Source organism: Symsagittifera roscoffensis, chromosome 2 (assembly GCF_963678635.1).
Source record: "Symsagittifera roscoffensis chromosome 2, txSymRosc1.1, whole genome shotgun sequence".
NCBI lineage: Eukaryota > Metazoa > Xenacoelomorpha > Acoela > Convolutidae > Symsagittifera > Symsagittifera roscoffensis.
The window spans coordinates 30279750-30351838 of NC_087063.1; the positions used below are offsets into that span (position 1 = coordinate 30279750).

General features: G+C 39.0%; 1 protein-coding gene across 1 annotated transcript; it reads right to left on the bottom strand.

The window, feature by feature from the left end:
• Nucleotides 1–12922: 12922 nt before the first annotated feature.
• LOC134839215 (junction plakoglobin-like) lies at nt 12923–27395 on the bottom strand. Its single transcript, XM_063854692.1, has 9 exons — nt 27036–27395; nt 17809–19081; nt 17387–17616; nt 16342–16839; nt 15626–15905; nt 15180–15403; nt 14802–14952; nt 13735–14199; nt 12923–13646 (listed from the first exon to the last, which is right to left on the bottom strand). Exons 1-9 carry the CDS (start codon nt 27045–27047, stop codon nt 13564–13566), a joined length of 3216 nt encoding a protein of 1071 aa, XP_063710762.1. The 5' UTR covers nt 27048–27395; the 3' UTR covers nt 12923–13563.
• Nucleotides 27396–72089: the final 44694 nt, after the last annotated feature.

The following is a 72089-nucleotide window of genomic DNA, read 5'->3' on the forward strand; positions in this document are numbered from 1 at the left end:
CAATAAAATTCAATAATTTTCTTGGAAAACTGTAGCAGTCTTAGCAGTGCTTATAAACATTGTTATTTAATTTTTTTCTTTTTCACGCAGAGACTAATAAGTTTGGCTCTCAGATGCCTGATGTCTTTAAGGTATCGTGTTGTGACATAGGAACCACATGAAACTTTTAACAAAAGATTTTTATACCCCATTAAAGATATCAACTTCCTGAGTACAAATAGGAAAATATGATTTATCTCAGTTTTTTTCTGTAAAATTTTGAGGGTCTGGGGATTTGAAATTTGCCAAATTGGCTATGTTCTGGACTAAATTATGCGCGCTTTGAAGAGTTTATCCATAATGCTGAGAGCGTAACGCGAATTATTTATGTGTGGCGAATTATCCCGCACAACAAAATCGGAGACCGACCTTTTACCAGACCAACATTTTACCAGAAAAGTTATAACATGGACCTTTTACCAGACTCGATAAACAAATTTGCTTGACAGATGTAATGACGCCGTTTAGTCTTATTAAAGACAATTATTTCACGGTGTCCCAGAGGAGTTTTGTTTGTTCTAACCGCTTGCTTTTTGAATTTTCCACTATTGTACACTTATCTCAATTGATTATTGCATTGTGGTCTGGTAAAAAGTCGGTCTGGTAAAAGGTCGTTCTGGTAAAAGGTCGGTCTGGTAAAACACTTAGCCCCAACAAAATCGTTCTAAATTGAATTGAGGCTAGCTATTCGGTCGTTTTAATTTCGTAACTTGAATTTTCACAATTGATCTTTGCTATTGTCCATAATTTATAGGTTTTCAATATCTTCTTTTCCCAAAAATAAAACAAATTTCGACTTTTTAACTAGCCATTTTTGACGGATTTTTTTATATCATTCAAAATGTATTGTTGCCCTGAGCTTAAATTTGAAACGATATTTCACCTGTGATCATTTTTTGTAAAGTTATGAGGGTTTAAAGATAACCATTTTGGCTAATTTGGGACAATTAACGCGCGATATAATTCGCGCTATTAACACGTAAGCGGAGAATTAATCCGTCTTAGAAAAAGTTCCAAATTGGTTGAAAGAAGCTTATTTGCCATAATTCATTTGTTACAAGGAGCGAAATTTATCCTTTTGTACTATATTTGGCGTGTGGGGTATGATTTTCATAAAAAATTTCAAATTTTAGAAAAAAAATTTTCTTTTATTTTATTTCATTTAATTTTTTTATGTTATTAGTGCTCCATAAACCTTAAAAGGCAGTCGGAACATTCAGGGCTCGGCCCTGATACGAGTAGTCTTGTTACTTTTTAATTCGAACAAATTGGATCATTTATGTTCCACTCCGTTCAATTTATAGAATTGAACAAATTATCCAGTGTACGCAAAAAAATGTTTTGCGTGCAAAAAATAATTTTTGCAAAGATACAGCCTTTTCGAACATTGCATTTTAAAAAATCATAGTATACTGTTTTTCCAAAATAGTAAAACATCCTGTCAAAAAAAACCTTCGACACAAAATTTTGCTGTTGTATAACCTTCACTGCTCTACACGAAGCTGCATATCTTGCTTCATATGAATAGTCAGCGCATAACTGCTCATTGTCGACAAATGTTTTTCAATCGATCCGCCACTGTTATCCGCAATTTCAAATTGATAGATACGATTATCTAAGCCAAATTTTACCTTAGACTGAGTAACAGCCTGGACAAAATTGAACAAGACTGCTAGTATCAGGGCGAAGCCCTGAATGTTTCAACTGCCTTTTAAGGTCTATGGAGCAGTAATAACATAAAAATTTTAATTGTAATAAGGTAAAATTAAATTTTTTTTTCTAAAAAGTTTGAGTTTATTTGTCAAAACATCCCCCACACGCCATATTAATTACAAACTGATAAATTTTGCTCCTATTAACATATCAATTATGGCATATAAGCTTCCTTGAACCGATTTGGAACGATTTCTAAGACGGATTAAATCTCGCTTACGCGTTAATAGCGCGAAATATATCGCGCGTTAATTGTCCCAAAATGACCAAAATGGCCAAAATGGCAATCTTTAAACCCTCACAACTTTACGAAAAACGATCACAGGTGAAATATCTTTTCAAATTTCAGCTCAGGACAATAATAGCTTTCGAATGATATAGAAAAAATTCCGTCATAAATGGCTAGTTAAAAAGTCAAAATTTGTCTGAAGAAAAAAAAAAACCCACCCGAGCACAAATATTCCGTTACTTTCTTATCGAAAGTCGGAACAATAATTGTTTTGGAACATAATATTTCAGCAAGTACGTTTTATGGATTCGTATGCGTTTTTACCGGTTTGAATCATGTATCGAGGGCTAAGTCTAAATTTTGAGAAAACTTGTAAGAAACAAACTGTACTACAAAACTTCAAAACACATTTGCGTAATGGAATTCCTGATGGTGCTAATTTACTGTTTTTATTTATAGAGGCGTAGACTCCTTAATAGATATTTCAGAGGAGAGTTGAGGTTGTTAAGTAGACATAATTAATCTTATTTTTTGTTCTTGTTGCAAATCCATCGATCTGACTGGCTTATTTTACGGCCGCTGGATAGTTTGTAGGTACGCCAAAGATCGAAATAACAGAGTTTCCTGGTATTTTTGTTTTCACGCTAATAAACGTGTTTGGCTTATTTTTTGAGGCAGCAATTTCATACACGAGACAAAACGAAGCTGCGGATCAACTGCCATTCAGAAACTGTTGAAAAAGCCGAAAGAAAAAACTGAATTTGGCAATAAATTTTTTCGATCGAAACATGCAATTTGTTTTTTGAAATAAGTATCAAAAAATAACTCGGAGAGTGAAATATCAGATGTGAAGTTATATCTAGAAAACTATTGAAACCCTCATCGCATAGGGAGCGATAAAGCAATTGGAAGTATAGCAGTCGTACAAAGAACATCAATTATTTGAATTTTTCCGAAACCCTTAGTTTCGATACTTCTGTTAAAGCTAAAATCTGTAGCGCTGGTTTCAGAAGCAAAAAAATCTTAATTAAAGTTTGAATTTTTTCCAGTTTTTTGCCAAGTTTTGTCTAAAATTAGTTTCTCTCAATTACTATAACAGAAGTTTAGGGAAACAAAGCAAGAATCATTGGTAATAAAAGCTAAAATCACGTTAAAATTGTACGTATAATCAATATTGAATGTCAGCTTCTACTCCAATTGTCTAAAATAGTCTGAAAACGGAACATGATCAATCACACTGAGAAAAGTCTTAAATATTTTAAAAAAATCGGAATCTTAGCTGAATTGATTTTGATATGACAAGAACTTTGACCATCCAGGAGTTTTTCGATGTAGCCAAAATTGGCAGTAAAAACTATCCTACGCCATTCATTACGAGGGTAAACTATGCACTGGAAAAGCGCTCAATTTGTTGTTGGTATGTCTCTAGAATCGAGAGACAAGACTTTAAACATGCAAAAAATTTGTTGGATTCATCGAGGAAAATGAAAAAAAGAACAAAAAGAGAGTCCTTGTTTTGAAATACGTTTGCAATTCACACAATACACAGTTTGGCCTCGTATGTTGTCATTTGTCTTCACTTCGTGAAGTGGTTGAACTAAAAACAGAAAAAAAACGGAAAACGTGAGGAATCATTCATTAATAACTCTGCGTGACTGCTCAACAAAAAAAAGGTCAATATGGAATTTTGTGAAAAATTTAGCCTGCAAGCTGAAAAAATGTTAGCTTATTATGGGTTTGCAAATTATGTAATGATTGATTGTATTCTTGTCTTTAAAAAAGCCACTAACTTATAGGTTTGGTTTAAGTTTTTCATTATGAAAACCACCGGTGGTTGATTCAATAAAAAGAGAAGCACTAGGAAGCTTTGAAATACAACCAAAAATTTTTTGCTTAAAAATTTTATTTTAAAGATTTTTTCTTTTATGAAACAAAATTAAATTGTTTGATCCAGTTGATTTTTGAGAAAATAAAACAAAACTAGAAAAAAAACTACAGAACTTAATAGAAGCCAAAACTTTTCCAGTTAAAAACATATAGTCAGCGCTAAATAATCAATTGAGGAAATCCCAATTCTTTAAAATGTGTTGAGCTGCAGTAAACTTGAGTGTACTTGATGCAGCATCAATCGCAGTTTCAAACTTGTATGAGCTTGATCCACCTGTTAACAAAAATTTTAACAGGGACAGATAGTTCTCGCAGCCGTTTGAAACATTCTTGCTTTTTCCCAGCTTAAATGAAACTTTGCAATCATGGCTTCCGAAAGACTACCACAAAAAGAAAGCCGAAATGAAAATTTTTACAGAGGCGAAACAGAGTTTCTTACCACTTGTGATACAAAACGGAAGGAATACCACTACTTGCATATGAACAAAAAACAAAATAAATTTCAGAAAACTGTTTTATAATATTATAAAAGTTCCAATAAAACGATATCATGGATTTGAAATAGCCTCAACTTTAAAAATGTTATCAACAGAGGCGAGACAAAGCTTCACACTAATTGCATTTTAACACATGCATAGCATGAAAAACTATAGACTGAAATGGAGATGACCAACTGAAAATAAGATGAAAGTCGGGCAATCTTGTTTGCAAAAATTTTCTGCGTTTGTTTGTACCATTTGAGCATTCTGTAAACAAAGTTACTTACGGAAAAAGTCTATTACCTAGTTGCAATACCTTTGTTTAACGCAAGCTTAATAATGTTGGGTAACAATCAGTTTTGTGACAAAAGTTTTTTTGCTGGAAAACATGTTTTGTTCCACATAACAAAACTTTTGCTCTCGCAGCTATAATCAGACACCAAAACGATACTTTGGTAAGTGCGGATACGAAATTGAACTCAAGGAAACTATCGAAACTTCAGAAAGGAAGCGATAAGGCAATTGCAATCATAGATTGTTTAAAAAAAAATCAGACCCATAACCAAACAGTTAACATGATTTGAAGTTCTTTTAAATCCTTTTTTTTGCTAAATTTGTAAGAACAGAAAACAAAATTTTGAAATTCAAACAAAACAGCTTTAAAAAAGTCAAGAACACTTACTAAGGTAAAATAACTAACAAAAAGTAGGAGAACAAAATAAAATTGATTGAAAATATGGCAAAAAAGCGTAAAAAATTGCAGTAACATTCAATGTAGTTAATGTGGTCCAGAAATCAAAAATGATTAGATCAAAATTTCTTGACATTGACTTAGAATTTTTTAAGAATGGGAATCATACAACTAAATTGGTTTGAATATGATGAACAATTGACCCTCTACGAGCATTTTCTGAGCTATTGTTATTTGTCTTCATTTCGTGATATGATTTGATTAAATACAGATTACAAAACGTTAACAGCAATTCTGAGTACATTTCCAGGCAAAAATTACAAATTTGGAGTTTTGTGGGAAAAATCGACAGTTTTTTTATGGCAAGCTGAAAACGTCAAAAAACAAAATGGCTGAAAACTTGAACAGTTTGTTTGAATTACTTTTTTTGCAAAAACTGATCATCCACCAATCGAAAGAAAAAGCACAAACTTTTGATGTGGCAAAAACTGATCATCCACCAATCGAAAGAAAAAGCACAAACTTTTGATGTGGTTTAAATTTTGATGTGGTTCACCATTAAACATGATATCAGTTTTTCTTGGTTATAACTATTGTTTTTTTTTCAGTTTACAATTACTGATAGTTTAAATCTAATTGATTTACGAAAAAGAAGACACAAAAAGTTAACCAAACGGGCGCCAAAAAATGAAAACCTTTCGAAGAAAATGAAAGCGTGCTTGGAAATTTTGTATCGCAAGCTTTCTTACCAAGATCTGTTGTGAATATCCTAAGTTTTTTGAATTCTAGATATATTGATCGCACAAATCACAAAAAAACAAGTTTGCGTTACGTCGAAAAATAATTTAGGCCAAAACCTATTCAGGTGAATAATGCTAACCAAGTTTTTTCCTGGTTTAAACTTAAAATCAGCGCTTTTTAAACTTTGGAGTAACACTTTTTTTACTTTTTTAATGAAATGTGTTGCACTGCAGTAAACTCAAAGTTACTTGCTGCAGCACCAATCACAGCTTTGGCCTTGTTTGAATATGACTCACATGTTAACAATGTTTCTATCGAGGACAGAAAAATCAAGTAGCCGCCTGCAACACTTCTTTTTTTGCCAATATAAATAAAATTTTCCAATCAATCTTTTTCAATTACTATCAAAAAAGAGAGCCGAAAATGAAATAAAGTGTTCTTCTCTAGCATTAATAAACAGACACCGAAAAGATGCTTTGGTATGTATGGATACCAAATTGAATTTGACTGATTATACAAAACAAGACTGATTATACCTCAGGGCGAAGCACTGAATGTTCCATTTATTCTTTAGAGCCAATTAAAAAATTTTGACTTAATTGTACTCAATTTTTCTTTTTTATCCCCATTTTACGGGAATATTGTTAGCGTTTCGTATTTGAATAAGAAGAACAAATGTCTTGTCTTCATTCGATTCAGAACTATTCAATCTGACGTTTACGTGTAATTTAAGAACCCAATATATAGCCTGTTATCTACATCAAATTGACCAAAGTAACATCTTTCAAATCCCCTCATAATTTTACAAAACATCACGAGATTGATAGTTTTTTCATTAAAAGCCCGGAAAAATATCTTTCAGAGGCGATAATAATTTTTTCAAAAACGCTTAACAAAAAGCCGAAAATTGACGAAATGCAAAAAACCGCCTTTAGCATAAACTTTTCTTAAATTCAAAAATCGGAGCAGCTATTTCAAAAAAGCAAAATTAACAATTACTATTACTAAGACCTATTACTAAGTTAGTCACTTCCAAGGAATTTTGTTTACTAGTTTATGCTGTTTACTCTATACTTTCTTGCCTTTTATATATCAATGTTCATATATTTGTTCGTTGAAAAAGACGTACAGCAACCATGTATGTTGAGAGAAAATTTTCCAAAAAGTGATGAAAAACAAGAAGTTAATAACGAACTCTCAAAACAACAAGACTGCTCGTATCAGGGCGAAGCCCTGAATGTTCTGACTGGCTTTTAAGGTTTATGGAGCAGTAATAAAAAAAAAATCAATTATAATAAAATATTATGAATTTAGTTTTTAACTAAAATTTGAAATTTCTTATGAAAATCATACCCCACACGCCACATAAAATACAAAAAGATAGAGTTCGCTCCTTGTAACAAATCAATTATGGCAAATAAGCTTCTTTCAACCAATTTGGAACTATTTCTAAGACGGATTAATTCTCCGCTTACGCGTTAATAGCGCGAAATATATCGCTCGTTAATTGTCCCAAATTAGCCAAAATGGTAATCTTAAAACCCTCATAACTTTACGAAAAATGATCACAGCTGAAATATCGTTTCAGATTTAAGCTCAGGACAACAATACATTTTGAATGATAAAAAAAATTCTTTCAAAAACAGCTAGTTAAAAAGTCGAAATTTGTATGAAGAAAAAAAACCCACCCCGAGCACAAATATTCCGCTACTTTTGTATCGAAAGTCGGAACCATAAAGGCCTGAAAACCTATTCATTAGACTAAGGTGGAGTTCAATTGTGTAAAATTACTCAACACCAGACAAGAAGCAATGTATCGATTTTGACGAAAATATGACGCGAATCAAAAATAACGCAAATCTCGGGAAAACTAATTGAAACTTTCCGAACCTTTCGAAGCCATTTGAAGCAAAACCCAAAAAATTGCTCATAACAAGAAGACTACAGTGTTGAATTATATTAAGCGGACAAAATGAATAAGTTTTGAAATTTCAAACGCGTTTTACTCAAATTGGGTGAAGATTAGACAAAAAGTGAAGAGAATAAAATTTGCTTAGAATTTCGCCAGAAGTAATATGATGCAATATTTTCACCAAAGTCTCAACCCAAATTTTACCCCAAAAATGGGTCATTTTGGTTTTTTCAGTTAAACAAATTTACGTTGAAACTTTTTTGTTAATTGATGAGAAACCAAAATTTTACCCCAAAAATGGGTTGTTCTGGTTTTTTTTCATTTAGCCGAAAATTACGCTGAAACTACTTTGCTAATTGATGAGAAAAACATATCACAAGAAGCCTCTAACACAACCCAACAAAGTTCTAGAAAGGTTGAATCTCCAAAAACCTGTAAAAGATAAAAGATTTTTGCGTGATAGTCAAGAAACGTGATTAATACTATATAAAACCCAAAATATATGCTTAAAAACATTTTTGAAACAATTTACTCAAATTTTTGGAGATTCAACTTTTGTGGAACTTTGTTGGGCTGTGTAAGAGGCTCCTTTTGATATACTTTTCTCATCAATTAGCAAAGTAGCTTCAGCGCAATTTGCGGCTAAATGAAAAACAAAACCAAAACAACCCATTTTTGGGGTAAAATTTTGGTTGAGAATTTTGGAGAAACAATTGCACCATATTAATTCTGGTGAAATTCTGAACGACTTTGGTTGTCCTCATTTTTGTATAATCTTGACACAATTTGAGAAAAATGCGTTTGAATGTTCAAGTTTTGTTTATTTTGTATGGTTTATTTAAATCAGTACTGTAGCGGCAAAAAATATATGCCATATAAGAACAAGACTGCTCTTATCAGGGCGAAGACCTAAATGTTCCGATTGCCTTTAAAAGTCTATGGAGCAGCAATAACATGAAAAAATTGAATGTAATAAAACAAAACAAATTTTTTTTAAAAAACATTCGATAATTTTTTGTGAAAATCATCACCCCACACGCCATATAAAGTACAAAATGATAGATTTCGCTCCTATTAACAAATCAATTATGGCCTATAAGCTTCCGTGAACCAATTTGGAACGATTTTCCAGACGGATTAAATCTCTGCTTACGTTAATAGCGCGAAAGATATCGCGTGTTAATTGTCTCAAATTGGCCAGAACGTCAGTCTTTAAACCCCCATAGTTTTAAAAAAATTGATCACAGGTGAAATATCTTTTCAAACTTACATTCAGGACAACAATAACTTTCAAATGATTTTTTAAAAATTCCGTCAAAAACGGCTAGTTAAAAAGTCGAAATTTGTCTGAAAAAACCACCCGAGCACAAATATTCTTTTACTTTTGTCACGAAAGTCGGAACAATAAGGTCAATAACAGTAAGCCTTATAATTTCAGAAGATTTTTTGAAGGTATTTCATGGAAAAATCGTCGAAGTTGGACATTTTGTGAATATATATACTTCACAACCTGCGTGGCAACATGAAGCCAGAAATTGGCTTACATCATCACAAACTGCTCAGACGCAAAACCTAAGGTGGCTATTTTTATGCGCGCATGGCTGAATGCACGATAAACATCTGCCAATCAACACCATTGACTGGCTGAATTGTTCCGACAACTGTCTGAGTTGTGCCAACTCTCAGAAAGCTGAGCTAAGATTGGTTGACATTTTCGGGCATTTGGCTTTCTGTAAGAAGGATTTTTCTAAGACATGGAAATGTAAATCTTCGACATACGCACAGAAAACTGAAGATCCACATCTTCAAACTTTGCACTCCGAAAAAACGTTTCGTAGATAAGCAACAGCTATACAGCATCGGGGAACTTAGTGAAATAATTGAGACACGCAGTGTCAAGATGTGAACAAATTTCGAGATGCAATGTATGCGGTTGCTTATCTAGTAGGAAACACAGGAAAAAAATCTAATAAAACACACTCATTTAAAAAAGTTTTCACGCTAAAACGCGATGTTTTCTTTCTAATTGGCTTTGACTGATTGCTAGTTTTGGTTCATTCCAAAAATCAAATTTGAGCCTGAACAAATTTAAAACCGACTGCAGAAAACATAGCCAACAGACTAAAAAAAAGTCAATAAACGATGAAAACAGAAACTTATTTTTTGCAACAATTTCACCTCTCGAATTTCAAAGATAAAATATATTACTTTTTAGCCTCTTGGATTTCAAGAAAAATTTATGATTGATACTTTTTTGTTCCAACCAACTCAATTGGAGAATACTGGATCTCTAGCAAAATTTTTTATTCTACTGGTAAATCTCAAACTTAACTTCGACTTATAAAACTAGAAGTCGAACACATTTCTCGAGACCATTACCCTTTTAACGTTCGATAGTGGAGTTTGCCATTCAAACAAACAAAAAAAAAGAACCCCGAAATCATAAGTCGAACCCCGAAATACCAAATTTGAGTGGAACAAATTTTAGGAATTGAGAGGGGGGGAAAAGTAAATCATCAAGATCAAGATCTTCATAGACTTTTAAAAAATAGCCAACAGACGGCTAGAAAAAGTCAATGAACGCAATTAAACAGAAAGAATAGTGACTTGTTTGAAACAAATAGCACTTTTCAAATTTCAGCAACAAAAACAGATGCCCTTGAATCACAATATATTTCTATTCATTTTGATGAATGATTCCTTTTTTTTATTAAACTAACCCCATTTAAGAGAACTGGGTCAATCAGTGAAACTTAAACTTTGCGAGAAAATCAGAGAATTAAATTACATTTTTGAAGTAAGAAGTCGAGATAACGTTTTTAGAGACCTTGATAATTTTGCTGTTCGATAGTGGAGTTTGCTCTCCTTTTATTAAAGGTAATGAACGGAACGTTAAAAGAAATCATAACTCAAACCGCTCAAAATAAAATTTGAGCCTGAACAAGTTTAAAGATTTCATCGACTGTTAAAAAACAAGAATTAAAAAAATTCTTCATCAAGTTCATCGTCTTAATATCAAGAGAACAAAAAATTCAAATAGGTGAAAAAATGGCGGGAGAGAGATTTATAAATAGAATAAAGACCATTATATAGGCGAAGCGGAGCATGGCATCATTTGGGATACCACAAAAATAGCATTCCAAGCTAGCAAACAGGATAGGAAATGAAACAATTAAGTCCAAAGAAGACGGAAAAAGTTTCGCAGAAACCACAACTTTAAAAAATCAAAATTTTGTTTGAAATGTTGTTCTATTTGTTTGAAATGTTGTTCTAGTTTTGTCATGAAAACTTCGAAAATCTCAATAGAATTTATATTTCAAAATTTTCATGACAAAATTTTTCAAAGTTTTGCGCAATCCGGGGGAAAGCATACAAAATATGGTCCCCTTGAACAACACAAAATTAGGTTAGTGAGCCGATAAAATATAAACCATGAAAAATTTTTCAAAAAAAGCTCGAAGTCAGTTTGTAGAATTACAAATTGCAGGAGTAGAAAAAATATAAGAAGCAACTACAACGAAAACTGAATACAGCGAAAAATTCTAAGAAGTGGCAGCTAAGTCAACAAACATAAGCAGACAAAAAAAAGACCACAATTTGATAAGGTATACTTCCCGTTTAAAAAGGCAGGTCTTGGTCAGATTTGAATCAAGGACCTTTGCCGTCCCAGGCGTATTCGTTGCTTCCAGACTAAGTTTGCCGGAAACGCTTGGAAATTTGAACTCATTATAAAACAAGATACCAAGTGATTCTGTTAAACAAGTTGTTAACCCCAAAAAAGTATATATTACGAATTGATAAACGCTTGCTAATTGCAAGCGTCATAAGTCTACAATGAAATGGGGTTGTTTCAATGAATTTCGTAAAATTTTGTCTGAAAATCAGAAAAATTAAGTTCAATTTTTCTCGATACTGACAATTATTTACAGAATCCCAGTCACCACCAGTAGAGATTTATTGATATCCCATTCCACTATCTGCGAGATTTCGTTGACATAGTTAAATTGCTCTGGAAAAAAACCATTCATCAAAACACCTCCCTACTCGATGAAGTGGTCGGAACAATTCCTAATCAACATCAATTATCGACTTCTACAATTTTCTTCACGTGTTTTCTAAGCTTCATTTTATTCAAAACCTGCTATTTTCTAGTCAAACATTACCACTGGCACATTCTTTCACACATGCTGAACAAATATAGCAGGCAGCCGTAAATCCCTTAAAAAACGGATAGAAACTCATGTCGCATAAAAAATAAAGCAGAAAAAACAACTCCGATCGATAGTGGAAAAATCAATTAACGGAGAAAAACTGAAACCTCTTTTGCAGCACTTTGTTCACTAATTACCACTGCTTTGGTTAAATTCAATAAAACTGAGGAACAAAAATTTAATTAGTGAAACCTAGGAAAGCCGAACAGCTAAAAATGATTTTAAAAATCTAAAATTTATCCAACATAAGGATACCAAGTATATATAATTTCGAAAGGTCTATCAATTAAGTTAACTATAAAACTACAAAAAACTCTAATAAATCACACGCCAAAACCAACTCAAGTATTTTTTTATTGAAACGGCATCACAATGGGCCAATAACTTATTGGTCGTGGCAATATGAACAAAGTCAATCAGCTCACAATGACGAAACAACGTCTAACCAATATATCCCCCAAAAGTTTTGTCTTGCCAAGTTTTCGAACACATTGAATCAAAAAGGACGGAAACTTTGAGGAATAAAAGTTACAAAAAAATAAATCAGCAATTGGCGCAAAAAGAATCAAATATAAGTAGACATAGAGATGAGTAACATGAATTCAGCTTATAAGATGAAACATTATCCATAGCAGGGGCGGATCTAGGATTTTCTCGAGGGGGGCGGATTTTCAAAAAAAAATTTTTTAGGTCGACCAAATTGATTTTCCGAGCTCTCCCAAAGCACTACAAAGACCCTGTTTTGGCCAAAATTTCTGCGCCGCAGGCAAAATTTTGAAAAAAATTTTGAAACAATCACTTGGCGTTTTTAGGCAATTTTTGGAAAATTTTGACCAAAAAATTGCGTTTTTTTGGCGCGCGCTGTTCCCCCCTCAAAATTAGGATATATTGGCACCAAAGATGCCTTTAGAAAAATTGTATGGCCCGTCACCAAAAATAGATATCCCAAAAAAGTACAAAGGGGGAACCTTTGGGTCGGCAGGGGGTCGGATCCCTGGGATCCCCCCCCCCCCCCCCCCCCCCAATCCGCCCCTGATCCATAGAATGATTACAACAGACATAATTAAAATTAACTTAATAGCTAAGACTTAATGAAGATATTTTGTATCAAATGCTAAGAATGGATAGGCATAAATTTAACATCAGCAGACAAGATCGACGTAAGTAAAGATAAAGCTATTTTTGTGGGTGAGAGAATTAGATGATAGAAAAGTTATCAGGAGAAAGGGAAAGAAAATCGAATTACTTACTAACTTATCGCTATGCTACTTCAAGTTGCTTTTTTGCTGCTAATTCGTCGCATTAGTCAACATAAACATAAACAAAAGATAAACTACTTCAAAAAACTGATAATCAAGATTGCAAACCGTCATCTTTTTGGAATATTTGACAGAAACGTTCTGCTGTTTTCATGAAATAACATTAAAGATGACTAATTTACTAAAACCTACAGTTTAACAATTAAATGAGGCATATACATCTAATTCACTTCACTTAGCCATATATTTTGTAGCCACTGTTGAGGGCGTTGTTGGACGCTGGCATAGCAAGGTTAGATGCAGTTTTGAAAGCTATTGAGTTTTAGGGAATTCGTCAAGGCGATTTTTAGACAATGAGCCCCCAGGGTATGAGTCCAACTACGTCGAGTTGACTCATTCGTGTCAGAAAAGGTTCTCGTCAAACACGAAGTCGTCGATACTCGTGAGGGATGTCATGTCCATGTTAGGCAAATTACTGTACTCCACTGAAACAAGTTAGCAAACATAAATTTGAAGTCAAAGTCAATTATCGACAAAACCGGTGACATCGAGAAGAAAAACCGCACTGCTTACTGTTCATTTGCGATGATGGTCCGAAAGGATTGGCTTGCGCACTCTGCATATCCCCAAATCCTCCTCCCCCGAACCCATGTGACGGGTTCATTCCACTTGAAGTTTGTTGCTGATGGTTACCGGATGATCCAGGATTCCCGGACACTTCCATCGGGGCGAAGTCAGACGATTGGTGGGGCATGGGACTGTTGCCGCCACTATGCGATGGTGTCATGCCTGACATATGCTGGTGCATCATCTGCTGCTGATTACTCGCATGACCATGAGCGATTTGCTGGTGAGATTGTAAATTTGGTTGCAGGTTTTGGTGAGATCCCATTGCGAAGTTGGAAACTGGTTGGTTGCCAGATGCTCCAGCGATTCCCATGTTGGGCCCTGGTCCGCTACCACTGGCCGTGCTGTAGGGTGGCTGGCCTGGGTTATTCTGTGCTGTTAATCGTTGGAATAGTAGATTGGAGGCTTCGGCTAAGGCAAAAGAAGCAGATCAAAGCTTGAATATCGGAATTGTGTTTTAACCATATATTCAAATATATTTTCCAAATGATGTTTGGATTCTACTTTCTTAGTGAGTTTTTTCGTGAAATAGAGTAGCGGATTCAGGGGAGGGGGCTGACGCCACCCCTCCTTTCCCACAAGGATTCGACCCCCTGCCGACCCAAAGGGTCCCACATTTGTACTATTTTGAGATATCCATTTTTGGCTGACTGACCTTAAATCTTTTCTAAAGGCGCCTTCGGTGCCAATCTATACTAATTTTAAGAGGGTAGCGCGCGTCGAAAAACCGCGACTTTACAGTCGAAATTTTCCAAAAAGTGCCTAAAAACGCCTTTTTTGGGAGAGCTCAGATTTTGGAGAGCTCAGAAAATCATCTTGGTTTTTTTGAAAATGCCCCTCCCCCTCAAGAAATTCTTAGATCCGCGCCTGGTGAAATATACTATGCTCAAGATGGCATTTTTATTCAAACTTGTTGACTTATACATACATCTTCGTTCAAGTTTGTACAATTTATTATACAAAAAACACTATTGAAATTCGTAAAGAAAGACTAGGCTTCAATTGGGACTCACAAATGTGTTGATCGCTGGAATCCATGTGTCCACCGAGGGGCTGCAGATTACTCGTATGTTTGATCATCTCCACTCCGTCTGGGTCTAGAGCCAGCTCGGCCAGGAGGGAACATGTCACGCGCAACACAGAGCGCGAATTGGAAGCCAACATCTAAATCACAAGAAAACATTTAGCTGTGTTTTAGAAATATCAATTCAACATCAATTTTCTGAAAAAAGAAAAATTCAACTTTACGGATATTGTCTACGAAGGTATGTAATTTTTTTAAATCTCAACATGGACGTCGCAGAAGTTCATACAGCGTCCATACAAGAAAAAATTAAGTGATCTCAGCTCTTATTCATTGACCTTATTACTTGGTGATTTCATATCAATACCTGTACGAATATGTTGATAGCGTTAGGTGTGCTCTTGATCTGTTGTCTGTAGGCAGCCTGGTTTGGCTGTCCTTTCGATGCCATCAGATGCAGTGCCCCTATCGCCCCCTCAACTATGTCTTCCATCTTCACACCGTCCAGTCTGTACTCCTGGCCGGCAGCCGCCCTCCTCTGCCAATCAGTCTGGGCACATTTGATCACATTCACCAAACGCGCCACAGCTCCTAACAAAAAAAATCTCAAACATTGCAACTGAATCCACATAAAAAAGCGTGAAAAATAAATGACGCTGAACACTTTATGATTAACTTAAGACTCGAAAATCTGTATAAAATGTTAATTACAGATTGTTGTAGTGTTTTCACTCACATACTCTTATTGCCTAATCAAATGCAAACCTTATTATACTCCTCGATTTCATTCGGAGCACCAGATAAGATACTAACCGTGCTGAACAAGATCCGGCAAGTTATCCGGCGCAGTGCACATATTACGCAGCAGTCCCACAGCCGCCTTCAGAACTGGCCACTTGCTTCCTCCCGAGGAGGACCCACTGGCTCCGGATGCAGTCGAAGCGGCCGAGCTGCTGGAACTACCTCCTCCTCCGGCCGCCATGTGCTGGTCCATGAGACGCATCACACAGTGTAGACCGAAACCAGTCCTGATAATGTTTTGCGCTTCGCCTTGTAGCGGGTGACGTGAAGTAGCGTGACGCAGCGCACAGAGCTAAAAGAAAAAATGAAAACTATTTGTACAGCAGCGAAAGGACTTCCATAAGAGCTGTTCACGGCTTTCCGGAGAGACTGAATGTCCCGAAATGAAACAATACACTTAACTTGCCCTATAATTTCTAATTTGATCAAGTTACAAATCATCCAAACATGCATTGCTGATATTTCGAACAAGCACATTGAATTCAGTCGTGGCTTTACATATAACGAAGAAGTTTAGGTTTTGAAGCTAACATCCAAATTAGGTATGTTCTTATCGAGTATTCATTTACTTCCGATTGTCTACTGTCACCTTCAAAGGTCTGAACGATATAACAAATATGGCGAACTAACAGCAAAATGAAGAACTTAAGCATACAAAAATTGCAAGAAATTCATGCCAAAGTTAACATCATAAAGGTAACATCGAAAGATAAAGTGAAGCTGCTCACCGCTGGTTCAATGAGATCCTCGACCTGTTGTGACTTGTCGATTGCAAACAGTAATGCCTGGATACCTTGCAACTGGACAAATGCGTTCTTATTGTTCACATTATTACACAGCAAATTCGACAAAATGCATACTGCGCAACTGGACATGACCGCGTCGTTACATTTCACGTATGGAATCAGCTTCTCCAGAAGATCACGCATGTTGTCGCTCTGAGTTGTAACATCTGAAATGTTTCGTAAAGTCCACAGACAGTTTTGAACAAGTCTTGGACTGCTTGGAGCTCCTGGTTTGTTCAGATGGAAAGCGAGTGACCTCACACCTCCGGCTGCGACTATCGCTTGCTTGTTTTTCGGACACACTGAGAGGACTTTGAGCACCCTACTTATAGTCCACAGAAGCTTCTCGTACTCGTATGAAGTTAGGGCTTTAACCAAGGTGGCTGGTCCGTCTGCATTCAGAATTTCCTCCTTGTTCGATTGGTTTCCGAAACCCAGAGACTGTAAAGACATTATTTTACCTTTGTTAGATCAACTGTGTAATAACTTAAGCAACCCAATGATTCGTTTTAACACAAAAACATCGCTCGCATGCAGTTTGAAAAAGACCATGAACGCAACGAAACAAATAGTGCCTTGTTTTTTTTTAAAAGAATTTCAAAGGAATAACTATATGGCCTTATATATTTTTGACTTTCAAGAAAAATTTGTGTTTGACACTTTTTTGATAAAAAAAATTAACCCACTTTGCGAAAACAGGATCAATAGATCACTTTCGAAACTAGAAGTCGATCACGTTTTTCGTGACATTCAACTTTGGCTATTCGATATTGGAGTTTGCCGTCCTTGAACAAAGGCAATGACCTGAACGACCTATATAAGAAAAATCACTCTTAATAATACATGTGAACTAATTTTAATTAATCTGATCATGTTTTTAAGTCCATTTACCTGAAGCTATAACATCCAATAAAACTTTGCTGTTGAAGGGTAAGTCCTTAGCTTTAGAAAAAATTATCAGCTTCGTAGATTGTTCACTACGACTTACCCGTAGACAATCGACGGTAATTGCAAGGAACTTCACATTGGAGTGTTTCTTCAAAAGGTTCACGAGAATCGGGATTCCACTGGCCATGGCGACTGCTGACTTGGCTCCCTCCTGGTTCAGGAGCAGGTTGTGCAGTGTCGTGATTGCGTAGAACAGGATTGCCTCTCTAGGTGACTGCAGGAGGTTAATCAAAGCCTGGATTCCGCCACATTTGAAGATCGACAACAGACCTGAAAGAAATCGTTTTAGGGCAATGTTGACAGTTGAAAAAAAAAATCGAAACTTCTTACCTCTCCGATAAACCAGTTAAGAGCGTAAAAGCTTCTAAAATAGCTTCAAAGGGTCGCAATACTAACCATTACGAAACACTTGACTGATTGTAGCATGAGCGCTATGTTCTAAAACGGAGCATGATGACTCACCTGGTTTCATTTGTGACAAGTCGTGCAAGGTACCCGCAGCACATCTTACAATCTCCTCGCTATCGCTATTCAGTGCGTTCACTAAATTCTGGATCATCTGGGAAGACTGAATGATTGCAGATCTATTCTGTGGGTTTTTAGCCATTGCCTGGGCGGTTTCAGCCGCTTGTAATTGCACAACAGCATCGGTGTCGACTAACATCTGGGCAATTTGACTGATCGCGTCTTTCAGAGTCTGACGCGGCATTTGTTGTTGACCTTGCGGTCCCATTTGTTGCTGCTGCCCCGAAGGTCCTTGTTGTACTACCATATTCGGAGGAACTTGTTGTGGGTTGTTCGGATCAAAAGTCTGAGGCGATGGATAACTCGGAGTCTCGCAAGGAATGGAGTTGGGACCGTTCTCGTAATACATTCCTACACTTCGAGGCCCATTAAAATTTTCATACTGCTCCGGGGTGTAACATGCCTGAGGATATCCAGGAGCACTGCCACTCCAAGAAGCATGCGAGCTATAGACCGAATCCGCATCGTCATCTAGTAACTCATTTCCGGTTCCATTGCTACATAAGGACGGTGGAGCAGTAGAGTGACCGCTGTTCAAACCTGAGTCCAGCATGTAGTTCTGGTGCTGCCATGCGGCTATACTTTGGCTTTTGTTCATCACCGGCTGCTGCTGCTGTTGATGCATGGATCCCGGTGGTGCGTTGGGATGGTGCATCATAGCTTGATGTTGGGCGTTCATATCCATGTAACCAGGATGAGGACCTTGTTGGTTAGGGGGTCCCTGCTGCATCATGTGGGGTGGTCCCCCGGGTTGATTTCCCTGTCCATAAGCTTGCATCTGGGGCTGGTGTTGTTGCTGCTGATAAAATATCGGCGATTGATGTCTTGCCTTCTGTTGCTTATTTAAATTCTCAATTTCTTGTGTGTTCTGTGCAAGCTGCATTCTAAGCTGCGGCAGCTGCTGCTGGTTTGCAGGATCATTCATTACTGCTTTGATTCGTTCTTGACGCTCATGAAGCATTTGCATCATCTGTTCGTAGTTTCCTTGCGGAGGCATTGGACCGAAGTTACTGACTTGTTGCGGGGCAGGTGCCTGCTGCATGTGAGCATGTTGATGCGGTACTCGTGATGCCACGGGGTGACCCGGAGGTCCACCTGGCGGACACATTTGGGCTCCCGGTGAGTCATAATGTTGATCCATGGGAACTTGTTGCTGCGGGACCATCTGAGAAACCATCTGGGGAGGGGGTCCAGCAGGACCTGATCCACTCTAAACAAAATTCAGAATTCAATTTAAAACTGATAAATTCTCTTGCAAGAAAATCTGACTTCTCAATCGTCTTTAAAGATCAAAAAAAATTGCAACTGAAACTTGACTTAAGGGCAATTGAATTCTGACGCCGATTTCCTACGCCTAGGCGACATTTAAAAGTAATTTCTTGCAAAATACCAACCGATATGTACGTAATCATCTGTCTTCGCTAGTCAGTATCACGAATTAATCAATTTATTGCATAAGAAGATAACGTTTCTTTTCGAAGTATTAAATAAGAGCTATGAGGGTAGACTATATATGTACAATTATGTTCAGGTTAAACTAAAAATGCAATTTTATTTCGCAATGCGCGTTGTATAAGAATGGTAGTGTAATATTAATTGAGATAGAGATAGACGAAGTGGTAATAGCAGTAGGATAACGCTAATCTGCTATTCGCAATCCGGCGACCAGGGGGAGGTCCAATATTAATTTGCTACAGTTTGGATTGATAAGTTTATCTTAGTCGGGATTAAGTGGGGATGGGAGCGGAAGTCACGCCAAGCAGGATATCCGAGCACCGCCTTATAGCCAAGTCGCCCCACGTCCCTCCTCCAATTACACGCACAAAACACACTAATAAGCAGTCCGAGATGCTACAAGGGGGTCTAATCGCCACACTGTTAGCGGTCGATAAAACCTCTGCTTGAGAAAAATATCTCTATTTATAAAACTAGTAAACTAATAAATACTTGAGAAATGGAATAACAAGCTTGTCAAGTTCAAATGGAGTTAAACTAAAGAGCTCGAATTTGCGTGGATGTCAAAAATGGGTTTCAAATCCAATTATAGGTTCGGTTCGATCAGTAAATCATTGGTTATTGTGATTAACTCATGCACGCCTGAACCAATTTTGTTGACATTTATTATGGTTTTAATGCTAAACAAATTATGTCAATTTAATTTAGCCGAAATCGAGTCCTTGTTTTGAGTTCAAATTTGAGTTCAAGACCTGAAAATATTCTGACCAAACAGACTAGTTTTGACAACGAATCCAACTTCATAATACGTTGATTCAAAAATATAGCAGAAAAGAAAATCCCAACAAAATCACAACTAGACAATCAGCACAAATTTAGAATTAGGAATGATTAACAACCTAGACAGGAAACAATCTAGAACCAATTTTCACTCATTTGTTGACATATCACAATCTTCGACTGGTCTCATACGTACTGGATTAACAACACTACTGCAATAATATTTTCCTTTCCTGGCGATTACTTCTCAGACCACAAACACCCGTATTCATAAACTATTTCAGTTCCCCGGGTTGAGGAAATAAACAAGACTTAATTCCTAACCAATGGACAAGTCTCAGAATCGCTGATCCCATCAACATTTGTTTCTCGATACAAGAGCCCATGTTCGAACAAAAAAGAAAGAATTATTACCATGAACAGCATTCAAAATAGCATTTGTTTCTGGTATTACAAGCCTAGGATATTGGGTCCACGTAAATAACCTTCCTCCCCCTTCCAATAGACCAAAAGAACTAACAATCTCCACCCCAAAACTCGAACTTTAGAATAATACAAATTTGTTTAAAATGCTCAAGTAGTCGACAGAAAAGTTAGCCGATTAATTTCATTTGGGAGAAAAAATTTGCAACAAAAGTAGCCGTTTGCTGTGCAAGTTATTTGTAACAAGAGGAGCTGTTTGCTGTGCAAGTAGCTCACAATGGTCCGACCACAGTTATTCAAAAAATTGAAACAAATATAATTATGTTTTTATTTCAAGTTTGGGCACTTTTTTGAGCGTGATGTGGAGATAATAAAAAGAAAACTTAGAACATTCGCATTTACTTTAAGTGACAACATTTATCTTTCATACATAAATAACAAAACTAAACAAATGTCTTATTATTTTTTTAATTTTCAACACAATGTATTGAAATTTTCAACTTTTTAAGTACCACTGAAGCGCTACAGGAAGCTTCAATAATTAATTTTATTCTATTTATGCCATCTATTCCAAAAAAAACTTCTAACTGGTTTTTCTAAGCAGTGATCATTTTTTAAGGTCTATCAAATCACGACCGATGGGCATTAAGTATGATGTATCGCTCACCCCATTCTGCTGGTTATGTGTGATATCTAATTTTGAGTGAAAAAAAAACTTAAAACACAACCGAAGACAAAGTTCCTCCCGAAGACAAAGACACTTCAGTGGCGGATCAAAAAAACTGAGTGACCAGTTATTTATAAAAACCAGTTATTTACCCCATTTTATAAAAAATCTTGCTATTTCAAGGCATGCATACAAAACGCATGCGAAAAATTTGAACTCCGCTGACAAATTTTTTCCACAAAAACCATTCGCAAGCAACAATTTTGTAGGTCAATATTGTTCTCAACTCCGAGGAAAAATCGAATACCATTATAACGATACACACGACATTCAGATCTTACAATATCAAGCGCAGTAAAAAACACAGTGAATGCTACGATTGGTACCGCGACAACTCGCAGAAACTAAAAGACAACCCATAGAACAGGCAGTAACACGCAAGACTTGACTAACGCTACCATAAGCGAAGTTTGTACTTCAAAAAAAAAATGCGTAACTTGCAAGTAACAAACACTTGCTCTGCTGACCTTGGCTCAAATGTGCGCGAATCAGTGTTTGCCGCTGATCAAAGTCATTGTTGATCAGTGAGGAACTTTGTATTCGGGTCTGTTTTTTTAAATGTTTTCCACGCAAAACCAGGTACCACAAAAATTAGGGAATAGATTGACTGACATATCACATTAAAACCCTTTCAGCCGTGACACGAACGACAAAAACTTTCAAAAAATTATCCCAGTGTCGAGAAAAACCGGGTTGAAAATTTAAATTTTAGTCATAAATTCGAGTGAGACGAGATGTTGACTTAAAAGCCGCAATCATTTTTGGCAAAAATATGACGCTGACAATAAATATCGAGGCAACAAGAAAGTCGAGGCAACAAAACTTATAGTACAAATGGACTTAATTGTAAGCGGAATACTTGTACTAATTAAATGCCATTTTGCAGGAAAAATTCTACTTATGCTACTTTCATTTAAGTTTTTGAGCATCCGGAATTATTTGGGATCAGACAGTTGATAATTTTCCATGCTATCGATTTGAGCTGAAGAAAATTTTCGTTAATCCGAGAAAACTACGCAAAAAGTTTTTGTGGCACTGTTCTGCAGTTCTGAGAAAAGAAATGATTCATTACAACAGTGTCGCGAACAAGTTTAACAGAGATGTATAGCGGAGCTTCGCACCACTTGATATACAACACACAAACAAAAACATACGAAGGCAGTGAAAAATGAAAAATTTTGAAAAAAATAGGTCTACCAAAAAATAAATTTTCGTAGGTCTCGATATAAGTTGATTCTAGACAAACAAGCCAGATATTTGAATACTGAATTAGCAACGGAACAAAATTTATGAAGAGTAAACAAAACTGACAAAGTCGGAAAAAATATTTTTCACAAATCTGTATAGTTTAAAGTAACTCCTGAAAATATAATCAACAACACTTGCAACTACAAAAAAGTGATCAAACACAAGAAAAATTCTTGATATGGCAACTAAGCCGACACAGGTTCGGCCGGAAGAAAAATTGATTTTATAAAAAAAAATAAAAAATTTGAAATCCCCCTGAAACTAAAATGAAGAACATGAACAACACTACAATGGCTCGGCCGAGACTATACCCTAGGCCTTAGGGTGCTACGGCAACGGCGTTACCTCGAGGCCAAGTGGGAAGAAACTTGGAAGATATATAACTTAAGTTGCTAACGAGAAAAAAGTAGTTCCCGATTACGAGATACTTGCTCTCGCAAGTGTAATTATTGTTCTTAAACTGCGTCAAAGTGGCTTTCAAGACTGTTTCTATTGGCACAATAATTTGATGTCTTTTGTCAAAAATGAAACGTTTCGTTGATGCTTAACCCGTACCAAACTAATAATCTTTCCCTGAAGCAATTCCGGGAGATATAAGAATGGCTTTAACATATAAGAGCAAGCCCATCTCCATTAATCCATCGACCCACAAAATTGTTTTTTACTGAGCAAGCAGCAAGATATTCAAGCAATGAAAATTGTAAAACGAGTTAATCCATACTGTAAATCAGTTTGCACATTTTTAAGTTTATCGAGGCAAGCTATTCAATCACGCTGGCAAGTAACTTTGAACTATTTCAAGACATTTCAACTTGCACCAATTTTCAAATCGTTTGCGTGCGCAAACCATTCAGCTGATCTAAGTTCTCAACATTTTATGTTACTTCATACCTTAGATCGATTCGCAAAAAAAAATATTTCAGTGCAAGCCATACAAGCGATGAAAATCTTCAAATAATTTTAGTTACTTCATAGTGAATCGATTCGTATAAATACTTGCGATAAAACTTGAAAATTTAAAGCGAGCGACGAAACTTGGAAATTCAAACACCATACCGTGAATCGATTCAAAAATATTTGACAATTTTTTTCCGCGAGCAATTACAAGATGATTTACAAAAAGTTTGAAAAACTCATTGCGTGATTCGGTTTGCAAGTTTTTCTGGTTATACTACTTAAGTGCTGAGCCTTTAAATTATGTCAGGTCTTTTCTCAATATTTCAAGTTCAAGTTACATCAATACCGAAGCAGTTCATGAAAAGTTTACGTCTTTCCATGCAACCTACTAAGCGTTGAAACCTTGAAATATTTCAGTATTTCGAGTTAGTTTATCGAGGGAATCGGCTGAAGAAAAGAAATTTATAAATATTTCGAGTTCCATAGAGCGAATCGGTTTGCGAAAAACTTTAGTTGTATAAGCAAACCAATCAAACGAATACACTTCGAAAATCTTAGTGTTATTTCAATGAGCGAATTCGTTCGAAACAATTTCCCTAATTAAAATTAACTTGCAATCTTCGGTAACGATAATTTCGTTGAGCGAATCAGTTTGGGAAAAAACTTCGATGCAAGCTGTTCAAGCGATGCAACTTTTAAAAATTTTAAGTCATTTCATGAGGCGAATCGAATCGCGATATAACTGAAATTTTTTGAATGATGAAACTCCGAATTACGTTAAAATTTTTCAAAGAACGAATCGGTTCGCAAAAAGATTAAATTTTGTTAAGTAATCTATTAAAGCAAAAAAACTTTAAAACATTTCAAGTTGTTTCATGAAGTAAATCAGTCGGCTAAATCTTTAATTTCTCTAGGCAAGCTATTCAAGCGATGAAACTTTGAAGTATGTAAAGATATTTCACACAGAGGCGAAGCTGAGCTTCGCATCACTTGCGATACAAACACAGACAAAAAAATTTAAAACGAGAAGGTCGAAAAAACGAGATCTTTTAAAATAAATAAGGCTAGTTTTGAAACAAAAACATGACGAGACAATAGAATGTGTATTAATCATCAGAAGATAATGTGCCCAGCGGTAACAGCCAAAAATACCTTGTCAGAAACCCCCTAAGCCGAAAAAAAACGACATGACTTCAGACTTCTGAAAAGGTAATAAGTCCATCTCACCCTCAAAACAGTTTGTTTGCTCGTCAAAAGAAACAAAATGAGGACACTAAGCCTATATAATATACGCCGAAACCTATTAAGCCCAAAAAAGAAAAAAGCCGAAAAAAACATTTAGACTAAGAAGATTTTAAGTCCCCCTCAACTTCAAAACACAGACAAGCACACACGAAACCTTCTCTGCTTGTCGAAAGACTCAATATGAGGCCCATATACCAATACAATATACGCCGCAACCTATCAAGCCGAAAAAAAAAGAGAACAAATCAAAAAAGCCGAAAAAAATTGGTATGGAAAACTTGAACTCAATTTCTACTAATAAATTTAGCATTTTGCGCGATCCAGAGGCCAGCCTAAAAAATATGTTTCCGTTGAAACGACTCGAAATTAAGTCACTACGCCGATAAAAAATGGACCGACATCATTTGGGCAGAATAAAGTTTTTAAACGAAAAAATATATTTATATACGACGTCAAGGTTAAATATTTTACAATAAAACAGTAGAGGTAAATCAGAGCACTAAAAAAGCAACTATAAAGAAAACAAAATTTCTTAAAAAAATAATCTACAATATGACAACTACGCCGACAAAACAAACAGACAATAATAAGCCATCAAATTTTTTTTTGAAACGGACTATTTCTAGTTTGATTAAAAAAACAAGTCCGGTCAGTTTCGAACCCAGGCGTAATAGTTACCTCAAGACTAAGTTAAGTGTACGGAGACGCTTAAAAATTTGAATTCAATACGAACCAAGATACCAATTGATTCAAGTGATTCTGTTAAACAAGTTGTTAACCGAAAAAAAAGTATATTTTCCAGTTTGATAACGCTTGTTAATCGCAAGCCTAATAAAGCAAATCTCGCAAAAGTTCTAAATTTTTCTAAGCACGGTGTTCAAGCAAAGAAACTTCAAAAAAAATTCAAGGTTTTTCATAGAGAGAATCGGCTCTCGAAATGAAATTTTGCCAAGCAAGCTACTCAAGCAGTGAAAAATTTATATATCTCGCAGTTGTTTTCATAGCTTGGATTGTTCAACAAAAAAGTTAAAGTTTTTCAAGAAAACTAAGAAGTTTAGAATTTTATCTTGTTATTACATAGAACAAATGGGTTTGCAAAACACTTAGATTTTTCTGAGCAAGGCGTTCAAGCAAAGAAAAAAATTCTGTTTTTTTAAAGAAACAAACTGACTCATTAAACGTAGAAAAAATTCTAAGCAACCTATTACAGCGATGCAATTTTGAAATAATTGGAAGTTAATTTCATACCTTGGATTGCTTCGCAAAGAAGTGAAAAAATTCAAAAAAAAAACAATTGAAAAGATGAAATTTTCAAAAACTTCAAGTTATTTCAGAACGAATCGGTTTGCAAACAATTCAAAATTTTCTACGCAAGCTATCAAAAAAATGAAGCTTCAAAATTTTTCAAGTTTTTCAGGAAGGGAAACGGTCAGAAGCTTAAGTTTTATTTTGAAGTCATTCAACTGATGAAATTTTGAAATATTTCAAGTTACTTCACAAAATGAATCGGTTTGCAAAAAGTTTATCTAAGCAAGCTATCAAAGCAATGAAGTTTCGAATTACTTAAAACTATTTCATAAATTACTTTCAGTTTTCTTAAATCATGTTTCATAAATCACTAAGTCAGTTTGGATAGTTGGTGTTGCATCGCAAGCAAGTAAAATTATTCAAGAAAGCTATTGAAGTGATGAAACATGGAAAAATTCAAATTAATTCATAGAACGAATCGGTTTTCAGAAGGTTCAATTGTTTCGAAATTTTTCAAATGAAGCTACGAAAATTTTCATAGAGTGAATCGGTTTTAGTATTTCAGTTATTTCAAATTGAAAACTTGTCCGCGAAAAGCAGAAGTTTCTCTAAGCATGCTATTAAACAAATGAACCTTTTGAGAAATTACGATGTTGTTTTCATAGCTTGGATTGCATAGCGAAAAAGTTTGATTATTCAAGCGAGCTATTGAAGCGATGAAACATTGAATTATAGAACATTCTTGGCCTTCTCTTAAACGTTAAGCCTAAAAAGTTTTTTAAACGTTGCATTCGACAAAGCTAAAACATTGCGTGCAATTAAACATTGCGTCCATAGCGCATTGGGTCTATAGCGCACTTTCATTTAATATATAAGAAGATAGGATAAGATTTTTTTGCCAATCAGAATTAAATAATTAACTCTCAGCGTTCAGCGATTTTAATCCAAATGAAATATTTGGGAGGAAGTTCCTAACTTGGTCTTTCGGGGGAACAAAATTAAATTGATTCCCGAATCCTCAAAAGATCTTCAAAAGAACAGTTTTTTCTTTACACGAATTCGCATTGCAATATAAACACTTAAAAGAAGAGCAACCCATTGTAAAGAACAGAAAAATCTTTTATTTGAAATTTTGACTTACTTGGCATTGCATCGTGTTGCAGGAGTTTCGTATCGTTTGTTGCTTGATAGCAATTGGCAGTTTTGATTCTTCTAGGTTAGACAGTTGATGCCATCTTATCTCTGAGTAAAAAATGAAGACTGACTTCTAATTGACACCAATAGAACTAATAATTTCACTTTGAGGTAAAGTAGGTTTGATTGGATAGAAAATGTTGACCGATCTTGCTATTCGATTTGAAGCTCTTAAGGTTCAAATAAAATCTGAAAAGCAAATAAATGTTAAATTTGAGTAGAGAAAAGATAGATATAATTTACAAGCTAAACAAGCACAAGTGAAGCGTGTTCTTGGCCAGCGCTTCTGTTCTTTTTATGGTATGTTACGTTATGTTTGAATTAGTGTGGAGCACGTCATACTGAGCAATCAATTCAAACACTTGCTAGATTGGTACTACTACTACACACGGTTACTGGCATTCACTGCGGTTGTGCACGTAACCACCACCACGATATGAAACTGAAGTAGACCATTCTACTTTCGATCTGAAGATTGGACCAAAACCGGTTGAAACGCAACCAAACTCAAATCTTCACTACATTAACGGTCTGAACAATAACACTGCAAGAAAACCCAAAATATAGGTACTATTGTTAAGCAGCAGATTCAAAATTCTATAAACTTAAGCTGGTAGGTTTCAGAATGGGTATCATGAATTTGCACCGTTTGTTTTCAGAGAATTAATATAGAATATGTACAACGGGAATAGTTAGCACGTAGAACGAAAACACCCGCCAGACCATTTCTTGGAGCGCTTTATTTAGAGAATCTGATTTAAAATTTCCAGTCAGGCGAAAACACGTCTCAGTCAATTCCCAACAACTGCGACTAAGATCTTGCAATGTAGCTAAAAGGCGATTGTAGCGATAGAAAATTGATGTTCTGAGAACTGATAGAAGGCGTGGAGTAAAGCTTCGGGTGTTTTTTTTTTCAAAAAAAAAATCAGTTTCTATAATGAAACTTCTAAAAAAATTTTGAGCTATGTTTGATATTAAACACGTTGCAGTCGTGATTCCTTCGATATATATATATTTTTTAAAATTGAAAAACCGCTGAGGAGTCGAGAAAAACGGCATTGAGACTTAATGAAATGTTGATGTTGAGTCGCTCTTCATTTTGACGAAGAACAAATTAATTTTGAGTTATAAATTGTTAGTTGTTTTTATGCATTAATGACTAGTTATCAAAGCTTCTGCCAGGGCCTGACCGCAGCAAAAAAAAAGATTTATTAAATGACCAAATCATATACTTCATAATCACACATACACACGTGGTTGTGAGAGAAGCAGTTGAGCCAAGTCAAGTTTTTTATGACCATTAGATCATTTTTTGACAGTAATTTTGAATATTTCATCATCTAACAATCAAGAATTCATTTATTAGATTAAAATTGAGCGGTTAATTTTTTCAAGCAACAGATATAAGAAAAAGTAGACATTTCAGCAATGTATTTTGATTTCGACTAATGTTGCTGAAGCAACTTTCCCGCACTATGATAAATCATGAAATAAGTCAAAAATTGATACTGAAAGTCACTGCGATTTGTAACATACCAATGAAAAATTTGAATTAAACCTTCGTGAATCTTGTTGATGAGAAAGATTATCATTACATGCTTTGGCGAAAGCTGAACAGTGATTACTATCATCCTTTTGACAGCCAACTAACATCATATTTTTTTCACTCTGATTTCTCAAAAATAAAAAACGCCCCCTTTTAATACACCTGATCCCTGATCTTCCCCGGTATTTTTTCCTCAGACTAGCACACCAGATTTTTCCTTTTGAACTTTGACAATATTCCGTGAAGACGAAACTACACAATCGACTGCGCAGTTCACACTATTTGAAAATAAAATTCAACGGATGCATGTCACGAATTCAACGGGTGCCGGACATCAAGCCGACGGGACTTCAAGCCGAATCGTAAAATTAGGGACTTCAAGCCGAATAGTTCCTTATAAACTCGTGAAATATGATTAATTTGAAAATTTTATTGAAGAATTTCTGAAGTTCTTCACAAGAAGATCTTTCTTCACAAGTTATTGCCATTTTCATAAAATTTAAGCCTCCAAATGATGTTTCGGAAAGTTGAAAAGTAAAACATGGTTGAAGGCATTTTTCATGTTTATAATTTATGCCTTTCAAAAACCGGCTGATGTTATAAACGGATGCCAATCACAAGTGGTGCATTGTCATGAATTCCGTTTATTATGGACTAAACTTGCCAAAATTTTTGAAAAGAAACGTTTTACAGATGATAAAATAGTGTTTTGAGGTGCTTGTAAAGTTTTAATTTCGGCCCGAAGTCCCTTCGGCTTGAAGTCCCGTCGGCTTGTTGTCCTAGACCCGAATTCAACAACAGAAGACATAGCAAAAGCAAAGAATTGAGAAACAATTTTTGACAAGGACATCATCAAACAAAAGAGGAAGAAGAGAAAAGATCTGCCAAAATATACATGTCTTCACAAAAGAATAAATCTTTGCATTTAACCAATATGTTTACTTATATATTGATATTGATTTGTAACCCCGAGTTGGGCGAACAATTTTGTGTGTAACTATTCTCCGGAGAGCGAGTTTGAGGGTAGAACAAAAGTTTTTTTATAACGAAACCTCTAATACTTACTACTTTTCTTAGCCGTTTTCCTGTGCCATTCTGCCAGATTGGCACAGCTCAACCTTCCGGCACGACACGAAAGTAGAAATAGAGGCCTTAGCGATAAAAAACTGTTGCGAAGGAGGGTCAGAATAATCTGGACTTTTGGTTTTCAAAATTTCGGTTTGTGACGTCACATTTCTCAGAAATGTAAAAACGACCATTTTGAGCCAAAAAGTGACAAAAAATAGAACAACAGCTGAAATAGTGAAGAACAGTCGTACGGGAACGATGGAAAAAAACGAAGCCTCTTATCGTGACAATCACGCACGATAAGACAGCTGATTAGAGACGACAGCTGGAAAGGAGGCTTCAGTTGGGAAGGCGTAAAGAGCAGTACCCTCCCGTGCCACGATTTGGGAGTAATAACGACGTTGTTACAGTGAAATCACGGAAGCGGAGGCTCGGCCCCCCAGAGACAGTATATGGTGAAGGACTATAAAGAACAGACTTTTTAGCTACTCTGATGCCATAAACTTTTGAATTAACACCGGTATTATTTGTATTTTAGAATATGAGTAGCTAGAAAGAGGAAAGGGTCAGTCCATCTCCAATGGATTTAATATAGGCCTGTCACCAAAAACATAGAAAAATAGCAATCACGTAGTCTGAGGAACCAAGACCCAGCTATGTGGTTGTGTTCGCATGTAAACGAAAGCTGATTAAAAGTTGTTTGACTGATGGCCTGAAAATAGTAACTTTTTACTTAGCCCTAGACAGACCAGAAAATCAACTGGTTAGGTCGAGACGGTGAAAAACGAGTAGAATCTAGATAACTGACGCCGGCCAGTCGTTTATAGGTACTTTTTCTACGCTCTGTCACTGTGTAGTATTTGGGTGAATGTTACATAGACGTTTTTTATGGCGCTCCTGGGTGGGCCTGTTAAAGGCATAAGACCATCATGATCAGCAAACGTTTCAGCGACGAACCCTCCGCTCCGGGCGCATGCCCGAGTTAGAGGCCTTAATGACCTTTTTTTACTAGGGGGAAGGTGCGGACCCTCCGCCTAGTACTATTTAGCTTTTTAACCTAGTTAGGACCGAAAATTCCGGGGGCCGGAGGGATAGATGGGAAGTCGAGAGCCCGCTTGTTCCAAGGTCCCGGGACCAAAAACAATTAAAGAGAAAGCGTAAAACCAAACGAAATTAGCGTATAACCAAGAAAAAGCCAAAAACAAATTTATCTGAAAAGAAAAAAAGTACAAAAAACAGTAAAAAATCCAAAAAAGACCAAAAACATTTAAAAACATAAAGTGACAGTTTATGTTTTTTTCCGGACGAGATGCGATCTGACCTTCCTATTTGTCGTTGTTTCAGATTGATTTAAATCATAGAAAGATTGAGTGTTTTGGTGGCGGGTTAGGTACCCTCCCTTGAGTATTATTTGGGTAATTAAGCACGTTAATGGTGATTTTGCCAGTGACCGGAGGGTAGAGTGGCAAGCTGACCGACGTGTTCCAGACTCAACAGGGACATCAGGGACAACATCCAAAACGACTGTTTGGTATCTTTGACACAATTTTAGTATGAATTGGGTACTATTTCATTAAAACTTAAGTGGTGGGAGGCACGATTGGCTCGGTCCGATTGTACCCGCCATCGATTGCGAATTTCCGAGTTAAAGGGTCTTCATTCTGGTATTTTGGCGCAAAGGAGGGTATAGTAATTTTGATGAGCGACTACTAATAGATTATTTTCCTTACTATATATTACCTATCTCCTATTTAGACCCGAGAAACACCCCAATTTTGTCGAAAATTACTGATTTTCGAAAAAACTGCTGACCCCCAAAATTTTAGATATCCGAGCTTTTCCGAACAGCAAAAAACTTTTATACAGGGATTTACTACGTAGTTCAATCCCTCTAACTAAAAAGACCGCGCGAAAAAAGACTTAGTAAAAGTTGGCGAAAACAAAATTTTTCGATCAAAATTTTTGTAATTTTCCGAATTTCTTCAATAAGTTTTGAGGATCAAATTTTTGAGTGTTAGAGTTAAAGCGATAAAAGATTTTTGAGTAACCCTCCGAACAGCTCCGTGGATAGAGCAAGAGACTTAAAGATTGGAAAAGGAAGGAACCCGAGGGTCCAAATTTGATAGTATTTGGCCAATTTTTTGTTTCCAAACCAATTTTGGTCCATACTGGGCTACTACGCTCGTTATAATAATTTTTAGGCACTTTCACTAAGAATTGCGGAAAAAGTCTTTCAGAACCTATATAGGTGGTGAAAAAAGGCCAATTTGATGAACGCGTTTTTGGCAATTTCTCAAAAACTAGCCAACCGATTGGGATAACTTTGGTACCATAAGTCGACGTTTTTGACCACTTTCTTGGACCGCAACCGTTTTTGGGTTGATAATCTCAGGACAGAAAATTTTTTTAGAATTTATTGATTCGGAGGGTCCAAATTTTAGGGAACTATCCGAGCGGCAGAAAATTTTATAAGATCACCTTTTTATCCTACTGGGAAGGTTGACCGTGTCAGCCAACCTGGTTTTAAGTCAATTAGACCGCATTCGGAGGCTTTACAGCGGTAGAATAATCCGTTTTCTCGATTTTTGGGGAACCCTCCGAAGTAACCCTCCGGAGTCAGCTAAGCTCCTTAGCAACCCTCCTTGGTGGAAATTTTCCACGAGACCCTCCGAAGAAGTTAAAACAAACCCCACAGAGAATTTAGCTTGTTTTGACATTTTCTGAGACTAGTTGGAGACCTTTCCAAGTGAGATTTGAAAAATTTGAAATTTTGAAGGAACCCTCCGAATTAACCGTCTGGAGCGTATTAAGCCTCTTATTGACCCTCCTTAGTGAGTTTGAGGGGACTCTCCGAAGTAACTTGGGTGGCTAAGGTACCCTCCAAAGTGACCCTCCGAAGTAAGCTGAGTGTCTTAACAGCCCTCCGTAGTAACCCTCCGGAGTGACTTAAGCCCCTTAACAACCCTCCTTATTGAAAACTTCTGGGGCAATTTGAGCAATTAAAATATCCATTTCGAGTCGGAATAAAAGGTCAACTACCAACGGGCGGGCATATTAGGATTATAGGAGCCCATTTGACCCGGAAATTCGTGATCAACTTTGGATTCTCGATCGGGTTTATCAGAAGTACCCGAGCAAAATTTTTTTCTATTGTTATTTTGGTTATCTGGTTGCCTTGAGCTACTTAATAGGAAAGCCCGGGCAATCGGCGAACACATATAAGAAGGCCTCGGTGAGTGTTTTAGGCAAATACACGCTCACTTGAGAAGAAGAGTTGTTCCCTGCTCTCGTGCACTTGGGGCGTCCCGGGTGTGGGAGAGCTTTTTCATAGAGTTTAGAAACTTTCGATCAGAGGTTGCCTTGAGCTACTCAGTAAGACAACTCGGGCAATCGCAGGACAACTAAAAGAAGACCGCAGTGAGTGTATTAGGCAAACACACACTTACTTGAGAAGACTGTGTCCTGGGCTCCGTTGTTTTGGAGTGTTCCAATTGAGGGAAATCTTTTTCTTTAAGACCAAGTTTTAATTATCTGTTACTGAAACCATCACTGCTTTTTTATAAAATAATATTTGATTTTAAACGAGGCAGTGATTTAATACGAGTGTGGCGGTCAGATTGATACAAAACGAAAGGTCGCTGTCACCTATAGGATATTCTTATCTGGTTATCAGTTGTGTTTTGTGTAATGACTATATCTTGTGAAAATTTTGTGACACTCTTACACTAGGTAATTGAGTAGACTCGGCAATATCTAGACACTAAGTAAGCCCTTTTTGTAACTTGTACTGAGTCAACTATAGTATCTCGACGAGATCGAAGGTATTTTTTGATACTAGAGGACTCGAGTGAGTAGACTAGAGAAAAGTTTTTTCGAAATTTATTTTGAAACTTGTGCATTGCCGTCGAAATCTTTTTTATCATGTAGCATGCAGCGCAGGGACTCGTTAGGGACAACAACTAAGATTCCCAGGCTGAGTACGGGGACTACACGAAAGTTCAAAACACGGCGTAGCCAATCCACGGTTAGCAGCATTTCCGATGTCTTTGCTGATGAAGCAACGACTAAAGGTCAGGCTGGTCTTTCAGTGAGCGTAGTGAAACTGAGAAGCGAGAAGAACGTCGATGGCAATCAAGAGCAAAGTGGTGAGACCGGACAGGCGATCGAGACGCTTACGGACCCCTTCGAGAAAGGAGAACAAACGCTGATCCGATTCGACTACAGCCATCACGCGGACATGGAAGAGCCAGGTGAGGACTTTGAACGGGAGGAAGTTGAAAGAACGGATGAGGCCTCGGAGCGTTCCGAGGTCGAACCGCGAGAAGAAGTATTGTTCAGGGGAATGTCCAAATCAGAGACCAAGAGTAACAAGTGGAGAAAAGAACAATCATCTCTAGTCAAGCAGAACAAGAATGCGATGATGTCAAGTATAAGTCCGAGTGAGGAACAAACGAGCTCAAAAGCCAAGAAAAGTCGGAAGTCTTTGTACGATGAGCGCAAGGCGTCACTACAGGTTGAAGGTTTATCTTCCAGTTATGACCATCCGGAGATAACCCATCCGGATGTGGATTTCACACCGTGCCCAAGGAACGACATGAGCAGGAAGGCGTTGTCCGCCTCGTCGACCAGGTCGATGTCTAATGGGATGACCGTAGGAGTATCCTCGACGTTCGACAGGTTGATGATGTCGACGGGCAAGCAAACGGGCGGCGCGTCATTGACCTCATCTTCTCTGGGTCTAACCCCGGCATCGGGGAGGCTGGCGATATAAGTGACATGTTCGCTGGCGTAATTACAGGCCTTGAAGAACTGCGACGGGACATGTCTAAGAGAATAGATCGAGTTGAGGAGAGAGCTCATCAGGGTCAAGAGAAATTGCGAGATGAGCTAACAAACGTGAAGTCGCAGGCGAGAGTTGATGAGGCTCAATTGATTCGCAACACCGATCAATGCCTGGCGGAGAGCTTAGCTTAAGCAACCAAGGAGTCAGAGGAAAGAGAGATTAGGATGACAAGAGAGATCGAGCGATTATTGAACGATCACGACAAAACCTATGCTCATACGATGAGTAGCCTGGAGAAGAAGTTGGATGTCAAATCTGACCTGATGATGCGAATGCTTGACGAGATCTTAAACGGAAGTACTCGGGAGGAGCGTTCCGCCCCAAGGGAGCGCTCACGCCAGTCAAATGATGGAGATGGAGCACGCAGCTATGCCGGGGCCTAGCTAAGTTCGAGAACGAATTAGGAATCTAAACATAAGGAGCGGCGCAGGGCAGCCCCATCGAGGCCAGGTTGGACAGACCCGGTCCCGCCGGAAGCGGATGCCACCCCGGAGACACGATTGCCCACTGTGCCACAAGTCAGATCAGCGCCAGATCTGACTACAGTCTCGCAGGACACAACGATGTATGCATCGATGTTTGAGCCTCTGAATAGATCACCTGAAACGTTCATCACCAAGCTCTCGAAGTCAACCGAGAGAGGAGAGAGGTCAAGAAGGACACTTAAGAAGCCGAAGTCATACAAGGAAGATTCAGATGGCTGCATCGATACTTGGATAGAGGTGATGAAATTGCACTTTGAAGAAGAGAATCTCTCAAAGAAACAGGAATGCAGCGCATTGACAAGCAATCTGGAGGGTACCGCCCTAAATTGTGTAATCGCAAATAGGGCCAATGAACGAGACAGCGCTCGCAAGATATTCGACATCCTGCAGAATCGTTTCGGCTCTGGTGTACAAGGGCATCAGGCTAAGTTCGAAAAGAGGCGTCAAAGAGATGACGAATCCATAGACAAGTTTTTGGACGACCTTGAATTACTCAGAAGGAGAAGCAATCCCGAAGAGAGAATATCGGAGCAAAACTTAGCGATTGCCTCGAAGTTCATGGATGGAGTAAAAAATGATGAGCTGAAAACCATGCTAGCCACACACTTCACCCTGTCGCTTGACCAGGTACCAACTGGCAATGATTTGCGTATGAAGTCGCGTGAGTACTTGCTCATAAAACCGAGGGCGCAAAACCGTTACAGCAATTATGGCAACTACAGTGGAATAAACACTGGCGCGAACTCCAGTTGGTACAGACCTCGTGACGACATGGATAAGAGGAGGTCATGCGCGAATTGTGGCTCGATGGACCACCATGCTTCCGCCTGTTCTGCCTACAAAAAGAACATGAAAGCGCTAGGCTACTTTCTCGATGACGTTGATGCGACCGACGAGAACCACGAAGAGTACGTTAGAGGACTCATAATGATGTATGGACCAAGATGCTTCTTCTGTAATTTGCAGGGACACTTCAAGTCGGATTGCACTCAATTTCGGGATTCAGTGGTGGACGCGAAACATCCCCGCCATGAAGAGGCGCTTTCGGGCGTCAAAGCCACTCGAGCACGTCTGATGAACGAGGCTGAGTCTTGGAGAAAAGAGACGACACCGAGCACATTTACGACTAAGAAGATGAAGACTTTACCTAATGAGGTGATAGCCTCGAGCCTGGAGGCAGATTCGGGCGGCCCGCTCAAGGTGGATTATGGCTTAGCAGCACGGACTGCATTACATAATGTCCAGCAGCAGCTAGCCGTTAAAGAAATTGAGCAATGGGTAAGGTCGGAACTAGAAAGCAAAGATCTTTGGGTAAAAGTTGACGTTCTGGGGAAAACAACAAAAGAAGAGGTCAAGCAGGAACCCAGAGAAACGGGACTAAATCTAAATGTTATATCGGGTAAAACCCTTGGCATGAAGAAAGAAGGAACGAAGACAATGTCCATTATTTCGGTCGCAGGACACCAAGTGGTCAAGAACTTGAGTGAACCGTCCGAGATCACGCTGGTACACCTGGACATTTATGCGGACTAGCTGAGGGAGAAGGATCCCAAGTTGGACTCCAGGGCAGTGCGAGCGCTGCTCACGACAGGAGGTCCAAGTCTAATGAGAGTACATGGACATTCTGATTAATATCTACACGAAGGCTCACGTGACTGATGCGAGTGATCAAGTAGGCCGGATATACATTGGTCGAGAAGAGCTGAAGGTGCAACGAATCGGACATAATGCCATGCGTGAACAGGATGCGGTCCACATAGGTTGCGAAGCCGATCTGGCAGCACATGTGCTAGATGTGCAGGGCAGAAAACTTTCAGTAAAACGACTGTTAGAGACGGGAGCAATGGTCAGCGTCATGCCAGTCGGCACCTGGACTGATATGGGCTTCGACAGGACGGATCTGGTACCGACAAACATCAGAATGGCAGCTGCCAACCAGGGAGCAATCTATGTGACAGGACGGAGCTCGATTAAATCACTGCAGCTTGGAGGAAGACATCTTTGGATGAACTTCCTGGTGGTGAAAAATTTGGACGAATCCGATCAATTCATCCTGGAGAGTGACTTCGTACGCAACTTTGATGTCACGATCGACCTCAACGACGGGTTGATCAGAATCAAAGATCCTGAGAGGAAGTATGAAAAGAAACCTCTTAATAAGATCTTAATTAACTAGGCAAAGGTGCCAATTTTTCTGGATTGAAAAGTTAGATTGAAGCCAAACCAAGCCGTAGTAGCGACGTTTAGGATGAGAAACTTGAATGAGCTCAGTAATGGCAGACAGGTGTGTCTGGTACCAAATCCAAACAGTAAGAGCTCGGATATTTTAGAAAGAAGCTTCTCACTCACTCAGAGCGGACTGTGTGTGAGTGTGTTGTTGAACACAGAAGCAACCACAGTGACAATACAGAGGGGAAAGAAACTTGGCTACGCATTGCCTCTGAACACAGACTTTCAGAGTGTCGAGAACTTGAAAAAGTTTGATGTAACTAAATGAACCTTGCATGCGAACCAGTAATCTATACTGAAGAGAATAAATGAATTGAAATCTTCTGAGAAATTGTTTTCAGTGAAGTCGGAGACGGATGACGGGTTGTCTAGTTGTTGAAATTTTCCCGAAAGACCAACAGAAACAGAGTTAGCAGCAAATAAACATGTCTTGCCCGAGATAGAACATCTGAAGGATAAAATATCGGACAAAGACCTAGATTCGCTCAGGGCGGTGCTAAATTGGAATGCAGACGTTTTTTCGAAGCATAAGGCCGACATAGGTTGTTGCTGCAACTTTGTAGAACACGAGATTGAGATAGAAGAGGGCTCGGTACCTCATAGGTAAGGGGCGAGGAAAATGACCCCACATAAGTCAGAAGCGTGCAGGAAAGAGATCGAGATGTTAATGGAGTACGACATGATCGAGCCGTCGAAGTCGCCGTGGGCTTGTGGCGTGGTCATGGCTAAAAAGAAAGGTGGACAACTCAGGTTTTTTTTGCGATTTCCGTTACTTGAACGCAGTGACAATGAAGGACGCGTGTCCGATTCCCCGCATCGATGAGAGCCTCTCCAAATTGGGGGACGCGAAGTTCTTCACGACGTTAGATTTGGGATCTGTGTTCTGGCAAGTGCCGCTCAGAAAGCAAGATTGTGAGAAAGCAGGCTTCGCGTGCAAGCTGGGATTGTTCCAGTGGAAGAGGATGCCGTTCGGGTTGAGCAACGCGACGGCCACATTCCAGCGACTGATGGCCCAGGCACTCACGAATGTGACAAAGAAATACGGGAACCTCATCATGTGTTATGTCGACGATGTCGTGATCGCAACACCAACCCTGGAGGATCATATAGAGAGGCTGGATGAGGTGTTTATTTGAATGAAAGAGGCGGGCCTGAAGAGTAAGTCCTCCAAGTGTGAAATCCTCAGATACTCAATAAAGTTTCTGGGCCGCCTTGTGGATAAGCATGGAGTGAGACCGGATCCCGAAGCGGTCGAAGAGGTCTTGACCTGGAAGGCACCTAAGATAGACACACAACTGATGAGCTTTTTGTGGTTTGCTAACTATTATCGAGAGTTCATCAAGGGATACGCCGATAAGATATATCCCACGCAGCAGTTGATGAGAAACAAGGGTAAAACGTTTAGTTGGACTGATGAGGCACAAGTTTCAATTAAAACACTAAACGCGGTCCTCGGCATGCCAACAGAGAAGGGGATGTTTGTGTTAGACACGGATGCATCAGTGGTTGCGATATCAGGCATATTTCACCAGGAGCAGGAATGGAACGGGAGAACGGTTCTCCTTCCGATAGCCTATGGAAGTAAGGTCCTGAGCGATACTGAGATGAAATATGGGGCACCAAAAGCGGAAATGTTCGCGGTGATCACTTTCGTGGAAAAATACAGGGCCTACTTGGGGAGTGCTCCCTTCAAGTTGCGTCTGGATAATCGTGCCCTTGTCTGGCTGAATAACTATTCGATGGACCAAAGTTAAAATGGTCGTTGGATTGTGCGCCTGGATGGATACCACATGATCATAGAGCATTGTAGCCGTGACAAGCACCAGAATGCTGATAGCCTCAGTAAAAAGACAGAGTTCTATTATCGACTGGAAGAGAAGCAGGCCAATCAATCAAAGACGGACTTTCATTTCTAGATACGGAGACCTACGATACACTACCAATCACCAGGTGACTGGACAAGTCAGTGCACCCCATACCAGGACACCCTGAACTTCCGGTGGAGACGGCCCCTGAAATAAAGGTATTGGCCAGGGGTGATACTGTCCCACTAGACCTGCTAGTCCGATCCAATCTGGTACAGCAAGATCTTACCAGGCTGGGTATAAACAGCATAGCCCTACTAAATAGGACAGTGAACGTGGCGCCGGACGTCATGGGGAAGCTCCGTAACTTGCTAGATAGAGAAGTGGATAGGCATGATCGTGAGTGGATGGAAACCATGCAACGGTTGACCGTCACTGAGAGAACAGAGAAGAGGCAAGTGACCATTCGAAGTCGAGAGGTTGAACTGTATTGCCGGTCGGTAGTGAACCGGCTGGTGAACTCAATGCTAAAGGATGTCTTGTTGAGGACTTCGTTCACAGAACATCGGTCATCGACCCATGTCCAAGCCACAGAAGAAGTCAGAGTCAAGTCGAAATCCAGCTTCACAAGAAAAGTACATTTCACGGATGCAAGGGGAGAGTATGAGCCGAGCTCGGATTGTTCATCCGGGGTGAGACAATGTCCGGGGAATCAGGCACTTTCGAGCCCGTACAGGAGACTTGTCCGGGGAGACAATGTTGTGACAACCAAGGGACAGAATTTCGTCCAGGGTGTTGGATTCAAAGCGACCAAGGGACAAAGTTTTGTCCGGGTAGTCGAGAAACATCACAGACAGATTGGAACACAATGATGTGTAATCCATCGGCTCGAGTGATGACTCGAGGCCCCAGTCCTGGGAGAACACATCTGAGACTACTTCTAATTCTGATGCTTCGGAGATTGCGATTCATTCCTTGTTGGTGGAATGAAAACAGCGCGGGCTGGACCGGGAAATGCATCAAGACCCGGACAGAGACAGGTAACCTCCGATGAGGAGGGTACTGTAGTGTATAATGCCGCAGATGAGCTTGAAATGATAGCAGTGTCGAAACTCCCGTTTCAACCTGGAGCCATCTGTGCAGGAAGCAACACCTTTGAAGAAGATATGGTGTGTCAAGCTGATTGATGATGCCCATGCTCCAGAGATAATAAGCGGACAATTGATTGTGGTTAAGACATATCTGAAAGCCAGATACCGGCTGTCGGATCTCCTAAGAGCTCAACGAAATGACAGAATGACGAGCAGTCTGAAAAGACGGATCGAGAACGGGGCACCTGACAAAGGATATTTAAAGGAAGACAGCTATAAGACTTTGAAGCAATTTTACGTGAGAAGAAAAGATTTGTTGTACCTGAACAAAGACGGAATCGTAGCCTGTAAACGCAAGGAAGAGGACAAGGTCCTTTACAAGTGTAATTCAATAGTGTTACCACAGTTATACCAGACTGAATTGCTCTTTGGTTCACATGATCAGATGAGCCATCAAGGCGTGGACAAAGTGTACACCAGGATACAGAATCGATTCGAATGGCCTGGTTTGAAGAAGGCTTGTGAAAAGTGGATCTCTGCATGCTTGTCGTGTCAACAGGAGAAGGATCCTAGGAAACTAAGGTTCCCCCTGCAGTCAAAAGAGTCATCGGGATTCAACGAAGTAGTGCAAATCGATCATCAGGAGATATGCATGACAGCCACGGGCTTCAATCAGGTGCTGGTAATGATCGATCATTTCACGAAATATGCAGAGGCAGCCCCCTGCATGACAGCATCAGCGGAAGAAACGTACGGTCACTTGATAAATGTGTGGATAGCGAGGCACGGCTGCCCCATTACATTCCAATCGGACAATGGAAAAGCATTCGTGGGTGATCTCACGAAGGAGTTAATGAAGAGGTCGCAGGTGGCACAGGCCCACTCGACCACTGATCACTCGCAAACGAGTGGCCTAGTTGAAAAGCAAAATCGCAAGCTGGTATCAATGTTGAGAGTATATTGCTCACGCTACATGGATGACTGGGATAGACACTTGCCGCAAGTGATGGGCGCTTACAACAGCACAGAGCTTTCCACCACGGTAATAAGTCCACATATGATGCTAACTGGTTGCGAAAAGGCTCTTCCGTTAACGTTCTTCTACCCTGAGTATGAAGGAAAGAAAACGGCTCCGCAAACGTACATGCGTGATGTTATTAGAAGGCAGCAGGACCTCAATGACTTATGCAGGAGGAACACGCAACAGGCGCAAATCAGACAAAAAAGGAGAGTTGATAAAAGGACTGCAGATGCAAAAGCCTACTCAGTTGGCGATTACGTCTGGGTGTTCCAGGAAGTAGTTCCACCATAAGGAACCAAAAAAAATACTAAAAAAATGGCGCGGCCCATTTCAAATAACAGAAGGGCACCAAGGAGGTCGTTTTTATCGATTGAGCACCGGACGAGCAGCTCACTACGAAAATATCAAACCGCACAATGACTTATCAGAGGACTGGTGCATCCCAGCGGACATGCAGGAGGGAAACTATTAGATAGTGGATCCTGCTTGTGAAGTGAATGAAAGAGGTACGCGCGACAAAAACGACGGGAATGAGGTGGTAGATAATTGCGATCTGCCACTGGACCTGGAGTTGACCATCGAACCAGTGGAGGTGGACGACGAAACTCTACTTTATGCCGAAGAGGACTGGGACTGCCCAGAACAGACTGAAATTGATAAAGGAGTACAACCTGACTTTCCTATCACCATGGAAACACGCCAGAGCAAGAAAGGAAGGAATAAGAAAAAGTACAACCCGTATGATGAGGATTTCGTCATAGATAGGATAGTTTTAAGCAATATGATGGAATCGCTGGTGGGACTGGATGAAGTAGCGGTGCCACAAGAGATCGACTTAGTCAATGACATGGATCAGGACTGGATCGACGATCGCTCCGAACCAGAAGTAGAGTTCGAGCCAGAGGTGGAGCAGACTCATGAGCAAGAATTAACGAAATTGCGAGTGCTCGAATGGCTCCATGATCTGCCAGCAGATCCTAAACAGACAATCTTGACGATTCAGGATGTCGATAAAGACGGCATCAAAAACGTTAGCTATGACAATACCGAGTCTAACTGGTTCGCTCTAGATGGTCCTCTACGCGTTCCGGAATCCAACCTCGATCTGCTCGATTTTGGGCGATCGACGGGGACTTCGATGGAAGTTTTCGTCCGGGGAGTGGGCGTAGGACTCATCCAACAATCCCCACCGACTACGATATCCCAGCAACTTCCAACAACACCAATGTCTAGTCAAACAAATCAACCCCAATCATCAACACGCATTTCATGTCATGAAAATTCTTATACATTTGAAGAAAACACGCGTTACTATCAGAACCTTTAATACCCGTAGTTCTCCATGCACCTCTAAGCAAACCGCAGTACGAACCAACATACAACATCTATCTTTCTTTCCAACGAGACCTTAATAGACCAAGACATCCAAGTCAAAACCAATATCAAACATCTACGAAAGATAGACAAATAATCCATCCAAGACGAAATAGAAATTTTACAACACCCAGAGTTCATTTTAATATACCCTCATCATCATCCCCAAATCCTCTTGACCTTTCCATTATTACAGTTCAAAATACCCCCCACCATTACAATCAATTTTACAACAAAGTAGTCTCAACATACCATCGGATTACTTAGGATCAACCCCCACATCTGAACAAGTTCGTAAAAATCCCTTTAACCCCCAAACTTCAACACAACGTCTCCTACATTGGATGACACAATCTTCACTCAAGGTGAGCCAATTTTAGTAAATGACCCTCTAAATATCTCACCCGATACATCTTTGTCACTGCCAGAAGCTTTATCACTACCTTCAACCCTTCAACAACAAGTCAAACTCCAACTACAAGTTTTCCACTAAATTTCCCTACAAATTTAGATGATAGATATTGAGTACTCTTAACCAACAATATACCTCTACGATTAGATTGGAATACATTCGTTGCACCCCTCCCTTCTTTGGTCAACATCTTGATAGCAACAGAGTACATAATTGAGCACTCAACAGATTACATAATTGGGTACTCAACAGATTACAATACAGACACGATATCCACAAAGACAAACAAGAACACAATATACAGATTCTTATACAAGACAATATAACGCTTAAATTTGAAATAACAGTAAAATTGAACAATTTAGTACATCACCCTCTACCCCTAGCTCCACCAAATATAACAGCTCAATCTTTACCTCCCCCATTTATGACAACAGAAATTATCTATAAATACGATGCATATTAAAAAAACACACTTGGATATATAACATTCTCTTACCCATATTCGGGACTATCCTACACAAGTACCTTTTAATAGTTTTTTTCCTACAAACCCTAACGCTCCTTTATCTTTTGGAGCCAACATCCCATCAAAGTCCCTCCCCTCGAACAGGACCACAATATTTAATAGAACACATTATGACTGTGAAGAAAATGAATAAAAAACACTTCATAAATACGCCATAAACCAAGTAACTCAATGCGAATCTGAACCAAAAAAAATAGAAACAACAAACATAGTAGCGACACTTCATTCAAAAACCCGAGCTACAACTGTAACAGGATATGAATTCACAACGACATTTTTAGAGGAAAAGTATTCCCAAGTCTCAAACGAAAACAAATAAAGACTGGATCACGAAACTTTCTATCACAGCAACATCGAAAGATTTTTATATTTTAACCCCGACGATTGTAAAACCGAGCTCAAACGATTAAATTTAACCACAAAGAAAGGCACAAAACAAAATTTGGTAAATTTTTAAGTTTTTTCAGACTCTGCACATCAAGCAGAACTTGAAAAATACCAAAGACATATAAAATTAGACGATAAATTTCCGTTCTACTGCGCACTCGGACAATCAACGTATGACATACAAGATAAAAATTAATCGGAATAAATAACCCTTCTGATTGTAAAGCAGACACAAAAAATAAAAGATATCAAGAAATAATGTATTTTAATTGGAAAATTCAATTTAAAAAAGTATAATTAACACGAGATTTAAAAGACGACGCAATAACTTATCAAGGAATACGGTTACTTTGCAAAAATGACCAAGATTATTGCGATACTACCACAAGAACACAGGCAACCATCGTTTGGTTCCCTGAAGACACATGTACCACATTTCAAATTGCAAAAATTCACCCAAGAATGATTAAATTTCAGCAAAAATATTTCATCGACTCAAGTCCTTTTGACAAAGTTAATCCTGACAAAATCAGATCTAACACAAATCGTAAAAAATATTGATGGAATAGAATATAAATTGAAACTTTTTCAAATCTATCTCGAAACAGAACTCGCTTGCCAATATAATACTCCAGTTTACAAAACACAATAATTAAAAATTCTTGTCGAATAAGAAAAAAGTTTCGACATGAAAACTAATATTTAACCCAACTCAAACGTAACACAGTTCTAGTGACGAAAATCATACATCCCAGTAACATTTTTGAAAAATACAGAAAATACTGGTGGAAAACTTTGCCCACAAGATAGAAGCAGCGCACGATCATAAGTATTATCACATGAACAATACTTATTTTGGCGCAATCCACTTTGAAATCCACTTAGATATGGAATTAGATTATATAATAAGCAGAAATTTTCAAGAAATGTCAGTATCAGATTTAGAAACACTCCATCACTTATGTGAAATAGAACGAACACAAATTCGACAATCACTTGCACTCGCAGTATTAAAAGTACCTTATGGAGAATACTTTTTTATCAGCAACAGATCCTATTTTAAAGATTACGAAGGAAACATATTTTGGTATTACACATGTATGAAACAAGTATCACCATTATATGTTTTTGAAGAAAAATTATGTTACAAAAGAATCCCTATATTCTACAAAAAAAGTACATTTTGTCGATTCACTCTCTAGACGAACATATTTTTTTGATACAGCCGTCTCATGTGGATCTGAAAAGAGCTACACTGTTGTACAGCTAAACCCAGATGAAGACATATACTATCTTCTCACCCCATACCCCACACTTGTGCCACCATTTAAGAAAATTCACCAGAAAGTAACAGAGCCTTTGCTCGTAACCTCAATTTAGATTTACAATCAATATGTATATACTCCAGATCCGATATACAACATCACATTCGCACACAACATAATCAACAACTTCTTACAAAAAGACAATCAATAGATCAAATTTAAAGAAAATTTGCCGAAACCGCAGGATTTTCAGACATCTATGCACAAGACTACACCGGATACTTTAAAGATATAGAAGATTAAACATATTTAAACGTTGAAAAATACCGTCCACAGGATATTTCAACTAAAAATTTTTTCAGTTTCGTTAACCTAAAAAACGAATTTCTCGCCATTTTAGGATGGCCCTATTACATCTTAGAAAGGTTGACTATCTTATACGCCACTCTTAACTTTTTTGGATTTCTTTTCTCATTATTGAAAAGAATCTATAACACATGCGCAATACACACACAAGTCAACAAACCAGCAAGTACAGCACGCAGATTGTTTGCAGGATTTTTTGGAATTTTGTCAAACTCAATTAATAAAATTCTTTATCTAACACAATTAATAACATAAGTGAATACAATGAAAATTTATCAACCACACCAAATGCAAACGATACTTAACAACACCTACTGGACTACTATTACTCAAGTTTCATAAAAACCATCCATTATCTTTAGTGCCACGAATTTATAGAAATACAGCAATAACAGAGCACATCTCTCCAAGTCATGGCTACCCACAAAGCACAGTTCCTCATATAGTAGCCCATCAACCAAATATAGGAGACCCGTATCAACAGAATGTACAACAGTCACACACCACTAATTTTCATTCTCAGAAAAATCTTATCACTATGAAATGTTACTAACTAATCAATCATATTCCCTCTCTAATATTGACACTTATATGTAAGTGCTGAAACTACTTGTAGTTTCAGCACCAGAACAAATTGAATAAAACTTAGAATGCAGTTGTTCTCCTTTTGGATAAACTCTAAGAACAGAATTTCGTCCAGGGTGTTGGATTCAAAGCGACCAAGGGACAAAGTTTTGTCCGGGTAGTCGAGAAACATCACAGACAGAATGGAACACAATGATGTGGAATCCATCGGCTCGAGTGATGACTCGAGGCCCCAGTCCTGGGAGAACACATCTGAGACTACTTCTAATTCTGATGCTTCGGAGATTGCGATTCATTCCTTGTTGGTGGAATGAAAACAGCGCGGGCTGGACCGGGAAATGCATCAAGACCCGGACAGAGACAGGTAACCTCCGATGAGGAGGGTACTGTAGTGTATAATGCCGTAGATGAGCTTGAAATGATAGCAGTGTCGAAACTCCCGTTTCAACCTGGAGCCATCTGTGCAGGAAGCAACACCTTTGAAGAAGATATGGTGTGTCAAGCTGATTGATGATGCCCATGCTCCAGAGATAATAAGCGGACAATTGATTGTGGTAAAGACATATCTGAAAGCCAGATACCGGCTGTCGGATCTCCTAAGAGCTCAACGAAATGACAGAATGACGAGCAGTCTGAAAATACGGATCGAGAACGGGGCACCTGACAAAGGAGATTTAAAGGAAGACAGCTATAAGACTTTGAAGCAATTTTACGTGAGAAGAAAAGATTTGTTGTACCTGAACAAAGACGGAATCGTAGCCTGTAAACGCAAGGAAGAGGACAAGGTCCTTTACAAGTGTAATTCAATAGTGTTACCACAGTTATACCAGACCGAATTGCTCTTTGGTTCACATGATCAGATGAGCCATCAAGGCGTGGACAAAGTGTACACCAGGATACAGAATCGATTCGAATGGCCTGGTTTGAAGAAGGCTTGTGAAAAGTGGATCTCTGCATGCTTGTCGTGTCAACAGGAGAAGGATCCTAGGAAACTAAGGTTCCCCCTGCAGTCAAAAGAGTCATCGGGATTCAACGAAGTAGTGCAAATCGATCATCAGAAGATATGCATGACAGCCACGGGCTTCAATCAGGTGCTGGTAATGATCGGTCATAACTCAGTATTATTGTTTTGACAACCATTTCTGTATAAAATATGCATTGCATAAATGTCAAAAATTACTTGGTTTTTCATTTTCGCGCGTTCGTATTTGTGTTACTCACTATTTTAGTACCTACACAGGCGCGGAACTAGGAATTTCTCGAGGGGGGAGGGGCGCCTTTTTTTAGGTCGACCAAATTGATATTCTGAGCTCTCTCAAAACACTATTAAGACCGTAATTTGACCAAAATTTCTGCGCCGCCAAAAAAAAGACCAAAAAAGGCGTTTTCAGGTACTTTTTGAAAAAATTTTGACCAAAAAATCAAAAAATCTTGTTTTTTCGGCGCGCGCTCACCCCCCCCCCCCCCTCAAAATTAGTCTTTTTTGGGATTTGCATAACAATCCTCCCCTTTGGTATTTTCTGCGTTATTTTAACTATGCGTTATTTTAATCCACTTAACAATTGCCCGCCTTTCTTAAAAGGGGGGGGGGGGCAATTGATTAGTAGATCCTTTTTTATAGGCGCCTTTAGAAAAGTTTAGGTGTCCGTCAGCCAAAATGGATATCTCAAAACAGTTCAAAGAGGGGGTCCTTTGGGTCGGCACGGGGTCGAATCCCCGAGGAAGAAAAGAGCGTCCGCCCACAACCCCCACCCCCCCCCCCCCCCCGCCCCCTAAATCCGCTACTGTACCTACATAAATTTTTTTAATTACAAGTATTTTTTCTGAAAAACATTTTAAGCTATTGAAAATGTGGCAGCCAAAATTGAATATCTGAAAATCTAAAAAGGAGGGCGGGGGAAGAGTTAAAAAGATCCCAACCTGGGTCGCCTTAATGATTTGTTTTCTTATTTAACTAGCACCATTTACCATATACATATGTCTTAAAGCAATAGCTATTTAAAACATGGTGCATATTTATGCATGGTAAATATTTTCTCTCTTGAATGTATTTAAATAGATTCGGTTTTTATTTGTGGTCCATCATGAGGTTTGTGGTACGTCATCAATTATGCAGCATTATAAACAGTTTAGCATATGTTCATAACTCAGTTTCTGGGTGGCCAGTCAATAAGCAGAATGGTCTAAGAGCAAAATGGGTCCAAGAGCAGAAAAATATCAAAGGAAAAGTACAAACCGTATGGTGAGGATTTCGTCATAGATAGGATAGTTTTAAGCAATATGATGGAATCGCTGGTGGGACTGGATGAAGTAGCGGTGCCACAAGAGATCGACTTAGTCAATGACATGGATCAGGACTGGATCGACGATCGCTCCGAACCAGAAGTAGAGTTCGAGCCAGAGGTGGAGCAGACTCATGAGCAAGAGTTAACGAAATTGCGAGTGCTCGAATGGCTCCATGATCTGCCGGCAGATCCTAAACAGACAATCTTGACGATTCAGGATGTCGATAAAGACGGCATCAAAAACGTTAGCTATGACAATACCGAGTCTAACTGGGTCGCTCTAGATGGTCCTCTACGCGTTCCGGAATCCAACCGCGATCTGCTCGATTTTGGGCAATCGACGGGGACTTCGATGGAAGTTTTCGTCCGGGGAGTGGGGGTAGGACTCATCCAACAATCCCCACCGACTACGATATGCCAGCAACTTCCAACAACACCAATGTCTAGTCAAAAAAATCAACCCCAATCATCAACACGCATTTCATGTCATGAAAATTCTTATACATTTGAAGAAAGACACGCGTTACTATCAGAACCTTTAATACCCGTAGTTCCCCATGCACCTCTAAGCAAACCGCAGTACGAACCAACATACAACATCTATCTTTCTTTCCAACGAGACCTTAATAGACCAAGACATCCAAGTCAAAACCAAAATCAAACATCTACGAAAGATAGACAAATAATCCATCCAAGACGAAATAGAAATTTTACAACACCCAGAGTTCATTTTAATATACCCTCATCATCATCCCCAAATCCTCTTGACCTTTCCATTATTACAGTTCAAAGTACCCCCCACCATTACAATCAATTTTATAACAAAGTAGTCTCAACATACCATCGGATTACTTAGGATCAACCCCCACATCTGAACAAGTTCGTAAAAATCCCTTTAACCCCCAAACTTCAACACAACGTCTCCTACATTGGATGACACAATCTTCACTCAAGGTGAGCCAATTTTAGTAAATGACCCTCTAAATATCTCACCCGATACATCATTGTCACTGCCAGAAGCTTTATCACTACCTTCAACCCTTCAACAACAAGTCAAACTCCAACTACAACATTTCCACTAAATTTCCCTACAAATTTAGATGATAGATATTGAGTACTCTTAACCAACAATATACCTCTACGATTAGATTGGAATACATTCGTTGCACCCCTCCCTTCTTTGGTCAACATCTTGATAGCAACAGAGTACATAATTGAGCACTCAACAGATTACATAATTGGGTACTCAACAGATTACAATACAGACACGATATCCACAAAGACAAACAAGAACACAATATACAGATTCTTATACAAGACAATATAACGCTTAAGTTTGAAATAACAGTAAAATTGAACAATTTAGTACATCACCCTCTACCCCTAGCTCCACCAAATATAACAGCTCAATCTTTACCTCCCCCATTTATGACAACATAAATTATCTATAAATACGATGCATATTAAAAAAACACACTTGGATATATAACATTCTCTTACCCATATTCGGGACTATCTTACACAAGTACATTTTAATAGTTTTTTTCCTACAAACCCTAACGCTCCTTTTTCTTTTAGAGCCAACATCCCATCAAAGTCCCTCCCCTCGAACAGGACCACAATATTTAATAGAACACATTATGACTGTGAAGAAAATGAATAAAAAACACTTCATAAATACGCCATAAACCAAGTAACTCAATGCGAATCTGAACCAAAAAAATAGAAACAACAAACATAGTAGCGACACTTCATTCAAAAACCCGAGCTACAACTGTAACAGGATATGAATTCAGAACGACATTTTCAGAGGAAAAGTATTCCCAAGTCTCAAACGAAAACAAATAAAGACTGGATCACGAAACTTTCTATCACAGCAACATCGAAAGACTTTTATATTTTAACCCCGACGACTGTAAAACCGAGCTCAAACGATTAAATTTAACCACAAAGAAAGGCACAAAACAAAATTTGGTAAATTTTTAAGTTTTTTCAGACTCTGCACATCAAGCAGAACTTGAAAAATACCAAAGACATATAAAATTAGACGATAAATTTCTGTTCTACTGCGCACTTGGACGATGATCAACGTATGACATACAAGATAAAAATTAATCGGAATAAATAACCCTTCTGATTGTAAAGCAGACACAAAAAATAAAAGATATCAAGAAATAATGTATTTTAACTGGAAAATTCAATTTAAAAAAGTATAATTAACACGAGATTTAAAAGACGACGCAATAACTTATCAAGGAATACGGTTACCTTGCAAAAATGACCAAGATTATTGCGATCCTGCCACAAGAACACAGGCAACCATCGTTTGGTTCCCTGAAGACACATGTACCACATTTCAAATTGCAAAAATTCACCCAAGAATGATTAAATTTCAGCAAAAATATTTCATCGACTCAAGTCCTTTTGACAAAGTTAATCCTGACAAAATCAGATCTAACACAAATCGTAAAAAATATTGATGGAATAGAATATAAATTGAAACTTTTTCAAATCTATCTCGAAACAGAACTCGCTTGCCAATATAATACTCCAGTTTACAAAACACAATAATTAAAAATTCTTGTCGAATAAGAAAAAAGTTTCGACATGAAAACTAATATTTAACCCAACTCAAACGTAACACAGTTCTAGTGACGAAAATCATACATCCCAGTAACATTTTTGAAAAATACAGAAAATACTGGTGGAAAACTTTGCCCACAAGATAGAAGCAGCGCACGATCATAAGTATTATCACATGAACAATACTTATTTTGGCGCAATCCACTTTGAAATCCACTTAGATATGGAATTAGATTATATAATAAGCAGAAATTTTCAAGAAATGTCAGTATCAGATTTAGAAACACTCCATCACTTATGTGAAATAGAACGAACACAAATTCGACAATCACTTGCACTCGCAGTATTAAAAGTACCTTATGGAGAATACTTTTTTATCAGCAACAGATCCTATTTTAAAGATTACGAAGGAAACATATTTTGGTATTACACATGTATGAAACAAGTATCACCATTATATGTTTTTGAAGAAAAATTATGTTACAAAAGAATCCCTATATTCTACAAAAAAAGTACATTTTGTCGATTCACTCTCTAGACGAACATATTTTTTTGATACAGCCGTCTCATGTGGATCTGAAAAGAGCTACACTGTTGTACAGCTAAACCCAGATGAAGACATATACTATCTTCTCACCCCATACCCCACACTTGTGCCACCATTTAAGAAAATTCACCAGAAAGTAACAGAGCCTTTGCTCGTAACCTCAATTTAGATTTACAATCAATATGTATATACTCCAGATCCGATATACAACATCACATTCGCACACAACATAATCAAGAACTTCTTACAAAAAGACAATCAATAGATCAAATTTTAAGAAAATTTGCCGAAACCGCAGGATTTTCAGACATCTATGCACAAGACTACACCGGATACTTTAAAGATATAGAAGATTAAACATATTTAAACGTTGAAAAATACCATCCACAGGATATTTTAACTAAATATTTTTTCAGTTTCGTTAACCTAAAAAACGAATTTCTCGCCATTTTAGGATGGCCCTATTACATCTTAGAAAGGTTGACTATCTTATACGCCACGTTTAACTTTTTTGGATTTCTTTTCTCATTATTGAAAAGAATCTATAACACATGCGCAATACACACACAAGTCAACAAACCAGCAAGTGCAGCACGCAGATTGTTTGCAGGATTTTTTGGAATTTTGTCAAACTCAATTAATAAAATTCTTTATCTAACACAATTAATAACATAAGTGATACAATGAAAATTTATCAACCACACCAAATGCAAACGATACTTAACAACACCTACTGGACTACTATTACTCAAGTTTCATAAAAACCATCCATTATCTTTAGTGCCACGAATTTATAGAAATACAGCAATAACAGAGCACATCTCTCCAAGTCATGGCTACCCACAAAGCTCAGTTTCTCATATAGTAGCCCATCAACCAAATATAGGAGACCCGTATCAACAGATTGTACAACAGTCACACACCACTAATTTTCGTTCTCAGAAAAACCTTCTTTTTAGCCCACGTTGAGCCGCCAAACTGGATCCCTCAACCGTTCCCTTTCTTACCAATCCAATTTCTAACATTACTCATCTAGCATATCAATTTCTGACCTCACTTCTGCTCCCTTACCCTCATTCACTACTAGTTGACCACGCATAGATTCTGATGATTCCACAAACACAGTTTTTCACACCATCTCACAATGTAATAATTCCGATATAGAAACCCCTGATGAAATTCAGAATTCCGAGCCCAGCCCGTCCACTTTTTTGCCTCCACAAAAGAAGAAACCCGAGCCCACCGAGTATTCAAACGAAAGCACCCCAATACCCAAACACTTCACCAACCCCGATGACCCCGATTTTTTCCCTTCACCCGCAGCACACTAATCCAAAAGAATTCCTTAAATATAACTTACCCTTCTTTCCACAATACACCTAGTATCACACTAATGATCACCCACGGAGTTTTGTAGACGAATATAGCCTGCTTCCCATCCTATCATGGACATCTCAATATCGCTTCACAACCCACTATCACTCCCTTTGTACAATAACCCAGCCGACAATGAAACCTGTCAATCCCGACTACACCACCTAATTACAGCTCTGCATGAAAAATAATTCACAGCCATAGGACTAGCAGCAAAGGAGATGACAACTCGACTAAATTCCAAATCTGGAATGGTAAATCTATTTGGTTTGTTGCCGAAGTCACTACCCTCAAGGGATTTTAAGTATGGACTCAACATCGCAGCAAAGGAAACCCTCTGAACCAGAACAAGGCCCAACTCGATTTTTATCTCTTATACCGATCCTAGTCACTTGGCACTTCACACAGAAAAGTCAAACTTCACCCTGCACGTAGTGTCGCTCTAAACTCAATGAAATCAATCTATTATTGCATCGATCAGAAGTGTGGACACAATCATGCAAGACTACCCACGATCAACGAGACCCATCTTGAAACACGAACAAAACAGTCTTCTTCCATCTACACGATCAACTACATTTCTCCTCTCTCCAAGAAGTCACTGCTCAAAACTTCCAAAGAAAACTACATCACCTGTCCTTCACTACAATAAACAATGAAAAGACTAAAAACTCCAAACCACGGATGGGTGGAACCAGTTCCAAACTAGTATTTATAGTTGGATATAAATATAATTATATTATTGAAAAATTTATCACTATGAAATGTTACTAACTAATCAATCATATTCCCTCTCTAATATTGACACTTATATGTAAGTGCTGAAACTACTTGTAGTTTCAGCACCAGAACAAATTGAATAAAACTTAGAATGCAGTTGTTCTCCTTTTGGATAAACTCTAAGAACAGAATTTCGTCCAGGGTGTTGGATTCAAAGCGACCAAGGGACAAAGTTTTGTCCGGGTAGTCGAGAAACATCACAGACAGAATGGAACACAATGATGTGGAATCCATCGGCTCGAGTGATGACTCGAGGCCCCAGTCCTGGGAGAACACATCTGAGACTACTTCTAATTCTGATGCTTCGGAGATTGCGATTCATTCCTTGTTGGTGGAATGAAAACAGCGCGGGCTGGACCGGGAAATGCATCAAGACCCGGACAGAGACAGGTAACCTCCGATGAGGAGGGTACTGTAGTGTATAATGCCGTAGATGAGCTTGAAAGGATAGCAGTGTCGAAACTCCCGTTTCAACCTGGAGCCATCTGTGCAGGAAGCAACACCTTTGAAGAAGATATGGTGTGTCAAGCTGATTGATGATCCCATGCTCCAGAGATAATAAGCGGACAATTGATTGTGGTAAAGACATATCTGAAAGCCAGATACCGGCTGTCGGATCTCCTAAGAGCTCAACGAAATGACAGAATGACGAGCAGTCTGAAAAGACGGATCGAGAACGGGGCACCTGACAAAGGAGATTTAAAGGAAGACAGCTATAAGACTTTGAAGCAATTTTACGTGAAAAGAAAAGATTTGTTGTACCTGAACAAAGACGGAATCGCAGCCTGTAAACGCAAGGAAGAGGACAAGGTCCTTTACAAGTGTAATTCAATAGTGTTACCACAGTTATACCAGACCGAATTGCTCTTTGGTTCACATGATCAGATGAGCCATCAAGGCGTGGACAAAGTGTACACCAGGATACAGAATCGATTCGAATGGCCTGGTTTGAAGAAGGCTTGTGAAAAGTGGATCTCTGCATGCTTGTCGTGTCAACAGGAGAAGGATCCTAGGAAACTAAGGTTCCCCCTGCAGTCAAAAGAGTCATCGGGATTCAACGAAGTAGTGCAAATCGATCATCAGAAGATATGCATGACAGCCACGGGCTTCAATCAGGTGCTGGTAATGATCGGTCATAACTCAGTATTATTGTTTTGACAACCATTTCTGTATGAAATATGCATTGCATAAATGTCAAAAATTACTTGGTTTTTCATTTTCGCGCGTTCGTATTTGTGTTACTCACGATTTTAGTACCTACACAGGCGCGGAACTAGGAATTTCTCGAGGGGGGAGGGGCGCCTTTTTTTAGGTCGACCAAATTGATATTCTGAGCTCTCTCAAAACACTATTAAGACCGTAATTTGACCAAAATTTCTGCGCCGCCAAAAAAAAGACCAAAAAAGGCGTTTTCAGGTACTTTTTGAAAAAATTTTGACCAAAAAATCAAAAAATCGTGTTTTTTCGGCGCGCGCTCACCCCCCCCCCCCCCCCCCCCCCTCAAAATTAGTCTTTTTTGGGATTTGCATAACAATCCTCCCCTTTGGTATTTTCTGCGTTATTTTAACTATGCGTTATTTTAATCCACTTAACAATTGCCCGCCTTTCTTAAAAGGGGGGGGGCAATTGATTAGTAGATCCTTTTTTATAGGCGCCTTTAGAAAAGTTTAGGTGTCCGTCAGTCAAAATGGATATCTCAAAACAGTTCAAAGAGGGGGTCCTTTGGGTCGGCACGAGGTCGAATCCCCGAGGAAGAAAAGAGCGTCCGCCCACAATTCCCCCCCCCCCCCCCCGCCCCCTAAATCCGCTACTGTACCTACATAAAATTTTTTAATTACAAGTATTTTTTCTGAAAAACATTTTAAGCTATTGAAAATGTGGCAGCCAAAATTGAATATCTGAAAATCTAAAAAGGAGGGCGGGGGAAGAGTTAAAAAGATCCCAACCTGGGTCGCCTTAATGATTTGTTTTCTTATTTAACTAGCACCATTTACCATATACATATGTCTTAAAGCAATAGCTATTTAAAACATGGTGCATATTTATGCATGGTAAATATTTTCTCTCTTGAATGTATTTAAATAGATTCGGTTTTTATTTGTGGTCCATCATGAGGTTTGTGGTACGTCATCAATTATGCAGCATTATAAACAGTTTAGCATATGTTCATAACTCAGTTTCTGGGTGGCCAGTCAATAAGCAGAATGGTCTAAGAGCAGAATGGGTCCAAGAGCAGAAAAATATCAACTTTTATAAGCTAATAGGTAAGTTAATTATCAGAAATGTCAATAATACCAAAGCAACGAACTTTTATACCAAAGCAACGATTTTATGCATAGATTGAGTAATTTCATCAAGAATTTTAAAAAATTTTGGTCAAAAAATTTAATGAAACTGGTCAATGCATGTATAATTTTATTCGTTTTCTTGGTATTTTTTGACGATTCTAATAATTGTTTCATCATTTAGCCAGTATAAACCATAATAAATCAATATTTTTCTGTGTTTCTGCTCTTGGACCCATTCTGCACTTGGACCATTCTACTTATTGCTTCCTCTCCCAGTTTCTGATACAGCATTTAAATGCTATAAAACGCAAAAACCGTTCAGTTTTTTAATTGAACCTTGTAACGCGTAAATGTGAGCGTGCTACTTTTAAAAAAATCATCAGTTAGAAATATAAATTTTTCTATCGTTTATTCATCCTCAAGGTACGGATATTTAATTACAGCATAAATTTTTTTCGTAAATAGCAAATTGAGCAAATTGAGCAAATTGTAAGTGAAATAACTGAAAAATATAGTACTTGGTTACCTTTGTAAATACTCAAAGTCTTTGAAAATCTTTGCGACATATTTTGAAGAAAAGTATCTGCATAACAATCACTCTAACCCCCTCCCCCATATGATATTTATTAAAAGAAATCTCTAAAGAAAACAGTAAGCTAGCTCAAAGCTTGCCATCTCCGGGTCGAGGTCCCGGACTCACGTCCAGACTTTCGCGACAAAGTTTTGGCATTTCTAGACTTTCCAGACCAAAATTAGGCATGTCCAGACATTCGCGACTACCATGATGATCCGTCGCGACCGAAACATCGCGACTCATTATTGGTATGTCCAGAATTTCGCGACCAAGATTTTCCATTTCCAGACTTTCTCGGCCAAAAAACTCAAGCGCGACTTTCGCGACCAAGGTGGATACGGCGCAGCCCTGCGGTTTAGGAAACGGTGCGACTGGCGCGACCAAATACAGTCATTTCCAGTCTTTCCAGACCGAGATGGATACGGCGCGATTTTCCAGACCAACATCGAGACGGCGCGACTAAAAAAAAGTCTTTCGGGGCTTTCGCGACCGAGGTGGAGACGGCGCGACTTTCGCCAATAAGGTGAATACGGCGCGACTTTCGCCAATAAGGTGAATACGGCGCGACTCAGAAAATGGCGTGACTCAGAAAGCAACGGACGACCGGCCTGGCTAGTGCGATCAAAATTTGTAATTTCATGACGTTCGCGTCCGAGGCGGAGACTGCGCGACCAAGAATATATTCTTCGCTAATACGCTGATCTAGCTAATTGCACATTAAAAATACATATGTACAGGGTTTTGTTTTTGCTATTTGCAATTGTTTTTGTAGTTTTGCATGCAAAACACCCGACAAATTTAAAATAAAATCAAATAGTTTTAGCTTTAAAGTAACACTTGCTTTTTGTCATTTAATATTTTTGTTTATTCGATGACTGTTCTTCAATTTTTTGGCGACTATTTTTTCTGCAACACCCTGACCAATTTTTTTTACTATGCCGCGACTAATTTTTCGACCATGCCGCGACTATTTTTTTGAACATTGTGACTAATATTTCGACCATGCCGCGACTAATTTTTCGACCGCCGCAACTAATTTTCAACTATGACGTGACTAGACTAATTTTTTTGACCGCCGCGACTTAATCTTCGAGCATGCCGCGACTAATTTTTCGACCTCCGCGACTAATTTTTTGACCTTCGCGACTTTTTGACCAGATCGCGACTAATTTTTTGACCACGCCGCAACTATTTTTTTGACCGCAGCGACTAATTTTTGGACCACCGCAACTAACTTTTTGACTATAACGCGACTAATTTTTTTGACCGCCGCGACTTGTTCTCGACCGCGGCGACTAATTTTTCGACTATGCAGCGACTAATTTTTCGACCATGCGGCGACTAATTTTTCGACCGCCGCGACTAATTTTTCGAGCGCGGCAACTAATTTTTCGACCGCTGCTACTATTTTTTGGCCTTGGTCTGAAAATTGATGCCGTCTCTACCCTGGTCTGGAAAGCCGCGCTGTATCCAACTCGGTCGCGAGGAATATATTCTTGGTCGCGCCGTCCCCGCCTCGGTCTGAAAAGTCGCGCCGTCTTCGCCTTGGTCTGGAAAGTCGCGCCGTCTCCGACCTGGTTGCGAAAGTCGCGCCGTCCCCGCCTTGGTCTCGGAAGTCGCGCCGTCTCCGCCTTGGTCTAGAAAGTCGCGCCGTCTCCTCTTTAATCGCAACATTCGCGCCGTCTCCCCTTTAGTCGCGAAAGTCGCGCCGTATCCGCCATGGTCGCGCCCCGGATCTAGATCCAAATTGCATAGTCACGTCGAGAGTTTGAGTCTGGGCAGAAAGTCTGGACATAGTCGGGCCAGGGATTGCGCCGCATCAGGATTCAGAACCAAATTGCATAGTCGCGCCGAGAGTTTGAGTCTGTACAGTCTGGACATAAGCTCTGGAAAGGCTGGACATGAGACGCGCCATGGATCGCGAAAGTCTGGACATACCAAAATTTGGTCGCGAAAGTCTGGACATGGGTCACGAAAGTCTGGACACAGACTTTTACGACCCATGTCCAGAATTTCACGACTAAATTTTGGCATATCCAGACTTTCGTGACCCACGGCGCGGCTCATGTCCAGATTTTCCAGACTCGAACTCTCGGCGCGACTATACAATTTGGGTCTGAATCCGGATGCGGCGCGAACCTCAAAGTCTTGAGATAATTCTGGGACCTCGACCCGGGTTTTGATCTCTAGATTCGCAGGATTGATTGGTCGAAAGTTCGGAGGTACTTAGCAGTCAAGAAAGGGTGGAGATTGAGAGGTCTTTTCGGTTATCAACCCTAATTGATAAAAAAAGAATAAGTTAACTTTTTATAGAAAAGAATAAGTCAGAAAAAAATTCCACATACTTGCTAGCAAATGCAAGGGATTACCCAGCAACTGGTAAAAAGAAAGCTTGTTTACTAAATTCAGCCTCAAACTGACTTTGTCTCCATTTTTTGCCATTTTCTGCACTTAATTTTCATGAGAAGGATGCCAGATGCGTTTTAATTGCCGTTAACTTCGCTTTTTTGCGTTTTTTCTGATTGATCTAACGCTTATGGTATCAGGCCACCGCATTTGTAAGACAAGTCAGTTCAACTTTGTGATAAAATTTTTCTTTTTCATTTTTTATCTTTTAGAGGGGGTTTTTTAAATGTTAACCGAAAAGACCCGGAGATGCTAAGTAGATTTAGTTCGTCAAATTTTTGATCAATCAAAACTCATCAAAATTAAAACTCTCAATGGAAAGTTCTAGTGCTTATTTTTCCGACTTCCGAAAAAAATGCGGAACATTTCTGCTTGGCGAGTTTTTTATTCAGTCTTTCGGACTTTTTAACAAAAATTTTTGACAAAAAAAATTTTTTGACAAAAATTTTTAAACTTTGCGATATACTCCCTCTAGTATATACTTTTCCCATAAACACTGTTGTTCTGAGCTCGAATTTAAAAAGATAACTCACCTGTGATAACTCTTGTAAAACTATAGGTGTTTGAAGATTGCTAATTAGGCCAATGTGGGATAATTAACGCACGGATATATTCCGATTTTACAACACGCGTAATCGGCCAAATATTGCGTTCAAAATCCAATTGAGTCAAATAATTTGGTCATATTATTTGGAGCAACACGCTAAATACATCCTTTTTATTTCAAATTAGCGTGTGAGATAAATTGAAGAAAAAAATGGAAAATTTTGGAAGTTTGGAACTTGTTAACTGTCCCCCCTTTGGATCTTGTTAACTATTATATGCTAGTTTTATTTTTGAACACATTTCTGTACAAAATATGCATTTCAAAAATGTCAAAAGTTAATTGGGTTCTCATTTTTGCGCGTTCGTATTTGTATTACCTACTATTTATGTAATACCTACAAAAAATTTTTAATTAAATTTATTTTCTGAAAATCGTTTTAAGCGATTAAAAATGGGGCATCCAAAGTTGAATTTCTGAAAATCAAAATAGGTAGGGGGGCAAATAGTTAAAAAGCCTAAAAAGCTTACAAATTGACCTTAAAGTGCAGTTGAAACGTTCAGGTTTTCGCCTTGATATACGAGCAGTCTGGCTTACTCTTTGAGATAGATTGGTGGAGATTTTTATTGGATATTGGAGGGAGTGCGGTTAAAAACTGTCAACCTTTATTTCATACTGGTCAAAAATTAGACAAATACAAGGGTGCTAGGTAAATAAAACGACATGCCGTTGAGACAAGACATTAAGATGACAAGACATAACGATATTATTTCAGCTATGTGTGAACTTAAAAACCAAAATAGTTTTTCAAGCAAACGTTTATATATAAGGAACAATATAATTGCATGACAAAAATTTGAACACCTCGTCGAAAAAAATAAGTACATGATTTTTTTTTGCTTTAGAGCCTTTATTTGCTGCGAATTGAACCTCCTTTTCGGCAATGGAGTTTGGACAAAGAGAGCCCCTCACTCGCAGAATTCGAACCCTTCTAAAAGACTACCCAGACGGACTCTCAATTCCAAAGGAGCTCCTACAAAATGCAGATGATGCCCAGGCGACTGAAGCTTGTCTAATGCTTGACTTGCGAACCCACACAACGAAGCAACTCATCAACAATAAACTGGCTCAATTTCAGGGCCCAGCGCTTGTGTTTTGGGACAACAAGCCATTCCAAGATTCAGACTTTCACAACCTGTGTGAGTTTGGCGGCGAGACGAAATTGGGCGACCGTACAAAAATTGGCAAGTTTGGTCTGGGTTTTAACTCAGTGTACAACTTGACTGACCTACCTCAGTTCGTGAGTAAGACTTCTTACTGCGTTCTTGATCCCCATGCAAAATTCTTCGCAGGTAAACCAGGTGAAATACACGACTTGACATCAACTCGAAATTCCATTGCTGGACAGCTGAAGCCATTCGAGGGACTCTTCGGGTTTTCGGTTGGAAAAGTAAAGAGCGGAGAAATGTTCCAGGGCACCATCTTTCGATTTCCGTTGAGAACCGAAGATAACAGCAAATGGAGTGAAATCTGTGATCGACCATACACTTTAGAAAGCGCAAAAGAGCTGATCGAAATGACAAAAGAGTCCTCTTACCTGTTTCTGATCTTCCTTCAGTTTGTTAATAAGTTCAAGATATGTTTGAAGCAAGATCAGGGAGTTCAAGTTCTATCAAGTTTTAGCCGTAACTTTCTTGACTCCGATGGCGTCGGAGCTCGCATTCTTTTCAATCTTGAAGACAAGTTCAAATCATCATACAAGATCCAAATTAAAAGTACTCAAAAAAGTCAATGCTATCAGTGGGATATTTTTGTGACTGCGCCAGGCAAAAAGTCATCAGACGGAACCAGGTGCGTGGGATCAATTGCTTTTCCTTCGAATGATTTGGACTTGACTAAAATTTGCAACACTCGAAACTTGTTCTGTTTCCTACCTTTGCCCCACCCGCAAGATACGGGACTGCCTTTCCTGGTGAACGGGACGTTCGCGGTGACTTCTTCCCGACGCTACCTGGAGGTGAACTCGGCGGACGACAAGTCGGCTGACAAGTCAGGCGATGGAACTTGGAACCAAGACATCATGCAGTTAGGCGCCGCTGAAAGTCTTTGCACAGCTGTACTCGCCAGGAGCTGTACCCACTCTCAACAACATATGTTCCACCTGTTTCCAAAAATTTCCAACGATGCAGACCCCCTTTGCAAAATAGTGATGGAAACATTCTACGCTCGAATTGGCTCGGATCCTTTGCTCACTGTTTTTAGTAGTCCGAGTTCATTGAACTTAGTTGCTCTTTGCAACCAGAAAGTATTCCTTATATCTGATAACGTTCCTGAAAACATCAGACAAAGTCTTTTGGCTTGCTCGGCAGTACTGAAACCCGAAACCCGGAATGGAGCAATCTACCTTGTATTGCCACCCAATATATCGAATTGCCTGCGAACTTTTGCCCCAAATATCTTCAGTGAAAAGGAGAAGGATTTCGTGGATATTTTAGATCAGCTGATTCCTCTCTCGTTTGAACTGTTTGTCACATCAAATGAAGTTGTCAGAGAAAACTTCCTGTCAATCATTCATTACGCACTTGATCAGATGAGAGGCAACGCTACAGTTGTGAAACTGCTGAAGGATAATCACTGGGTACTGACAGACAACGGGAATGGAGACGCCAAAATGATGAGACCTTTGGATCTCGTGAATCCAAGATCAAAGATTGCCGAGTTTCTTGATTTCTCGAAAAAATATTTTCCATGCGAAGGAATGAAGCTCTCAAAAGAGCAAATGAAGTTCATGAGCGCCAACTTGGGTCTCAACGATCTTCTTCTTCCCTATGATGCTCTTGAAAGTACAGTTCAAAACATGAACACCATTGACAATTTTGGAACCCTTTGTGACCGATTGCAACAGTTGTTTGTCCACGTTAACTCGAAGGAAAGTTGTTACGCATATGAGAGGTTGAAAAACATTTTCGCAGATCATCTTAGAATTCCTGTCAAAACATCAGGTTAGTCCCTTTTTTCCCAACCGCGTGAAATATAGTGACCGGAAAAAACTATGGGTCCCTTTTTGTACTATTTTGAGACATCTTTTTTTGGCTGACCCTAATTTTTTTAAATTTTTTTCTAAATAAAAGGGGGGGGGGGGGGGGCGCCTTGAAAAAACGCATTTTTTGGTCAAATACCAGCCATCACCAGCGGATTCAGGGGGGGGGGGAGCGGACTCCTCCCCTTAGGGATTCGACCCCCTGCCGACCCAAAGGGTCCCCCTTTGTACTACTTTGAGATATCCCTTTTTGTCTGAAGGACACTAGAAAAATACACTAGGCTTTTTTAACCTGTTTTTTCAAACGGTTTTTTTAACCTGTTTTTTCAAAAAATTTCCTGCGGCCTAGAAAATTTGGCCAAAACAGCGTCTTTTTAGTGCTTTAGGAAAGCTCGGAAAATCAATTTGGTTGACCTGAAAAAAAGGTCGTCAAAATTTTTGACATATATATGGTAATTGAAAGATGGCAGGCGCATATAAATCAATAAGGCAATAGGCTCTAATTTTTAGGTTGTCGGTTGCGTGTTCGATTACCGCTGGGGTCATTTTTTCATACTTCAACGTTTTCCTTTTTTGCATACTTTTCTATTTCGAAGCTTCCATTTGCAATTTTTACTCGTATTTGCGAAAAAAGCATCTTCGCTTCACTGTTCAATAACTGTAATTGGAAAATTCTGGGCTATTTGTTGTCAAGTTGTTTCCTTAAAATTAAATAAATCACTGCTGCTGTAAACTTATAGCTGGAAAAAATTTGGGAGAGAGGAAAAACCCCAGTATACGCGAACCTAAAAAAATTACAATGGTAGCTAGCTTGCTGTTTTACATGGAGCACAAAATGATCGGGCCAAGTATAAATTGAAGCTAAAATGGACGAAGTGTTTCGATAATTTTAGACAACATAAATGTGTGGATTTTTGATTAAGATTCAACCCAAAAACTAAAGAGCCTCAATTCAACGAGAGCAAATTTTTTTCAGAGCTCTTGCAAGTTTGACTCGAGCTGGATTGCAAAACGTAAATTGTCTATTTTCAAACATGTGCATTGCAGCGCCAGTGAGGATGAGAAAATGTGTTGGCCAAAACGGAATTTACTACCGTAATTTCACCATTTCAATTATTTATTCTCCAAAATAAGAATATTTTCCCGCTTGCCAAAGAAATTTGCCAAACAATTTTAAAATACTTAAGTGTTTCATAAAAAAGAAGTTTCTTGTTTGAAATTTTTTTTTATTTGAATCAATTATCTGGGCAACCCACAAGAAGCCAAAAAATCGTAACGCATCTAATGATGTATCATATTTCAGCCCTTTCAAAATTGGTATCACTGATATTGAAAATTTTAAAATTCTATTTAAATTCTAAAAACATTCGGCGTAATTTACTTTTTGACAAGTTTTCTAAAATTTATATTTTATTGTTACCGTATTTTCACTAGATGGCTTAAAATGCTTCGTATGCGGATTGAAAACTTTTTTATGCCACTTCTCTCAGTCATTCGTAACAATCGAGAAAAAATTGGAAAATTTCGAGCTACAACGTGTTGTGGTCGGATAAGGCAATGCCGTGTGTGGCCTTATGTGGCTTTCAGTTTCAGATAGAAGTGCTTCCTCCAGTCTGCACAGTTCTGGTAGCTGCTGGAAGGAAAACGATCCGGCCGTATTGTCCCGAACCTAAATACGCCTTGCTGCCTGTCCAGCGCGTTAGCTGCTGCAACTACTGCTTCAGCAATCAGCCGCCTGTCCTGCTCTTCCATGTCGCATTATACCCGCGTCGTCAATTGGCAAGCACACTGTGCAACTGCAACTCAGAATTCGCCCACCCAGGAGCGCCAATGTAGATTTAGGGGATTTCTTCTCTAGGTTCGTTCTCTTTCCTAACGACACCGCAAAGTCGTCCCTTGGGCGACCGAGATTTACCACTATCTACAATCTCGAAAGGGGTATTTTAGTGGCAACTATTCTGTATTGTATTACGTTGCTTGCCCCTCTGTGTATTGCTCTTCGGCTGTCTTGTCTCGTCGAATCGATACAATCGCAAGATTCTCCAACGATAATTTAAATTAGACGATTATACGTCCAATTACGGAAGGCTATGAGTGGCCAGGATATAATCTAATAATCAAGTCAAAAAGAAAGGGTCCGCAATTTATGGGCCAAATTGCCTAATTGCAAACTAACTTCCAACTAACTCTTCTAACACTAACTCTTCTCTCTCTCTCTAGAGAATCTCTGATGAGAACTAACTATCTCTTGGTCTCTTACTCCGAGAATCAATTACCTGACTAACTAGCAATAATTGTTCTCTCTAACTAACGGAGAACCAACTATACTCTCTCTCAGTATCAATTGCTCTCTTCTATGACTGAGAACCAACTACTCTCAATAGTAGCTAACAACTGTTCTCTTCTCTGACGAGAACCAACTACTCTTAATGGTAGCTAACACTGATCTCTTCTCTGACGAGAACCAGCTACTCTTGATAGTAGCCAACAACTGTTCTTTCTCTTACAGGCTCACCGGTACCCTCCAATTCCTTATCTTTCTTTACACTTAGTTTTAGGTAAGTCACGCCACTCCCTATCAGTCCTGAAAACCGCCTAAACCACCCGTCCGCACATGTTTTAAGACTATATCCCTCCTCCTGTCAACTCTGCCACGTGTCAACTTCGGTTTCTTTTATCAATCTTTTCACGTTTATGCGGTATGCGGCAGCTGTCACAATTTGACCAAACAAACAAATGTCATACGATTTTAATCAACCAATTCCTGAACTCTGTGACTTCAGCCCTCGAGCTCAACTAAACTCTAAACCATGCTATGTTTATTCACTAATCCTCCCAAGGTCTTTATTTCAATTATCCCGTTAACTTTCCGACCTTCTAAGGGTAGGGGGAGACCCTTTTCATGGGTAGCTAATTCATTCCAAGCATCTAAAATTTTGATCTGTACTCTATTCCAATCCCGACGTTCTAGCTATCAGGGGAACATAGTTTGTCTATTAGGGATCAAATTAAACCAAAAAGTCACCCCCGGAAGCCAAGTAAATTCTCCGTCCAATCATACTATTTGGGAAACTTAACTCTCATGCCGCGGTCCTATTACTATCAGAATGCTCTGGGACTACTTTTCTTTAGTCTAGTTGAAATGCTTTTAATAGATCACTCGCCAAGCTAAACTGAACCCAAGGTTTACCAAGTCCACTTTGAATTAAATCCACTACTCAAAGGTTGCAATGTAAAACTGTATCTCTATTAGCTTCTGCTCTAGTTCCCAAAATACAAGTCTTCCTCCCAATGTTTAGCAGGGTGACCCATTTTCATTTCCAGGGGTTGGGCTGGGGAATACGCAACTTTCCGGTGTTATTCTCGGGGTTTTCCATGCAAGTTTGGGTCAAAACGCCCAAAGGTCAACTTAAGTTCACACAGGGGTCAACCGGGGTCAAACTTTTATATTTGGGTTCAGATTTCCATGGGGGTCTTAACTACCAAGTTTCATTCATATCTCATTAATACTTCACAAGTTATACCATTTCTAAGGTCTATTATCACTTTTTCCGGAAAAATACTATTAACATTGGAAGGAGTCGCTGGAGATTTTTCACTCACAAGGGATTTTTTTCGGGGTTCCTATCTTATGCCAATTGCAGCAATAAAATCATTAGGCCAGAGTTCATCATTTCGCGTAAATTGCCTATTTCTGGTCTAAGGGGTTGTTTTTCCAAGTGCTTACAGCTTCCGGCTCAACCGCCGGATTTGGTTCAAATTATAATACAAGATGTATCTTGCCATTACCTATCATCCCTCCAAGTTTCAGCTCCCTGCATTCATTGGAGACCGAGAAACGTCTTCCGGAATCTACGGGTGGGTTTGTTTACTTTGGGCATAAAACCGGAAGTGGGGGGTCTTAGAGGTCTGGGGTTCCAACCTAAGCTTCCCTCAACTAGGCCTTTAACATACTAGAATTTGAGCCTATTCCAACCGCTAGTTACCGAGTTCTGATAGGGCCATTTACACTTCCGGGGACCGTTATCGCTTGCCCCCCAAGGGTCTGAGGGGTACCGATTTTTGCATGCCCGGATCTAATCATCTCTAGTATCGCTCCTTTGACTTTCATAATGTTAGCTTTCTTAGTTCCGACTTTGGTGAGGGTTAACCGATTTTGTCAATTTTTTTCTTGCGTAGGGGGGACGATATCTTCGAAGATTGAACTATTTCGAACTTTACCCTTTGTTTGCTGTACTACTTAACTTAATGATGAGTCAAGCTTACGCTCAGTTTGATATAGCATGTAATAAAGTAGAATCACCAATTCTACAGTCTTCCCTTCTAGTCTATTGTTCTCCCGAATAATGCTAATGACAAAGTTTTAACTTACCGTCTTTCTACCAACCTAGATTAGACCTATCTAATGCCTAACTATATCATATTACTTCCTAACTTCCTAATTTCCGAATAATTTTTCGTAAGACAAAATTGCGGCCTCTTCAGTCAGTCCCCATATTAAAAATCAGATTCGACTTGTAAATACTATTTGTTACAGAAATCCTAACTAGCGGACCTGAGTGCTAATAAATTTACTCCTCGCAGTGCGACCCAAACTCTCTTTTTAAAAAAGTACCTAATGTCAATAGTAACGCAATGTTCAGCAATACTGAGGTGGGATCGCACTAAGATATTAAACAAGCACCAAAGAGCTGGGTGACAAGGATTCCGAAAAACTAGTTTTAACTCACAAATTCATCAATTCCAAACCTAACTGGAGGCCTTCTTACTCAAACTGGTCTACCCACACCTGTAGTCCCCCATTCCATCACAGGATCAACCATCGCCGGCTCGCCCGGAGGTCCAGCTTCAGCTTCGCTGGGGAGGTTCGCGGGCTCTTCTTCCCTTTTGGCTTCAATCTCCGTTGCGTCGTATGACTCCACCGCGTCGCTCTGTCGTCGCAAGCCTCCGTTTCTCCCAAGAGGATTAACTAGTGGCTCCACCACTACTCGATTTTTTCGCGGCATTTTCCCCAAAAGTTCTCGCCTTGGGCCTGGATCATGTTTGAATCCGTACCTGTTGTTTGCCCAAAACGCCTCGTTTGCAACGTGCATCTCCAGAGCATCAAAAAAATAGCTGACCGGTAGGGTGTCGGTTGCTTCATTGCAAGGGTTTCCTCTGGTCGCGGGGTCTCCTCATCATAACGTTTCAACATACCAAAATGCAGAAACTTCACCTTACTCGGATTGGACACCTTTGACAACTTGTACCTCGAACAGCCTTGCCATCACAACATAAGGTCCTTCCAACAGGTCAAAAGATTTCTTTGACTTATTTGTCTCCTGTGACCACACCCAGACTTTGTCACCACTCGCATAGGGTTCCCCGTGAATTTTCGTCCAGTAATAGCTTTTTTGTTGACGGTGGTCTGTCCCGAGTTTTTCTCTTGCGCTGCTGTGTGCGTCTCAAAATTGTTCGTCTAGCCATTCGGCAAAACCATCCTTCATCATCAGTTCGTCATGAGGTTTTGCGTAAAACAGATCAACTGGATATTGCTACTCTTCTCCATGCACCATACAGAACGGCGTAGCTCCCGTTTTCCGATTCACTGTCGTGTTGTACACAAATTTGAAGTACGGCAACGTCGTGGCACAATTCTTTGGTTTCTCTGAGTAAAATTTCAAAATAGCATCAGCCATCTTTGCGTTGCGTCTATCTGTCTGTCCATTACCCCTCGACTTTTAGAGAGAAGTCTGAGTTTTGTCAATACCCAAAAGTCGGCACATCTCTTGGATCAATTTGCCACCACAAATTTTTCCTTGATCTGTATGTAGGAGATTGTGAGCTCCAAACTTCAGCACTCAATTCTCCACCATCTCACGAGCCACTTCAGCAAAATCCGTCGCCACCAGAGCAACTGCAATCGTGTACATCGTGAAACGATTCGTTAAAACAAGCACATGTTCAGCTCTAGTACTCGTCGCTTTTGTCACTGGTCCTAAGATATCTACTGCCACTCCAGTATCAAAGGGAGCCAGGCTCTCTGTCCACTTCATCTTCATTGCTTTCATATGAACTGATCGACTTAGACACCACTGGACTTTTCTTTCATTATCCGTTGTCATCGTCGGCCACCAATATCTTCGTCGTAACCTTGCCAGCATCTTCTCGGCTGCAAGCTGTCCTCCGCCATTCTCCATCAAATCGAACTGGCTAAGAATTTCCTTCCGTCCCGCCACAGGAACTTTTGTCAGAAGGATTGGCCTGGAGTCATCTCCACTTCTTGTAGAGTATTCCATCTATAAAACTCAACTCATCCCATCTTGACCAGTAAGCCAGTGTTTCAGGTCCATACTGTATGGCCTGCTCCTTCTGAATGATGTTCGTTCCTAGTGACGGCATATCAATTGTCTCATCGCATAGTCCCGCCCAGTAGAATACTTGAGCAATCGCTTCATCTTCTCTCTACGTCTTCTCAACTCCACCTGGAGTTCTTTTCAAACGAATCGACTTTTTGTACTATTTTGAGACATCTTTTTTTGGCTGACCCTAATTTTTTTAAATTTTTTTCTAAATAAAAGGGGGGGGGGGGGCGCCTTGAAAAAACGCATTTTTTGGTCAAATACCAGCCATCACCAGCGGATTCAGGGGGGGGGGGGGAGCGGACTCCTCCCCTTAGGGATTCGACCCCCTGCCGACCCAAAGGGTCCCCCTTTGTACTACTTTGAGATATCCCTTTTTGTCTGAAGGACACTAGAAAAATACACTAGGCTTTTTTAACCTGTTTTTTCAAACGGTTTTTTTAACCTGTTTTTTCAAAAAATTTCCTGCGGCCTAGAAAATTTGGCCAAAACAGCGTCTTTTTAGTGCTTTAGGAAAGCTCGGAAAATCAATTTGGTTGACCTGAAAAAAAGGTCGTCAAAATTTTTGACATATATATGGTAATTGAAAGATGGCAGGCGCATATAAATCAATAAGGCAATAGGCTCTAATTTTTAGGTTGTCGGTTGCGTGTTCGATTACCGCTGGGGTCATTTTTTCATACTTCAACGTTTTCCTTTTTTGCATACTTTTCTATTTCGAAGCTTCCATTTGCAATTTTTACTCGTATTTGCGAAAAAAGCATCTTCGCTTCACTGTTCAATAACTGTAATTGGAAAATTCTGGGCTATTTGTTGTCAAGTTGTTTCCTTAAAATTAAATAAATCACTGCTGCTGTAAACTTATAGCTGGAAAAAATTTGGGAGAGAGGAAAAACCCCAGTATACGCGAACCTAAAAAAATTACAATGGTAGCTAGCTTGCTGTTTTACATGGAGCACAAAATGATCGGGCCAAGTATAAATTGAAGCTAAAATGGACGAAGTGTTTCGATAATTTTAGACAACATAAATGTGTGGATTTTTGATTAAGATTCAACCCAAAAACTAAAGAGCCTCAATTCAACGAGAGCAAATTTTTTTCAGAGCTCTTGCAAGTTTGACTCGAGCTGGATTGCAAAACGTAAATTGTCTATTTTTAAACATGTGCATTGCAGCGCCAGTGAGGATGAGAAAATGTGTTGGCCAAAACGGAATTTACTACCGTAATTTCACCATTTCAATTATTTATTCTCCAAAATAAGAATATTTTCCCGCTTGCCAAAGAAATTTGCCAAACAATTTTAAAATACTTAAGTGTTTCATAAAAAAGAAGTTTCTTGTTTGAAATTTTTTTTTATTTGAATCAATTATCTGGGCAACCCACAAAAAGCCAAAAAATCGTAACGCATCTAATGATGTATCATATTTCAGCCCTTTCAAAATTGGTATCACTGATATTGAAAATTTTAAAATTCTATTTAAATTCTAAAAACATTCGGCGTAATTTACTTTTTGACAAGTTTTCTAAAATTTATATTTTATTGTTACCGTATTTTCACTAGATGGCTTAAAATGCTTCGTATGCGGATTGAAAACTTTTTTATGCCACTTCTCTCAGTCATTCGTAACAATCGAGAAAAAATTGGAAAATTTCGAGCTACAACGTGTTGTGGTCGGATAAGGCAATGCCGTGTGTGGCCTTATGTGGCTTTCAGTTTCAGATAAAAGTGCTTCCTCCAGTCTGCACAGTTCTGGTAGCTGCTGGAAGGAAAACGATCCGGCCGTATTGTCCCGAACCTAAATACGCCTTGCTGCCTGTCCAGCGCGTTAGCTGCTGCAACTACTGCTTCAGCAATCAGCCGCCTGTCCTGCTCTTCCATGTCGCATTATACCCGCGTCGTCAATTGGCAAGCACACTGTGCAACTGCAACTCAGAATTCGCCCACCCAGGAGCGCCAATGTAGATTTAGGGGATTTCTTCACTAGGTTCGTTCTCTTTCCTAACGACACCGCAAAGTCGTCCCTTGGGCAGTGAATTCAGCGGGGCGACCGAGATTTACCACTATCTACAATCTCGAAAGGGGTATTTTGGTGGCAACTATTCTGTATTGTATTACGTTGCTTGCCCCTCTGTGTATTGCTCTTCGGCTGTCTTGTCTCGTCGAATCGATACAATCGCAAGATTCTCCAACGATAATTTAAATTAGATGATTATACGTCCAATTACGGAAGGCTATGAGTGGCCAGGATATACTCTAATAATCAAGTCAAAAAGAAAGGGTCCGCAATTTATGGGCCAAATTGCCTAATTGCAAACTAACTTCCAACTAACTCTTCTAACACTAACTCTTCTCTCTCTCTCTAGAGAATCTCTGATGAGAACTAACTATCTCTTGGTCTCTTACTCCGAGAATCAATTACCTGACTAACTAGCAATAATTGTTCTCTCTAACTAGCGGAGAACCAACTATACTCTCTCTCAGTATCAATTGCTCTCTTCTATGACTGAGAACCAACTACTCTCAATAGTAGCTAACAACTGTTCTCTTCTCTGACGAGAACCAACTACTCTTAATGGTAGCTAACACTGATCTCTTCTCTGACGAGAACCAGCTACTCTTGATAGTAGCCAACAACTGTTCTTTCTCTTACAGGCTCACCGGTACCCTCCAATTCCTTATCTTTCTTTACACTTAGTTTTAGGTAAGTCACGCCACTCCCTATCAGTCCTGACAACCGCCTAAACCACCCGTCCGCACATGTTTTAAGACTATATCCCTCCTCCTGTCAACTCTGCCACGTGTCAACTTCGGTTTCTTTTATCAATCTTTTCACGTTTATTAGATACCCAGTATGCGGCAGCTGTCACAATTTGACCAAACAAACAAATGTCATACGATTTTAATCAACCAATTCCTGAACTCTGTGACTTCAGCCCTCGAGCTCAACTAACCTCTAAACCATGCTATGTTTATTCAGTAATCCTCCCAAGGTCTTTATTTTAATTATCCCGTTAACTTTCCGACCTTCTAAGGGTAGGGGGAGACCCTTTTCATGGGTAGCTAATTCATTCCAAGCATCTAAAATTTTGATCTGTACTCTATTCCAATCCCGAGGTTCTAGCTATCAGGGGAACATAGTTTGTCTAAAAGGGATCAAATTAAACCAAAATGTCACCCCCGGGAAGCCAAGTAAATTCCCCGTCCAATCATATTATTTGGGAAACTTAACTCT

Excerpts from the sequence above, each read along its gene's own strand:
- LOC134839215 (XM_063854692.1), bottom strand. Across the intron at positions 17,617-17,808 it reads CTTGTCACAAATGAAACCAG|GTCTGTTGTCGATCTTCAAA; the intron begins GTGAGTCATCAT and ends GATTTCTTTCAG. Across the intron at positions 14,953-15,179 it reads CTATCAACATATTCGTACAG|ATGTTGGCTTCCAATTCGCG; the intron begins GTATTGATATGA and ends CTTGTGATTTAG.